The sequence below is a fragment of the Ixodes scapularis genome, unplaced genomic scaffold (assembly GCF_016920785.2).
Source record: "Ixodes scapularis isolate PalLabHiFi unplaced genomic scaffold, ASM1692078v2 PGA_scaffold2__306_contigs__length_199485367, whole genome shotgun sequence".
Lineage (NCBI taxonomy): Eukaryota > Metazoa > Arthropoda > Arachnida > Ixodida > Ixodidae > Ixodes > Ixodes scapularis.
The window spans coordinates 49,945,682-50,017,770 of NW_024609857.1; the positions used below are offsets into that span (position 1 = coordinate 49,945,682).

The 72,089-nt window shown below is 46.5% G+C and overlaps 1 protein-coding gene across 1 annotated transcript; it reads left to right on the forward strand.

Moving 5' to 3' along the window:
• The first annotated feature begins 16,943 nt into the window (after nt 1-16,943).
• LOC8029231 (protein odd-skipped-related 2) lies at nt 16,944-43,387 on the forward strand. The gene is made up of 3 exons (XM_029976599.4): nt 16,944-17,178; nt 34,490-35,240; nt 41,329-43,387. The coding sequence occupies exons 1-3, from the start codon at nt 17,145-17,147 to the stop codon at nt 41,636-41,638; spliced, it is 1,095 nt and encodes a 364-aa protein (XP_029832459.2). The 5' UTR covers nt 16,944-17,144; the 3' UTR covers nt 41,639-43,387.
• Nucleotides 43,388-72,089: the final 28,702 nt, after the last annotated feature.

A 72,089-nucleotide genomic window follows, 5' to 3' on the forward strand; every position in this document is an offset into this window, starting at 1 on the left:
GTGAGTATTAGTGACGTGAAAAGGAACTTTGAGCTGGAATACCATTAATTAGCTTACAATTCACAGGAATAAAACGGCCCCACTCTGTGAATTCGCTACCTATGCATCATACATAAGCTTAAAACTCTCACTTGCGCGAATGGCCATGTATACATCTGGCCTCTCGGCATATCATGACTTTCACAGATGAGTTTCCTGGATTCCTTTGACAGGTTTTACGGTGGTCCACTTTGCTTGCTTCACCGCACGAAACTCTCGAACTCGAAGACAGTTGTGAGCACTGCGCAGAGTGGTTTGACGCGTTTTGCGAAGTGCTGAAGGCATGTAGTTCCCACCAGGAACGCAAGCGATTGTAAGTGCTTCTGCAACCAATCATCCTGAAGAAAACAATATTGCGTCTGGTGTCGGGTGCGACTGCCTACATGATTGATCAAACATGAAAACTGAAGCGCAAAGGTGGTGTTTGGGCAACCCCTGATCCCTACATGGGGAAAAAGGCGAATGCCGAAGACGTGGGGTTTGCAATTGAGTACTACACACGCGACGAGCTCGCATGCTCTGTTCAAAGCCCCGACAAAAAGGACGTCGTCAAAGCCATGATCAACGACATGTTCAAAGTCGTTAAAAGGTTTATGATTCGCTCTATTAAGGAAGCTTACCAGCTGTTTAGGAAGGAACATCCCCAACCCGAACTAGGCGTCTCCAAATTTTATTCCCTACGACCAAAATGGGTAAAAAAAAAAGTCCCGAGCACGAGGTGAGCGCATGCATATATTGCGTCAATTTTCAGTTGCTTTTAACGGCAATAACAAATGCCCCAAAGAAGACATTTACTGAAGACGACCTCAAGCGCATCTACCTCTTCTGCGCTCCACAGAACGATTGCTTTCTGCGCCGTTGCGAAAAGTGCCCAAAAACGCAGAGCATCTCGCTGCAGTCGCTTCATCTCGACGAAGACGAAGAGATCTGTTTCGCGTTATGGGACGCTGGCGAACTCGTCAAAAAGGTTATGGACACTTCTGCCTTCCTGCGGCAATAGGAGAGCGAAAAGTATATGAGGCATTTTTACATCCTTGACCTTGAACGAAGCCTGATACATGACACAAGAACCGCCTTACCACCCAAGGCAGTGATGTTCCACTTCGATTTTGCGGAAAAATGGACAGTACTCTTTCCAACCGAAGTGCAGAGTTTTCATTGAAACAAAACTCAAGTGTCTCTCTCCACAAGTGTGGTTACGTCCACGCAAGGCACGCAAAGCTTTGCCGTTGTCACTGATGGTACACGACACATGACACAGCTCACGCTCTTCTAGCCACATAGGCCATAAAAGAGTATGTTAATGTTCATTTCCCAGTCTTTTTTGAAATAATTTTTGTATCAGACGGAGCGGCGGCGCATTTCAAGAATCGCTTCCAATTCCACGAATTGTCTCGGAAGCCGCGCTCTTCGGCAAGATGGATCTTTTCAGCCACTGGACACGGAGAAAGCGCTTGTGATAAAGTAGGTGGAAGAACCAACGCTCACCAAGTTGAGATCTTCGCTCAACTCAACGATTGCCACCGCTAAAGACTTTGTGGAAGTGCTACGTAAAAAAGTAACAAATGTCTGCATGTTCCTCCTGTCTGTGGAACGGGTTCGAGAGTTCCGTGCGGTAAAGCAAGCAGAGTGGACCACCATAAAACCTGTGAGAGGAATCCAGGCTTCTCATCTGTGGAAGTCATCATATGCCGAGAGGCTGGATGTATACATGGCCACTCGCATAACTGAGAGTTTTAAGCTTATCTATGCATAGTTAGCGAATTCGCACAGCGGGGCCGTTTTGTTCCTGCGAATTGTAAGCTAATTAATGGTATTCCAGCTCAAAGTCCATTTTCGCGTCACTAATACTCAGCCCTTATGAAAAAAAAGAATTTTAATATTATAAAATACATGCCATAACTAACGCTCAAAACGTTTGGTGCTGTGCGGCAAAGCCGCTATGACGAAGACGTCGGCTCGCTCCGAGTGAAGGTTTGTCGTAGCTTTTCCCGCTTGGAGGTCATATGTTACTCAATCTTTTGCCATCACAGGTTAGTTCAAGTCACTGCAAAGTGCCAAGGGGAGTTTAAAGAAAATAAAAGATGGAGTTTTTTAAATATCGACGCCCAATCTTGCCACATTTTGAGAAATCAGCCGAATTTCCGCGTTGATAACAAAAATATGTTTAAGGGTGGGCATATTATCTTTATATATTCGTAAAGAATATTTAAATACGCGCATTTTGATATGTTTTGTGAAGTATTATGAAAGATGGTTTATTTGAAAAAATATTGTGAATATGTCTCTAAAACGCGTTTTTGTGCCATGTTTGATATTTTTGTTTGCATTGAAATATTTTATGGATATTTTTAATTCTTCATGTATGTGTTGTATAAACTTTGTAAAGCCTATTAAAAAGTTATGGTGCTGTGAAAGGTTTGATAAGGAAATGACCACTGCGCAAAGTAGCATTGTGAAATATTCTCAATTTCCACGCCTCAAGCTTCTCTATTTTATATCTCAGCGAAAAGAATTGTTACGGCGTTCATATCTAGCTGAATGTTCCTCCCAAAAACATGGATTTCATATATATTTTTAACAAAACTATCTAAAATATGACCCGGACCATCATTGCATGAATTGACGTGGAATCTCACCCTACTGCGCCTTACACGGTTTTTACTGTTAGTCCCACTTGTTCGATCGGAACACCGGGAAGAAAAAAAAAGGATCAACACAAGTTAACGCGCTAATAAAATCATTTCATAATGTTCATTAAAAGGAAACCAAGATAACAGCATCGCTATGGCTTTCACACTAACGGAGCCGAAACAAGCATCCTTTCCCCAGCAACTAGTTTTATGTGTTCTTAAATATACAACGCTCTTGCTACGATTCCTTTCAATAACAAGAGACGCCTATTTAGGACTAATGAAAACTGCAATTGTGACAATTAAAAAAAAAACAAAAAAAACAAGCAAACAGAAAAAAAGACTAGCAACTGTGGCTACACTGATTGAGCGAAATCCTACAGGCAAGGCAACAAGTCAAACGTCTGAGAAAGTTGTAAAACCGAAATAAATGCGATCATACTTTTACTTGCATGGAATGTGATAAAAAGTATATTTATACTCTTTACATTTTGTTGTGGCAATCGTTTAGTAATATTACCAGATTACTTGTTGAATTTTAGTTATTTAGCGGACGATCACGACCGAATGCAAAAATGAATCAGGCGTCGACATCGCAAACCCTCTCTCTAATGCAAACACCTAATAGTAATATGACTTTGGAACAACAAATGGAATTTATTATAATTAATTCCATTTCTGATCCAAAGTCATTTTAGGTCCCTCACTCTAATGCAAACTCCTAAAATGACTTTGGATCAACAAATGGAATGAAATGATTGTATTAGCGCGTTAACTTGCGTTCATCTTTTTTTTTTTTTCTTCGCGATGTTTCGATTGAACAGGTGGGACTAACAGAAAAAACCGTGTAAGGCGCAGTAGTGCAAGTGGATGATTTCCTAAAAAGGATCACAGCTAAAAAGTAAGACGCTCACAAAATACAAAAAAAAAGAAGAAAAAAAGAAGTCCCTAGCGCGACTTGAACCCGGAACTTTCACGCCGCGACGACAAGTACCGGCACTTAAACCTCTCGACCATAGCAGCAGGGGCAAAACACCGGCGCCGGCGGAGGTAGATACATAAACTGCTACCGCTTTTATCTCGTGTGTTTTTTTCTTTATTTTGGCTTCTATTTACCCTCCCTGGCCGTAACTTTACCTGCCGCTCCTACAGTATAAAGGGGCGGTCAATTAGATTCCAGATGAAAGTCCCTGCAATCAGTTTCTGCGAGCGAAATTAGGCTTTTGTGCTTGAAGCGATGCGGATCACTCCGCCATAAGGCAGGGACGCTAGGTGCTTTCTTGTCCCCATGGAGCTGGTCACGTGACGTAAAAATCCCTCCTGGCCGCAGCCGCGACCGCAGCCGCAAGATGAGCAATGCGCTCCAGAAACTGCAGCGCAACGCTCGTTTTCATTACTCATGTGTCCCCGCTTAATAGTCTATAATAGGCAACTCTTCTACTGGTTGAACAAACTTAATTTTGTTTTGAGTTGTCATCTGCTGTCTAAAACAGTCCCTGATAAACAACATTTTTGGGGGTTCAATAAACTTGTGTCATAGATTTCACCAATGTTTCATGATAATTGTTTTCTAAAAACATGCAATTGGATGTTAAATACCCAATTCTATTGGTACAAGGGTTTCTGGAGCCATTCAACACAGATGAAGCATCTTTTGTATGGCTTGTTAACCTCAGTGTGTATGTTCGATACCTTCTGGCAGGTATTGGGCATGTTGAGTTCGCGCACCTTTACCCTTACCTGCAGCAACTAAAGGGAGTGTAGCATACAGGAGTGCGACACAGCGAAGCAGTTGACGAGCCGCGTGAGCCTCTCTATATTGCAGTGTTATGACTAACTCGGTATCTCGTGAACATGGGTGGCAGCAGGCACGAATCCAAAGGGGGGCGTACGGGGCCCGCCCACCCCCCCCCCCAAAAAAAAAAAAAAAACTTTTATTTTGTTGGGGCCTCCTCTCCCCCCTCCACCTCATAAAGCATTTTGTCATGGGCGCCCCCCCCCCCCCCCCCTCCCCCCCGAAACAAAATCCTGACTACGTGCCTGGGTGGCAGAAGCCGAAATTATTTATATGATAAATCAATTAATGTCTGTGCTGAACGGCAGAGTGTTGAGTAAAGAAGATGGTGACGTTTTAAGTTTCTTCAAATATTTTAATACTTATAAGCTTTAAAGACTCCCCTTGACCACATATGCGGAAAGTTACTTTGACCAATATATTTATTGACCAAGCATTCTGCTCAGATTTAAATAAAAGACAACATTCTTGAACTTGCGTGTCAACGTAGGAAACTGTCAAATTTGTCAGACCGGCACACCATATTGAGCCCACTTTCAAATCGTTTTCAGGAGATGCACGAATAAACCTTTTCCAGAATGCTACGTTAAAAGCTTTATGGCTTTTAAATTCAATTGTCTTTACCTGCTGCATTCAGTATTATTCACCTGAAAAGGGGCTGCAGTTTATCTGCACCTTTCGTCTCGACAACGTTTTTGTAAACGCAGCCATCTTGTTCCGAGACGTGAGGTGATGGAGCGCGAAGAACTCGCTCTCGCTCCGAGAAAAACCTGGCGCACAAAGAGCGTGATCGAGATTCGAGTCTGTCATAAAAGACAAACAAACAGTGCTATTTTATTTCGAAGTGATCTGCAGCAAAGCACGTAGAAACACAACTTTTTTTTTTTTTTTTAACCGTGGAATTAAGTATTTAACATCCAATTTCATTTTTTTAGAAAAAATTATCATGAAACATTGGTGAAATCTATGACACAAGTTTATTGAACCCTCAAAAATGTTGTTTATCAGGGACTGTTTTAGACAGCACATGACAACTCAAAACAAAATTAAGTTTGTTCAACCAGTAGAAGAGTTGTCTATTATAGACTGTTAAGCGGGGACACATAAGTAATGAAAACGGGCGTTGCGCTGCAGTTTCTATGGCAACCTGCGTGAACGCTGTGACATGCTGCCACATCACAGCGTACGCGCAAGTTGCTATGGAAACTGCCGCGCCGCGCCTGTTTTTGTCGCTTATGTGTACTCTGCTTCAGAGACGTAGATAGAGAGAGATAAACCATTCATTGGGATATATAGGAGGCAAATAAGGGAGCACCATTGGCCGAAGGAAGGCAGGCGTGTTGCAGAGCGTTTTCACAAATTCGAATGTGGCCAGCCAGAAGCCGGGCATAATACCCTGGCGGTGGTTGCGAGAAATAGTGCTAATAAGAGCGTCAGAGTAACTCTCAGTGACTGGGGTTCATGTTATGTTTTGATCACGGTCATGCAAAATCACGCTGGAAGATATAGACGATATAAAAAGGATGCGCGACCAGCCGAACGGTTGACGTAATCCGTACACCAAGCACCGAGCGCCGGGAATCTGCCATCGAAGCGGTCAGACTCCGTTTGAGCAAAACTGAAATCAAGCGTCACATTTGTTTCTTACATCTTCCTGCATAACCGCAATCGAAACATTGCGTGCACCATATTTTTAACCATGAAGAGTTACTACATTGAACTCTTACGCAATTATTAAAACCTTTTCTCGCTGCCATGGCTAAGGGATTATTTTCGGCTTCTGGTTGGGCATGAGAGCTTTTCGAGCCCTCTGCGTCTGGTGCACGCCCTTGCTCTGCCCGCTCCTTTCATTGACCAAGCTCAGTAGATACGTATACGACTCTGCTCTGCTTTCGCCCCGTTGAGCGCGCTTCTTACCGAGCAGCGGTGCACTGCGGAAAAGCAACCCCGGCGAAAGCAAGCTCCGCAGGTGCTGCTTCTCCACAGTGCACCGGTGCTCGGAAAAAAGTGCGCTCAACGGGGCCGCGAGAACAAAGAGAATGAACTACACGAAAACGTCGTTCAAATTAAGCGGCTTATGAATAAATTGAAAACGTAGTGGGACAACCCAAGTTTTGAAAATTGTTTGAATTAACCAAAAGTATTAAATATCCCAGTTTCAATTATTTCAAGTTTCAATTATGCTCAAGGGAATCTGCTTAATATCACTGAATGGCTGTGCAGTTTTAATTTGCTAGTTTTATTTCTCAAGCACTTGTTGTGTTGGGTATACAAATCGATGCCAGTTTTTACTTTAGTTCAATTTATGAGAGTTTTGTTTTATATGTCATGCACAGTAGAAAGATGGGGAGCTGGGCTAGTTGGTAAGTACGTTGCTCGTTTCCTTTAACCATGTATGTCATATGTAATTGTGTATTGATTTCGAATGCTCTTCTGCTCTTTTTTTCAAGCTGGCCTTACGTGCACTATGAAGGCACCGAAGAGGTCTTTAATTGAAAGACAACTATAAGCACAAGCATGGACGACCAGCACCATCTAGACGGTCAGCACAAGGGTAAGCAACGCATGCCTTCTTTCAATAAATGCATTGTGGTGAAACTTTGTAATTGGTTCGTTTCTTGAGCTGTCATCTATAGCAGCAGCTGATCTCACACAAACAAAATCCTGGCGATGAGTAGTACAGGTAGTGTGCTCTTTTTCATTGGCAAAACATGAACTCTTGTATGTTTTGTCTGAGGATCAAAAATTATACAAGTTCACCTATTAAATAACGGAGCTATGAAGTCTCCATACCAATCTGTACCCCAACAGCTTCGTATGACTTTGGCTTTCTTGAAGATGGAAGCTGTCCGCACTAAATAACGAAGCATTATACCTTTCTGTCTTTTTGAAGGCCCGAGCTCCATCCGCACCAATCTTGCACCTCCGATACGTCAGGTGACACCCCTGGCAGATCTAGAGCTCTGCCAGGGGAGTCGCCTGATGTATCGGAGGTGCAGGTGGTACGGATGGCTTGTATCTTTGGCCTTATATAAGGCGGAGAGGTATAGTGCTTCGTTATTTAGTGCGGACACCTTTCATATTTCCTACGGACAGCTGTCCGTAATGTGGGCTATAGACGTTCTGTCATTTTACGAAGTATATGTCTTGTTTTAACAGACTTTTCAGGTTATAGATTACGGGAAACCATGTCGGCAATATTGAACCTGCAACTATTGCTGTAAAATGGGAGAAAACGAATAACTGTCCGTAAAGTGAGCTACGGACGTTCCGTCATTTTACGAAATTATAGGCCTTGATTCTACAGACGCTCCAGTTTCCAGATTATGGGAAAACATGGTGGCAATATTGAGCCGGCAACTTTTACCCGGGGTGACAAGTTTTTACAGTATATAGCCTTCTTCTATTTTGTTTTGGGCACATGTTCGCCCCATTAAATGCGTAGTTTTCTTCAGTTATTCTTCGCCTCATCAGTTGTCATACGTGCCAATAACACTGTTTCAAATGCCGCGTGCCAAGTTTCCTCCTTGAACTCATTGCCACGCGACATTCGAAGCACGTATCTCGCGGTGTCTAGCGTTCAAAGTATGCAGACTGTCGTTTATATGATGTATAAGCAGTGCGACCCCGGCTTTAGATTTTTTGAAAAACGTGCATATGGTAGTCATGCCTTGCGTCTCTGCAGAGCAAGGTGGCCAGGTTAGTATTTGAAGCTCAGCTGGTCGGAAACGCGTGTGTATCACGTTTCGCACGGCTTGCCGAGAGAGTCAGCGATTAACATGTCGGAGAGAAAATCCCCAATTCCTTCGTAAAGCTCAGTGATTGGCCAGCGCGTTGTTTTATGCAAAACTAACTGGTGGAAACAATTTTTGTTTTTCTTCGCAACGTCATGCCATAAACCAAAAAAAAAAAGAAAAAATTAGAAATCAGTGGATGTTCCATTATCAACGCGCATGTACTGTGCGCCGTGCCTTGTTTTCTCGGAACCTCCTCCTCCTTCATTGAACGACTAAGTTAGTATGAAAATCGGTCTCTCCTCCACCCACGCCAATGGAAAAAAAAAAAGAAAGAAAAAAAGAGCGCGGTTGGCGCGGTGGTCGCTTAATCACGCTCACGCGCCCAACGTCCGCAAATCGCGGCAGCCTGCCTCTCCGAACCCGAAATTACGGGGTCTGGCTGGACGATCGATGCCGGACCGGTCGCCCCTTTCCTACCCCGAGCATGCGCAGAAAGCGGAAACAAGAGCCGAGGAAGCCACGGGGCGACCGGAGATGGATTCGCATCCGGATCAACGCGCGCCGACATCCTTCCGGAGAGGCGGAGGGGAGAGGGACAGAGACGAGTGCAGCCGCAAAGAAAACTCCCAAAACGAACAAGATTACGCTAGCAGGTATAATGAAATGAAAAACGAATAAAAAAGTGCTTATATTTATAAAAGGATGAAAACGCTGGGATGGAGGATGACCAGGGTTAGTGCAGTGGGAGAGAATGAAGGTTGGTGGTACACATATTCGCGAAAGAGGGCGCATATATGTATGTCTGCGTGTGCACCCTTGCCTCTGCGTATGTGTGTACGTACTAGGTTGCACGTCTACGAGTGTGCGAAATGGGTCTGAGTGTGCGTTTACTTGCTTGCATTTATATGTGTATGTCTGTACGTCTATATATGCGCGTGTGTGGTTGCTCGCATCTATGCGCGTATATGTATGCAAGTTCGTGTGTGAGTTTGCGCATTTGACCGCGCTGCGTGTGGGAGCGCGCGTGCGTGCGTTCGTGTGTATGTGTGCTTGTTTGTGCGCGCGCGTAGCTGCCGCGAGAATCCGGGTGCGTGCAATCTGCCCTCTCTATTAAAGGGGCGGTCGGCGGGGGTAGGGTCGGCGCGTCGAGGGGAGTGGCCAGCGCGCCACCGCCCAGAACGGGAAGGGCACCACGCAACAGCAGAAGCATGCAGCCGCGAGTCCACCGCCGTGGCCATCTTGGACGACGTCGTTGGCGTCACTGGGCTCACTTGCGTGATGTCGCCGCGGCCGCCCGAGCTTGTCACGTACGCACGTGCCTGACGGCGGCCCTTAAAGGGACCGTGATACGGAAGTTGGCGATCTGAAATCGGATAGCCTTTCTCTCGGGCGTGAGATCATCTCGTCAGGATGATGCAGAGTAGACAGTGCGGCGTCTCAGGTTCCCAAAGTCAACCTCGAACGTTTGTCTGCTTTCTGTTTTTGGTTTCCTAGCTGTGAGTACTAAGGTTCCCTTGTGTACATCCTTAGGCAAACTCAACTAAGCGTGCTGTCAGGTGCGGAGAAATACACTTTACTTCGTGGTTTCTCTTGATTGGGGGTGGACTGGATATGTTGTTCGTGAAATCGAGTATGAAACAAAAAGTAGAGTCGTTGCCTATTTCAAGCTTTACGGACGTAAAGGGTTTTCTTCAAATACCAGTTATCTAGATGAATTTCTTATTTTCATTGTAAACACTCTACGTAATTTATTTATGGATTTTCCTCATCTTCTCTCGTTTAATGGCCCCTGTAAGATTGGTGTTCACGCATAGCGTCGGTGTCGCACGTGCTGCCTACCGCTGTTTTGATCTGCCGTTCGCAATGAAGCCGACGAGTAAAAAAATAATCAAACTGAAACATATTATAGAAGCGGGGAAAGGTTATTACACAGAAAACAGGGGGATATAGGTACGGTTTATTGATGGCGAGGAAATAAATTATGAGTCGCGGTAGTTCATTTGAGCTGAGGTTGAGTAGACGCCTCGACCTGCCGGAAAGGTTGTTTTGATGATACGTCCTCACTTCAGTCACGTTCTATGTCGCAACGAGATGTGTCTGATGTGCACCGCATGCGCAATCACGGTTATCTGATTACAAAGCAGAGGATCGCGAATTGGGGCTGCTACATGTCGACGCTTTCTGGTGCAATGGAAGAAAAAAAAAAAGGACGACGTTGTGGGAGGAACACAGCAAGTGTTTAACGAATCAATATAAAATAAAATCACAGTTTTTTGTGGTTGCTGTGGCGAATGCTGAGCAATACTACGCAGAAAATCCGCTTTCAAATGGATGTTCTTTTGAAATACTTCGTTTGAAGTCTCAAAAGCAGACACGAACCCGGGAACTTTGTCACGTTTACGAGATCGTGCAAGGGTCAGTGTTAGCACAACCATAAAGAAAGTACTGCTGCGTAAGCGGTGACAATAAAGGCGCATTAAAATAAGTTATGATACCATATATTTTTTTCAATCGCGTTGGCTTACACTTTTTGAGTACATACATCTGTACACGGTGAGGGGGATTGATGGCTGTCGCAATCTGAAGAGTTGACATGCACATCAGTTGTGAACAAACACTAAATAACCGTTGAATGTTTTAGTTTAAATTATCTTTCCTTGAGATATTATTTGATCCTTTTACCCATCACATTTGCTGCGCGTGCTTCTCGCGGCAGTTTTTTTCCCTAAGGATTAGCGTGCTAAGGGTCAGCCTTTGGCCAAAGTTTGACCCTTATTTCGCTCTTTTCTCATCACCACGAAATCAGAATGAGGAGTTGACACGAGCAACATTCGCCCGTATGTCATGAACTTAACCTAACCAGCTCGCTTGTATACTTTCTCTTGTGGTTCCTGTCGTACTTTCTATCTCAATCTAAAAAAAAAAAATACAACAACAACAACAACAACAAGAGTATATGGCGCATAGGTAAGGAAACAAAGACAAGAGTGAAAAAAAACTAATAATTTCTTGATACTTGAACCGCACCGTAGATAGATTATCCTTTTTTCATAACCTGTTTTACAAGCCCTGGACTGACCACGAATTCTTCTCTTCAGCCAGTCATGTCTCCCTACGCCGTGATCATTGCCAGAAGATAGAAATGCCCTTTGCCAGAACCAACATTTTAAAAAACTCTCCCCTTTTTTTGTGTATACGGGAGTGGAATGCGCTACCTGAGTCCATTGTAACAATTACTGATCATGCCTTGTTTTTAGCAGAACTTACTAAGCATATGATTGTATAATGAAGATATTGCACTGTAAAATAACAGATGTTTTTCAACCTATTTGTCCCTACATTTGATTTCAACCCTTGAAGTGTTATATTGTGTTTTATGTTACCCCCCTTATGTAATGCCCCCCAGGGGCCCTTAAGGTATAATAAATGAAATGAAATGAAATGAAAACCTCCCTGAGCGCCTCAGAATGGCGGGTAATCATTGATCCTTTTTATCCAATCAGTTTGATCATTTTTACCCAATCTAGCCTCAACTCCACATAAATCGTATAAACTAGTCGCTACCATTATACCTTCGAGCGGGGAAGAGAGCGCGCTTCAGAGGTTTTCTAGTGCTGAGATGCTCAAAACATTCATTATAGTTACGCGTATGTTTAGACAGCAGAAACTTAGTCGGCTCCGATGGGCGTCTGTATCTCCGTTGTGAGAAATGTGTCCGGTGCAGCAGCACGCAATAGTGCTGTCGGTGCGATGTTTATCCAGGTCAAAACGGGCAAGGATCGACCCCAGGATACCTGGGTATTCAGTGCAAACTTCCGCTACAGGTGCTACGAACTGGAGTGCGTCAACACGCTCGGCCACCTATCCCCCTCTCAAAAATCACCTGTGAATCCATAATAAAACGAACGTAGAAACCATACCCATAGCGACGAGTCGTGCCATTCCTTTTGATTGCATTACTGCTGGAGAACGCTGAGATGACGACTCGAGCTTAAAAATCGCGTACACCGCACCGAAATGCCTCGGCATACCAATCACTGGTCTTCGTTCCATCAGGTTAACCGAGGATTCGCTACCCCAACTCCGTGACCATTGCAGAGCAAATCATATCCTCGTCCATCTCACCGCAGGTTAAGCTGAATAAAGCGAGACAAATGATTTCCCACTACACATACAGAACCAACCGCCTGCATACAGAACCAACCGCGCGGCATGTTTCGAGCGCATAACACGACACGTACGATCGCAAATCTCTCTAATCTTGCATGATCTGAAGAACACTTAACGGTGACCTCTTTTCCCTTAGAAAAAAAAAAAAAAGATGAATAAAAGGCCATTCCTATATAGTTTTATTTCCCTCGGTCAGTTTCGTCCGTCGCTTCTTGTTCCCTTGCCTAGGGAGCCTCTCTTGCCCACTCTGCATAATAGGCAAGCGCGCGGTGCGTATGCCCCTTCGCACATCTCTGCCTGTGTCAAGGCCACACGAAGCGCTAAGCTGCTCGAGCAATCTCGGCACGGACGCGAGGACACCTCAAGAGCCTCCTCCCACGCACCATCCACTTGGCCGCCCAACTAGTTCGAAAAAATTTGTCGACGCGCGGATTGCGCAGGATGAAGCGAAAGGAAAAAAGATGTGTATAGGTTCTCGTATACTGCACTTAAAAAACAGAACAAAAAAAGTGAAAACACCCGTCGAACAAAAGAGAATTTGAGCAAAAAAAGAAGAAACGGTACTTGGGCGGATTTCGTCTGCCTCCCAAGCCTGGGGCGCGCGAGCCCCTGAGACTCAACTTCGCGTGTCACTCCGCTCGTGCGCTATACTTCGTCTCACCTTAGCATGGACTAACCGCGAATGCTGTGCTAGCGCGAGCGGCTAACCTTGACTGCCTTGACTGGAGCACTTGCTGCACGAGGGCTCGTGCAGCCGCCGCGGCTTCGTTCGAGGTAACTCGCGCTTTTAACACGCGCGGCTAGCAATCGTCCATACTAAGGTGAGACGAAGTATTCGCGACTCCAGCGACCTAGGGGGCGCCACCACCAAACAAACATGGCGGCTGAGTCCAGGTCGCGTCGGCTCGGCCGGGCCGCCTGAATGGGTGGCGCATTCAATTTAACAAATTTTCTTTTGTTGAATGCCCAATTTTATGGGTATTTGAACTGAGACAATTAAGTGTAGCCGGTGCGCATAAACTTGCCGAGCATAGTTTTGTTTTGCCGATGTTTTTTGTTCTTTTCATGTCAAACTTTCGTTTCGAAGACTTCGATCAAAACCGAAACTATGGGCTCCGGAGAAGCGGTAATAGACTCTAATTAGTTTTGATCATCTAAGGAAAGCGGCGAGGGCTACAAATTTGTTCCACCGAGAGTAATTTTTAACTAACTCGCATGCCTCGACAATGCGACTTATCTGTCCGCGAAATTGAGCTTTTGTGCCTGTCCGCGTTTCAAGAAACAGCTCCAGTCGTGTGCTCGGTCAAGAACGCAGGCTGCAGGAAAATTACGAAAATTAAGCAAGCGCATCTTGAGCCAAGGAGCATGTCAACTCGCTGGCGTTTCACTAAACAGCTGATACTCGTATTTCAATTCAGGTTTTAGTATAGTAGCAATCGAGAAGTCATTTTGACGAATATGCGGATTATGTATTATATTACGTCCCACTAAAGCGATATTAGTATATTCTTCAGGTTGAAATATGAACTTAGGTGACTAACTATTAGGTGAACTGCTGAATAAAAGTATATTTGACAGACAGAGAGATACTACTTAAACTTAGCCAAATGGTTCTAGCCGGTAGAACGGAGACGGATGCGGACAAACTGAGGAGAGTCTTTATCGGAGATTCACTCAGACCTCTCTGCATTGAACTTGACTTCGAAACCTGAACGAATAAAATTAGTATTTTTCGTGGCCGGTCAACCTGAGCAACGTAGACGTATATTGCTGCTGGCTTCGACAGGGGTTATAATATAAATATTGGAGGCGCGATAGATCCTAATGACGTGACAGCTTCTAACTTTGCGAGACGCGTCCCCCACCTTTTGAAAGCAGATAATTTCCCTCATTAATCATATGCAGCGAGCAGGTTTTCTGAATCAAGTAATTGCGAACTTTAGCCCAACTCCCTCAATGTGGTCCTTTTCGGCGAAAAGCCGCCAAGATGAATAGCCAACGCACCGGCCGGCGTTAGTGGCTCAAATTAACTTGAAGTTAATCGAGCACTGCCAAACTCAAGGAAAGCAGCTATCGAACCTTCCCATTCACTTGACTGCAACATTGGTGTTCCCTCTAGTGAAACACCTCGTCTATCGTCCTCAGTCCACTGTTCTACATCCTTGTAAAGAAACCACTTATCAGTCACCAAGTAGTCGTTACTTTGAATGTGATTCGAGACAGACGAGAAATCAAAACGTTTTTCCGTAATTCCTCCTCATCCAAAAAATTGAAAGCACGCGACCGTGTGTTGTGGAGTAAACGGGCTTTCAAACACGTGATGCAAAGAAACAATCTACTGAGGCTTCACCGCACTAATGAACACTCAGGCAAACTTAAGAAATTTTCGGACCTTCGTCAAATTACATTGTTCGCCCCCGCGCCGACAGCACGTGTCCGCGAAAGCCATCAGAGACGCGGCGGGGCGCGGAGCGACCTGGACCGACTGGTTCCCGGTTTTCCCGCTTGGCGGCGTCCGTTTTGCTGGAGTCGCGAATAGCTTTGGCGGTGTCTTCTTCCACAAAGTCTCAGTAACGGTGTATTATATATCTTAGACCATGCACGGTCTCAGCTGTTCCTAACAAGCCGGCCCTTCTCACACAAAATGAACACGTGTAACGTCATGCCTATCGATTTGAGTGTGGTTCGCTGTTGCGAGCCCGGCGGTAAGACAGTTCTCTATACAGATTTGCTCCGCGTATACTGCAGTGCTTGGATCACAGCGTGCAAGATGGGGAACAGGAAAATGTCCTTTGGCCGTGGAGTGGGTCATTCCTAGTCTCGTTCGGTCCGCAAGGTGAATGAAGGCTTCGAAAATAAACAGGCAGTAAAGGCGGAGTTAGGTGAGCATTACTGGAGCCGAGCCACCTCGCATCCTTTGCTTCATTTTCTTACGTGCCTGACTCTAAAGGCGCAACGTTGTTTCGTATTCATTCACTGGAAGGGTTACATCGCAACCTTTTGATATACGAGACTGGATCCCGTTTTAGAGAGTCGTATGTTTTTTTAAGTGGAAATAAATTAAAAACAGCCATACACAAACTTCATTATTTCACTCAGTTTTCCTTCTTTGTTATTTCTGTTAGCACGTGACGGTAGAAGCTTCGGTGGCTGACGCTAATTTATATTTTCTGCTTAAAATCCTCTCTTTCAATCCGCTTTTTCTCTCTCGTGCTTCCATATACGCACGATTAAAACGCTAAAAAAGAGAGAGCTGAAATTCGGTTGTTGCTGTTTCTACGTTCGAGGAGGATACATTTACGGTACAATTACGACCCTGGGTAAAATAAATTTCGGCCGTATCGCTTATCCGCATAGCTCTCTCGTGGCTCATAAAACGACCACCTGCAGAGTGGTGCTATCCTAGACGGGCCATATAGTTCTACTGGGCGAAAGCCGACAAAGGGGGAGGGGGGGGGGGGTGCGAGTAAAAGCGGCGTGCCATCGACGATTCTATTTTTTGGCTTTGCGATTCTCTAGCTATCGTCGTCTCGCATGCCTCTAAACCGCGGCGTGCACTAGTTAACCTCTCCCTCACGCTCAATTAAACTTAGGCCCAAAAACTGTGCCTAACTCAGCGAACGTTACAACGCGTTCCAGAGTCGTGTACCTGTTTCCCCTTCACCGGATACGCCACTACACCCTCACCAAACTAACCGTGATCGTGGATAAAAAAACTAAAGGAGGGGTGGGGGCGAACTAGGAGCCGACGGCAGAGATATATATACAAAACGTCGCGATAAACCTGTTCCGCTGATCTAACCCTTCCACAGTACCGCCGAAACACTAGTAACATCCCCCCAATAACAGTACATAAAAGAGAAAAGGCGAGATCATCCACCAAACCCGCGGCGGCGTGTCAGAAGCACGTAAACACCCACACGAGCCAACCAACCATCGCGCACCGCACCAAGAAAAAACAGCACGCTACGCGCAACCGAAAAAAAAATAAACGAAGGCCTAACCACCTACAACGATTCGGGCGCGCAATTTAGCAACAAGGATGCAGCAGCAGCATCCGTCTAGGGATCTGCATCATCCTGCCTCGGTGGAGAGGAAAAACAAGCAAACGAACGAACAAAAACAGCCGCTTAGAGAAAGAAACCGAAGATGGCGGATGAGCGGCGGCGGCCAGCTCTTTCTAGTGGCGCCGTCTGTCGGCAGCCGGTGGAACCCCCGCTCCATCGCGCGCCTCGCGCGCGTGCGTCGCGATCAGCGGGAGCAGCGGGAGCCCGAGAGGAGGGAGTGACCCCCCCTCAGCCGTCCCAGCCACGTGCCGGTCCCGCCAATGAGGAGCGCAGGGGGGGCGCCGCGGCTGCCCCCGTCCCGCATCCGGGAGCGGTTTCGGGGTAGGTCCCGCGGCAGCTCGCAGCTCCCCGTGCTGCTGCCGCTAGTCGGGAGCCGCACGCTCACCGAGACGGAAGTTCCCCCCGCGCACACCGCTTCGCTCCGTCGGCCCGCCGCTGCACGTCCGCCGAGAGATCGGCTCGCTCGGGTCTACGAGCGGCGCGCCCCTTTCTGCTTCGGCTCGGTGGTAGTCCCGTCCACTCGGCTCGCTCAGTCGCGCCGACTGTGCCGTCGGGCTGTCGTCGTCGTCGCGGTCTTCGTCCACGCACGGGCTGGTCTGTCATTGTTTTTGTGAACTCTATTTTTTTTTTGGATCGATCGATCGGGCGAGTGTCTCCTTGCTGGACTGGAGCCGGCGTCACTCGACGTTCCGGACCGACCAGCATGCTGCTGCCACCCACGCCGCTGATCACTGAAGGTAAGTCCTTCTTGCCTCTTCGTTTTACTTAATCGTACGTTTTGTTTTTGTTTATTTGTTTTTCTTTTCTATTTTTTTTATTGTTTTATACCCGGATTTACAGGACAGGTCAGTTCCAGAGTCTCGTCCTTTGCCCTCGTTCCTGTAATTCTTTTTCTTTACATTTTATTGTTCCGAAATAAGATTCCAACGTAACAGTATGCCGTTCTTGTAGCGTTTTTGTCTCCTATATTTTATCATATGAGGAGCTATAAGCCGCCAGCCAGACGCAGTTGTTTTCCAGCCAACGAAACTATATCAGTTTCTTGTTTTTGTGATTTGGAACAATGTTTTGAGGTACCGCAGGTTGACAAGCATGTTAGTCGTGTCACCTCTGCTGTGTTACGCAGCTTAACAAAAGTAGCCCAAGCTTAGCAGTAAAGGGCCTCTCGACAAACTGCACACTTACAGCGGAGGCAATAAAACTAGCCTCAAGTTATCTAAACCTCCATTCGACAAATTTGGCTTTTAACCTCTATAAGCATGCTACTCCGTGGCAACTTGGTGTCTCTGGAAATTAGGTTACTCACAAGGTCTGTGCGGCGTGTTTGCGACGAGCGTTCGTCCAGTGCCGCTGTGATGGGACGAAGCCCCGAGCGAGCACCACGAGGTGGTAGCTGCCTCTACGTAAGGTGCGAAAATATCGTCGAATACTGTTTACTCTTATGGTTCTTTTTTTTTTTTCGGTTTATTTCGCGCTTAGTTTATTTGCCCACCGAGCGGCGATTTGCAGAACGAGCAAAGATGTGTAAACATGTGCCTGGGCGGGGCAGCTACTAGTGTACCAGTTCGGCTGTCCAGAGGTTTTCGAGATGTACGTGTAAGCTCGAGCGTGTTGAGTTCCTCGTTCAATTTCAAATAGTTACTTTAGGTTTGTGTATACCCTCAGGTCAGGATCCATGAAGCATTGGAACCTAATGCGCGTACAGAGGCTACTGTCACGTACATAAAACGTGTCTTCTTCGTTCTATATTTTTTTATGTTTTTTTGCATTAAAATATACGCACACCGATGTTCCTAGCAAAAAAAAAAAGAAACGCATTTAAATAAAAAATAAATGCACAGAAAGCATATTAATTGTACTTTTATCGAACTAAATAAATGACTACCCCCAGACGTATCTAGAGTGTATACTGGAATGCACTTCCATAATGCTGACATTTTTATATGCTTTTAACCTCCGCAATGTATGACACGTGGAATTGTCATCAACAATTTCATGGCAAAAGTGCATGTAGGCAATTAACAAACACAAAAAACTCAAGATAACTTTTTTTTTTATATATATATATATATGCGGCGGTTCGTTTTTTCTTAACTAAAGCGATGGAGGTCAAGTGCTCGAGCATAATCCGTATTCTCAAAGAAGCTTTTGTGATTCTTTTTGTAAATTAACTTACAGCGGGTCTTTAGATTCCTTTACCTGGTTTTGTTGTTTTATATTACATTATGTCTGAAAAAGAGAATGAACTGATCGTTCGCGTCGTGAGTTTGTCAAACAGAAGTATTAAATAAACAAATCAGGATTACACGCTTTGCTTTTTGCAATTTCGTCTAATTACCGAACAAATTGCATTAGTCGTTGCTTGTATCCAAGCGCACCGCCCTCTAAAAATAAGTATGCGAGTTAACTTTCATGCAGAGCACGGCCACAGCCAATCACGGCGAAGAGTGAGCAAGTGAAACGCTCTGCAGGCTACTGTCTCTGCGAACATCGTAATTCCTTTGATGTTAAAGTAATATAAGCTTTGTTATTCGCTGAAACTCATCTATCGTTCTGTCCGTATTTTATTCTTTACGTTTGGAACGTATTTTACTCTTTACGTTTGGAATGTTTTCAACCTCACGTAAAGATGCAAGACGGGGGTCATTTTCATATTGTGACAGGACTGGCGAATTGGCCATATATAAGCGTCACCGGAATGCTGGCGAACCTTGAACACACTGTACATTCCTCTCGATTCTTTTCGATTGTTATTTTGCTTTGAATCGTCGCTCGTTTTTACACACCTGCTGAGGAACATATGTTTGGGCCTGAAATAGAGCAAAGTTACACATCGTTCACTGATGAAAAACGTGCTAGCTAAAGCAATTACACTTTTACCATGTTAATAAAGGTACATACTAATTGGTACGACCAAAATAACAAAAGTGTTCCATGTTATTTTCCGGCGAAGAGACAAAATGCACGGGTGTTTTTCTATAGGAATGCACAAGGGCACCTCAAAAATAGATTGATAGCAGTCTGCTCCAATTTGCGCCACGGAAGTCGCATAGGCGCTAGTTGAACCTCTTGCGTACATTGTAACAACTCTATGGTATGCACAATCACGCTGTTTTCAAAAAATCCCGCGTCTGTCCACGCCTAGCACACAGGAGGTGTGGGCACTGCGCATGCGCAGAAACTAGATGCGCGTGAGGTGAGAAGTCTGCGCATGCGCAGTGCCGACAGCAGCGCCGCCGCTGCAGCGTGACGTCGGAGACTTGAGTTGGTGTCTAGGGAGTACTCACTGGCGTCCATAGCTGTGTGTACGAATACTGAGCGCGTGCTTATTGCGAGCATCCACTGTTCTTTTGCAACGGGCATTGCGCACCACCAAGATTGCCGGCCTTAGGTTCCTACTAATATGAACTCGTGAGCATGGGCTCTAAACAGCGCCCTCAAATATGGCGTCCACTGAATAGGCTATCTTAATAATACCTTTATTTCCCGTCAAAGCGATGGGAGAGGTTGGGGAAAAAAGGAAGCTGAAAAATCAGATTGAAGAGCTCCCTCCCTCCATCCCCAGAAAATTATACAACTAAAGATCACAAAGATATACAGTACACTACATGCATCTGGCAAAAACACTGCACTAAAAACAAAACAAACAAAACAAGAAAACAATATTTTACGACTTACGTATACTGTATACATAAACAACTAAATAGCTCGCAGAAACAACACAAAGAACTGTAAAAAAAAAAAAAAAAAATCTTCGAAACTTTTTTAATGTTATGTTCGCAACAAAAACGAATAACCTTAAATCTTTTTCCATGTTAATTTAAGTCGTATATTGCAATTTTGTCGAAAGATTCAACAATTCTGGAAGTGTACGTTTTATCATTTGTTCTCCGTAACTTGTTTCGCGCGAAGAAATGTTTTAGATATCGGTGCTACACATAGGATATGCCACCGTTTTTTTTCCTTTTTTTAGATAAACAGACTAATCAACAGAAAAATGCGCATGATTTCATATATTTTGCTTATAGCCTAAGCTTAAACGATATGCTAATACACGTGAATGCACGTTATACAATATTTCTGCAACAGTGGAGCAGAGGGGTGGTCATATGAAACGTTTTCTATATTTCTTGGCTTTTATTTATTGTTCGTTATATGTTCAATTTTCGCAAGCGTTTGAAAGTGGTATTTCCACACACTAAATGACAATCATATAAGTGCGGATAAAAATAGTGTGTTGTATAGAACAAGTTTGACTGTAGTAGGTAAAGTGTGACTGCAGTCCTCTCCGGCTTCTTATGCAGCATGTCTGTTCATGTTTCAAACACTCCTTGGTATCAAAACTCTCAGCAGCAGTCTCTCTCGTTACAGTTTTACGACCGTGCAAGGCACATCGCTGCCGCTTATCGTCTGAAGCGCAGTATCAGAGTCGGCCGCGAGAGGGCGGCGCTGCACACGTTTTATGACGGGCGCCTTTAGAACCGTTATTTTTATGGCAGGCTTCGGTTTATGCCAGGGCACAGAGGCAGCCTTTGTGCATGATTCGCCCTAAAAATACACCGCCTTCTTCGTTGATAAAGCCGTACTGTTTCATGCTTCTTAAAGTCGATACTTGGAAAAACTATTTGCTTGCCTCGCAGGCTCCGCTCCTATATCTGGTAACCTATTCTATCCAGCAACTATTTAGCCATATAGCTGTCGCTCAAGCAAAGTGCCCCTTTCGTCGTGCCATCTTTGGCGACAATAAAAACCGGCGATGCTTTCCAGACGGCAGTTGTTCCCATTGGTCCGGAATTTACGACTAATTGAGATCGTAAGACTGGTCACAGTTAGGTTGCGTGTGGTTTGCGTCTTGTGCAGCCGTAATCACAGACATACTTTTAACAAAACCGCATTTGCAACATAACTTCATTTTTCGACATACCTTTGTTTTTCGTAAATAGCCCGAAGCGATTCTCGCGTGTTGCGATTTCCTCTCGATTTTCGGTTGGTTCTTTCTACTCGCGCTCCAGCCTTTAGTGCAGTTCGTATCGGCCGCCATTTGCTCGTCTGCTTGCCTATGTGTGCGTGCGTTCGTTAAGGCAATGTGCGGTCAGGATGGCTTTCACCACATCTCTCATAATTTACGATATAGGGAAGAAAATGAAGCCGAAACCTGAACAAAGTGCGAGAACGCTTGTGTGTTATTAATGATACAGTGTTGTGTCAAATGCTCAAAAGTATTTAAGATAAGATATTAAATACCCATTTTAAAATGTATTTAGAGTAGTATGCAAGTTACTTTTAGTGCGAACTATCTTGAGTAGAGTACAAATACATTAAAAAAGCAATTTAGTCAAGTTCGAAGGTACGCTGCACGTATATTGCAAGTAGATTGCAAGCTGGTAAAATAAAAATAAAAAAAGGCACATTACTTTTTTGAAAATCACATTTTGCTGCAATCTTTATGACTCTCGAAAAGCGCCTTAGCTGCTGCACTTGAAGTTTGCTTTGAGATAATTCGAGATAAGCAACGTAATGGATGCCGAAATATTTTAGAAACAAATGGGACTCACGCATTGTAAACATGGTATCTGCCGTGATTTTGTTTGGCGGCAGGCTCGGCTCATGACGCATTCCGTGATAAATTCAAAATATGCCTCGCCGCGATTCGGGAGACTTGACATCTAGTCCGGCATTGCATATTCCAACAGCGGAACTAGAAGTCGATCAGGCAGCCAGACTTGATGAGTACGGGAGTTAACGACACACGTTCACGCACAGGGGAAACACTGACTCGAGAACAGCAGCCTCTGTCGCTGAACAACAACCCAGAGCGAGTGCCCCTTTCCGCCCCCCCCCCCCCCCCCCCCCCCGGCACCCCCAGAAAAATGAAAAAAAAAGCGCTTGTACCTTCAAACTGTAATAAAATAAAAAAAAAGTTAGGAAGGACAAGAGGGAAACACGGGAGAATGTATACAAAACCGCTTCCAAATCCTTTTTTCCTGCTCCCTTCTGCACCAGTTCCAATCATTCTTGACGTATATGTAGGTCAAGATTGTCAAGATTCGAGAATCAAAATCTATCAGTTTAGAAATAATCGACTCTACTAGGCAGAAAACCGACTTCGAGGATTTTGAGAATGAAGCAATGCGCTGAAGGAGATGAAAGAAACGCGCTTGAACGAGCTTGAAAGCAAAAGTTAAGCCACAACACGCAAGGAGCTTTGGGGAAACCCAGTCTAGGTCACTGTAGGGAGCCTTCATGTGCGCTTTGCTAGGGACCTTTGTAATACCACTCGCCGACAAACCAGCAGCCATTTTGGTCTCGGCGATAATCCGTGGGGCTTATAACCCTCCCGGAAACAAGCACCTTATCTCACAAGTTCGGAGCAGCGTTGTGGAACCCACGGAGGGAGGATTAGCATTTCCCTCCTCGGATGGGGGGACCGATGGACACAAAGGCCACTTTCCGGCGCACGGGAAACGCACGGGGAAACAATGAGGAACAAAATGGCGGTGGGGGAAAGAGAAACAGGCAGTTGGCATCACTCTATGCGAAGCGCACATGAAGACACCCCAGGTCACTGCAGCTCAGTGAAGCCAGCAGGATGTAGCTTCTTTGGCCGAGGGAGCGCCTGCGTTCGCTCGAAAACGTGTGCGCGCATTTTCGCATCAGAACCTCCTGAACTGGCGATTTCTGCAAACGCTTCATTGTGTTCGTACAGAGCGTTGGTGTCCCAATGCCTCTGTACGAACACAGAAACCAAAGCATCAAACAAGAGGTGGGGTCTGAGTGCAAAACTGGTATGACATCACCAGCACTTTGCTAGCCCCAAGCGTGACGCCAATCAAAGACAACTTTGAAAAAATAACAGAATAAAAGCGGACCAGAGGACACAGAAGGGGCATGCTTGGGGCTGTCCATTTAATCTTTCGATGGAATTTGGAGATTGCGTTTTGCTCGTGCCTTGTTTACTCACCTATGTTCGTTCACTTGCCTCCAAGTCTGCAATCGGTTCAGCTTTTCCCCGGAGCCTGACAACCCTATAGTTCCGTAGATTGTTCCTGTAACAAATATTTTCCGACGTAGCAATATGTATTCGAGATACTGAGTACGAGATAGTGAGAAACGAATTTAAGATAGATTAGCAAAGAATCTAGGCAAAATGTATATGCAAGACACGAACATATTACCAAAAGTATTTGAAACAAAGTATCTTGAGTAGAGTATATTTGAGACTCGCCGGCAATATTAGTGCAGCGCCCGTGTTATTCATCGATTATTCTTACCTTCCAGAGTGACTGACTAAACCACCCGCGAAATAAGTATCTGTGCTTAGATGTGTAATTTGGGACTATTTCATTAGCGGCAGCCAAGTGTATACGACCCGGCGGTCGCGTCTGTTTCCGAAGTATTCCTTAGGATGCAGTGAAACCTTGGCACTGTGCCATTTTTAGGCGTCATCCCCTGCACACGTCTTGTGCCGACAGCAAACCGAAACAGCTGTTCGAGTAGACGGCACAGAAGGACGACTGAACCGGGCCAGTTGCGTTTATGTAGTGATGAGTGGCGCTGGGGGGAGGCGTCTCGTCTGCCCTGCTGGTGTTCTTGCACAACACACTAGGGCAGCCCCTGCTGCAAGGAACAATTTGAAAAGAAATTGCCGGGAATCCTCAGAGTTCAGCCGCATGGCCCACTGCTAGTACACGATACAAAGAACTGTATGTATACACTGTCTGGGACGTGTTTCTTCCTTGTATGACGGTCCTCTGCCATATTGGTCCTCTAATAATTGTCTGAAGACAAGTTCGAAGTTCGAAACATACTTGCAGCATGCAGGAGGCGTGTGCACAGATAATTCATTCATCATGTGGGCAGAGAACACCGTACCTTTTGTATCATGTGTGAGCTGCAGTGTGTATTGTGGCTTTGGGGATGCTCAATTCAGATAATTCTGCCTGGTGTAAACGCAGCACCGCCGTTGGTGCCAAACAGGGCTAGGTCCATTAAGACTTTAACTGTTTTTTTTTTTGTATAAGATGTTTATTCAATTAGATAACCAACTAAGTGTATTGTTAACCACATAAGTCGCACGAATAAGTAGGAACGTCTTAGCCTAGCGGGCGTGAACGAAAACCTGCCGAACGTGGGGCGTGCCAGCACATGGATCTCGACTTTACATGCTACTTTGTTCGTGCGCTAGCTTTGGCGGCGATTTCTTTCACAGGGTCTCAGCTGAGACGTTGATTCCAGCAAGCCTGGCCAGGTTCCCTGGCGCTTCGCTCAATTTGCCGCTTGAACAGCGCGATGTCGAAGAGGCATTGGGGAACTGGTTTGATTTTTTGCTATCGGAGCGATGCTATGTGCCTTGCCATCGGCGCATCGCCACTGTTAATTCCATTCTCGTCTGAGCCATCTGAGCGAGAGAGCCGAGCCACCGAAGTACCCGTGGAGTTTTTATTACCGAGGCCCGACACTATTCCGTAAATGGCATTACTGAAAATTACGAGGCGGATATGACACTAAAACGCAGAGGAACCACCCGTTTTAACAGTAATTTCTTAGCAAAACGGTAAAAAAGAAAGAAAAAAAAAATCGACAAGAAAGCACTTAGAAAACAAAAACGAGAAGGTCGACGTATTTTTTTATACCACAACGATCTATAGTTCTGAGAACAAAACGCCAAGATCACACGCTGGAAACAATAAGGGAGCACAAAACAATATCTGAGTACACGAGGCTCCTCGCATCGTTGGCGCGACAATTAAGCATCATGCACCTTAATAACCTAATTATTATTATACCTAAACCGTCGCAAGAAACATTTTCTTTTAATTTTTCTTCATGTTTTGGCGTGACAGAAGAAGCTCGTTACCGGCAATGATTGAACGTGTCTTTTTAAAGTTCTGGCCATGCATAGCGCGCAGATTATCCGAGCCATTTTGTTCGCTCGGGGAACCGACACAAGAAACCTATTCCCAGCTAATGACAGCGCAACAAAAGCAGGACCGAGTCCCGCGCGTGAAGCTATATTATCGCTCTTCAGCCAATGAGAGAGCGGCATTAGCCGATCACAACGCCGAACAGCCAGTCACGAAGCGTAAAGCTTATGAGCCACGCCCTACGTTTCTTAGGATCTCGGTGACTCTATTATGAGACGGTCAACGGTCGGCGCAGCGGCTCAGTCAGAGGCGCGGATGTCGACCTTACTCCTGTTCAGCGAGCAAAGATGAGCCGCAAGAGGAAAACCGTTGCCAGCCGAACCAGCAGGCAAGGCTCGCTTCGGGCGAACCTGTCTGCGCGTCCACCCGAAGAGGCTGCTGCCGAGCCGGAACTGCCCGGTCTCCATTCTTCTTCTTCTCGATTATGACGCGGAACAATAGAGTTCGCGCCGCCCTGAGGGCCAAGTCATCAACCGACTTAATTAATTCGATTTCCTCCCAGACGCTCCCTGCGAAGGTTGCGCACACAACTTATACTCTCGGAAGCATCTCCAAAGCTAATGAGCAATGGAGCATCGATTCACTCGGAACTCTATAGTAACTGATCTTTCTTTAATTAAGCCTACCCAATGAGAAGGGTGCTTAGTATGACTTTCTATTTGCAATGCGGTCTGCGGAAAAAAAGTTTTTGTGCGTTTCTGTGTGTGGTGCGGTCGCTTTCTGCCGTGGATGCTGTGCCACCATCGCAGCATGGTATATCGATGGCCATTCTAATTAATTAGACTAATTACAGGAAGCCCAATGATTGATGTTCCGATTACTTTCGGGGTGCAAGTGTAAACACTCGGTAAAAAAAAAAAAGAGACAGAGAAAATAAATGCTGAAAAACGTTTGGCAGCCGTCAAAACGTCGCCGGCTACTCGTAGCCAGACACCGAGAAGAATTAATATGAAGAGTTACGAAGAATGAAGTGCGGAGAGAAGAGACGCGTGGTCCCAGTGATTCATTCATAACCAAGAATGTACTGTCAAAATCTACCATGGTCATCACCTTGGAATGGTGGAGTCATTTTCTCCCCTGCTCGTCGCGCTGTCAGGTAATGCGCTGTACAGAAAAAGCAAACTTTCAACGACTTGAGCGAAGCCGCGCAGCATGAACCTGCCCGACGCCGTCGAATGATGGCCCATGTGAGCTCCATCGTCCCTGCCCCGACTGTCGCCCACAGCACGCCCAAGTCGTTAGCCAAAGACGGTAGCCGTAATGGGAGTCGGTTCCCGGAAAACAAACGGTCGAAGTCCATTACCAGCGAGGGCTCCCGAGACCGTGTCGTACTCGACCGACTGCCACCTCAGTTCGAGCTTTTCTGAGGTTTCACTCTTGGCCTCGGAAGTCTATACACTGATTGCGGATCACCTTCCGACCTTGCGGTCTACGCGGTTTATCACTAGCTGCGCATCAACTTGTTGATTCCTGTCCGAGTATATCTTTCATGGATGTCGTCTTAGCAATATCTGTCAGCCAGCATCTGAGCCCAGAGTCAGATGATTCTGTTGAGGCGAGCTGCGATTAGGTATAGATACATAACACACCAATGCCCCAGATGTATACATGATCAGTGTGATATGCGTTAGACGGTAGTGACTCCACTTGTGATGCGTGACTATGGCTCTAAAAATACTCCGCTATACGTTGCAAGGTTGGAACTTGGCGGCAGGGGGAGGAGGATTCAGAGACACACAGATGGGGCTGCTTCCTCTACAGCGATTTTTGGCAGCGACGCGCGTGGGATGCGGACATGATCATCCACTGTGTTTGTAAAGTGCACTGGTTGAGGATGACGAAGATACCTGCGCAAAGTCGCGCGCGCTTTTTTTTTTTTTTTGTCAAAAACCGCTTCATGTCAACACTGCGTCAAGTGCTCACGCAACCAAGACCCCCGGTCAAACGCGGTCGCGGCAGATCATAAAGGCGATTCTCTTCCATCCATGGAACGGAGTCTTCCAACAGGGTGTGGGAGGGGAGGGGGGTCTCCATCCAAGCGACCACCTGCAGACAGTGGCGGTCTCGCACCCGGATCAGGAGGGGGTCGATCCGAGCAGCTAGGATGCGTCACCCAGTCGAAGCCGGCCAGAGCGTTGGGCACGGCCCCGAGAAACAGGAATCCCAGAGAGCGGAGAAGAGCGCGCTGCAGCGTACGGCACATCCGGGAGCGCGAGGTGCTTCGGTAATGTTCAGGTGTGGGCCAGCCAGGCACGCCACCGACTCCCTCCGTCGTGGGCACGGCAGCGGCCAGGTAGTAGCAGCACGCAGCGGGGCTCGTCGACGAGCACTATGGGCTGCCGCCGCATATACGCAGAGAAATTCTCTCTTCTGCCGACTTGCACGCGAGATGCGCGCGCGCGCGCGCACTTGCTCGAGGCGGCACTCCCACATGGTCGTCGTCGTCTTTGCGTTTATTTCTTCGGGCGGCTGGCTGTTTTGCTGGTCGAGCTCTTCGTCCGGTTCCGCAGCGAGAGAACAACTGCGGGAAAGTTGCCTTTTCTTTGTTATTTATTTCGGCTGTTTTTCCTCCCCTTCGTAACCGGCGATGTAATATATGTACGTACGCGAGGTGGTGGGGGAGAGGATGGTCGTTTGGTTGGGGCTCGTTACGGCTTGCAGTGGCGCGAGGCGAGGATTATATACGGCGCACTGCCGTGCCGAGTACGTGCATCTTATGGAAGAAATGGCTAGGACGCGGTTGAGTTGGCGTAGACGTCGGACATGCTGAGCCGGAGACGGCGCTTGCTTTCTTTCGTTCCGCAGCCTCGGGCTCGATACGTTAAATTGGTAGGGTGTATTTTATTTACGGGCAGTTTTCAGACCCGTCGGTCATCGAACGAAGTGGGGAAGGTGGAGAATTTTCGTAACGTCTCGTGATTTCAATTGACATCTCATTTTCTCGTTTTTTTCGCCCTCGAAGAAACTGAATTAAAGAAGGATTATTCTTCGATTAGAGGGGTGTATATACTTGGGGTCGTTTAGTATAGGGGTCGAAACCACGCATGACACCACTGGAATTTGTTTGAGATTATCTCACCTTTCTTTAATCTGCTGAACCAATGAGAAGCACGTATCGGTATCATTCAATTCAGTTCAGCTCACTTCAGTTGTTTTTATTATCAGTAAGGCAGAAACATGCTACTGAGAAAAAAAAAAAAGCAGATGGACTCATAGTCAGTTGGCGAGTTTGGCATCATTCGAATGAGGCATTTGAGGCGTAGATGGAGCAACACGGGTTATTAAAAAACTAAACGGATGTACAAAATAAAAGAGGGGAAGAGAGAGAGATTTTGTTTTATTCGGTCAAGTACGGTTTGTTCATCTACATATTTTCGATTATATACAAGATTTATGTAATCATAGGAGCCATACTAATTTCGCTAAGTCAAGAGGATGTTTATCAGCGTGAAGGTGATTTAATAAAGCACAATAGCGCTTGGCTAAAATTGTCTGAACTTCAAAAATCGCTAAACAGCGAGTTCCAATTTCTTTTTTTTTGTATCGCCGAATTTGATTGTTCTTTTCCCGCACGTGAAACGACATTGTGCCAGATTAAAATTTCCAGATTAACTGCTCCAGTGGTCGTGCAGTCTCACTGTCAGAAAGCCGTCCACTTGTTTTGCTACCGAGACTACGTGTTCTCATGGCGTCAGCACTCGGAATGGCACGTCGGTATCACGCTCTGCAAACTCACAGTCTCAGGTGCAAAAAAAATGCAACGCGCTGAGAACAGGTAGTTTTCAGTCACAAACGAAGTTGGACTCCTCTGTGCCACTGAGACTGCGCGACCATTGGCGCAATGGTACCGATATGTCCTTCTGTATGGTTCGTCTATTTGAGAGAAAAACGTGGGATGAATGGCGTTCCGAGGGCCTCCCGCGGGGACGTTTGACAGTGTGCTCGGGTCCGCAACTTGTCCGCGTGACGACTTGCGAGTCGACGGGTTCGTGGCTGCCGGCATCTGTCCGTCGGGAAGGGAGGGCCCCGTATCGGGCGGGCGCGTGTTGGCCACGCACCAGCGGGGCTATCAATCTCGTTAGCGATCGGGGCGAGCGAAGGGCAGACTGGACGGTCCGCGCAGGCGGCCTCGAGGGGCGGTTCGCCGGACGGGCCGGCCCACCGGCCGGCCACGGAATGACCCACCCCGAGCGACGCACGGACGGCGGCCTCGCCACAGCGGACAGGGCTGCGGCGCGCCTGCGTTGACCGCACTTTGGCGGAGCGGGTTTGTTGTTTATGTTTGTTCGACGACTAATTGCGAGTTTGAGAAGGGACGGGAGGTGGACAAATAAATCGCCGAGAAACCGTTTAAATATGACTCGTTTTTTTGAGACACTAAAATGAGACATAACAGAGCAAATATGTAAACGTCTCTGTTTGTGGACAGCCTTTGTGTGTGTGTGTGTGTGACTTTCTTCAATTTTCGGAATGCATTACCGGAGGCTTGTTCATTTATTTATTTATTATTATTATTATTTCTTTTAAATTAAGTTGCTGTTTTCTCTTCTATATATCTCCAACTATTTTGTCATTTTATATAAGTGTATAGCTTGCTATTGCTCGTTCGCCACAGTAGTGATCGCTTAAAAAATATTTTTGCGTAACTCAGTTTGGTGATGTGTTTACCTTTCCACTTTCATTATTAAAACTGAAGAAAAATTGAAATTAATAAAAGCGGTCTGTGCGTCTAGTTCTTCCACGGAGCAGGTCTCTGCCCAAATCTCTATGTTTTTGCGAACAGTTACTATCCAATGACAAGATCCAAAATACTGCATCACTCCAAAGCTCTCATCTATATACCGAGGGACAATAAACGAGCGAATTGTCATGCACATTGTCGCTGGAGCCCAATTAACTTTTTGCTCAAAAACAAAATCTAGCTACCCTCCAGAAAAAAAAAAATAAAGAAAAGCAGCGTAGCCTCTGGTTTAATTAAATGTCGAGTACGTTCCCCCTCCCCATAACGAATAAACTTCACCTCCACCATTCGGTCAATTCATCGGTTCTCGATAATGTCTTACTTGATCATCCCAATGCGCCGGATAATTTATACCCCGATGACTCGGCCGGCGTCCCCTCGCCCACCCAACTTTCCATTTTGGCTTGCACCTGCCGCCGAGAGCACAGCCACACATCCGGCAGTGGCGGAAAACGGACACCGCAACCGGCTCTCATTAGCGTCCTATGGTTCCCACCCAACCTTCTTTTCCGCGTATACCCCAGAAGACTGCCGTGTGCTTACGAGTATATGTATGTATACAAACAAGGCCCAATTAAAACCCAAGGCCTCTCGACTTTTTCTCCCAACCCCGGCCGTCAGCGGGGATATGGGTTTTCGGTTAGGCATCTGCACTCCGTTTTTTCCCCTTACGATGGAGTGCAGAGAGAACCCGCGAACCACCGGAACCAATCCAACGTTACGCGAGTGCCACGTGACTTTTCGAGAAGGGGTGCAGCGACTCGCGGGGCACGTAGTCACGTGGTATGCGTGTGCTGCGGTGTGCTTGGCGGAATGGCTCATGTATATAGCGTCCGCTGCGCCGTCCATCGCACAGCCGAAACGGAGTATAATGAACTACAGGTTTTTATCGTCGCTGCAGTGCGACTCGGAAGGAGAAAATACCGCCGTATTAGTATTATTTTCGGGCGTGGTCCCGCTTGGTACAGACAAACATGCACACATACAATCGGGCGAACGCCACAACCAGCGATCGCTATGCTCTCCCCATAGTATATCTACTGACGCGAAGAAATAGTATATAGTGGCTCATGTGCGGCTGCTCGGTGTAATCTCGAATCCCGCCCGGTTTCTTTTCTTTTTTATCGTACCGTTATTTATTTTGTCTCGTTGCGATCAGGCTGGATAATTACCGGGCTTCGATAACAAACGGGCAGTCGAAAAATACAACAATAAAGCGACGGGCAATCGATTGAAGCGGCCGACCGAACGACAGACCAATATGAGCCACGTGAGATCTATGAAACGTTATTATAATGTACTGAGCGGACGGGGGGAGGGTGGAGGGCGTACATATACCTTGTATCTTGAGGATTTATTTTCACGGCGAGCTGTCTTTTCTCTGCGGTCCTATTATCATTCCGTGGGGTTTTATATATATATTTTTTTTCGCTCTCTTTCAAGGTATGCTGCGTCAAACACCTGCGGTTCGTAAGGAGGGCGCATTCCTATGCGTGGTTTGATATGGCGGTCAGTCGCAATCTGGTCTTTCTGTGCACGCTCTTATCTATAGTTCAGACCTGTGGGTTAATGATTAGTGTGACCTTCGATCGAGACGCGAGTTAAGAAACACGATGTACACGACAGGTCCTATTTCGCGAGAGCTCACTGCATTACGGTCACTGGCAGGATTAGAACGGGAGGGAGGTCGACGATTAGGTGTCCGGACTCCAGCGCGATCTTCTTACCCTCGACGATGCTTCGGCATCTCGTGGGCCTCGAGCGTGCATGCACATGCGGCCAAAGCACGACCATGGCCTCCTCTATACTCACAAAGCCTGGCAGTTCGACGACAGAGCCATGGAGTGCCCGGTCGCGGATTTGAAGCGCGAGGATCTGGTGGCACAGCATTTCTCGGGGAACCTGGACGTCAGCGCACAGCTTTTGTAGCGGCGAGGACCCGAAACACGGTTTTCAAACCCGACGCGAAATGAAGCGGTTGCGCGCGGAACGCGACGAGTACGAGCGGACATTTCATCGCTCGGGAGCAGTGTGTTTCGGCGTCTCGCCGCAGCGGGGCGCTCGTCACCTGGCTCCCCTCTCATCCGTTCTCTGCCGCTCTACCTTTTCGCTTTTGGCGGCCGCGTCTCGTGGCGATCTGCCTGGCTTTGTCAGTATAGAGGAGGCTATGGCACGACGGAAGGCAACCCGCACGTGCCGGAGGCCGCGGGCATCGGAAACAGAGGCCTTGCCGTTTTCACTCCATCAGTGACTGTAGAGAAAGAGAGAGAGAGAGATGGTGTTCTGTTTGTAGAATTCACACTGATCTCGTGTATTCGCAGAATGTGAAGGAAATGCTGTCAACGAGGTATAAGTCGGACTTCAGCCAACGCCATTCCGATGGAGTCGATCATACAGCTCCAAAATTACATCGTCCCGGCGCTCGTCGCGTCGTATGGGCTTTCTATCGCCAGCTACACAAATCACAAACGACGTCCACTGACTTTGTACTTAGAACGACACGCGCGCGGCAAACTCACCAGTTAAAAATGCGTTACAGGAACACGGTCTGATTTATACGTATACTGTTGCTAGGTGTTTTTGTGCATCTTAAGTGTCGAGTAGTTACCATCTCCAATTTTGTCGGGCAGGTAGTACTTTCGTATACGCGCTCATTTTATCTTTAACGACTGTATATATGAAACGAAAAAAAAAAAAAGAAGTTTTAGCTAATAACGATTTTGAGCGGTTTTAAGAGGTAAAGTACAAGCTCTATATCGCTCGCGTCCCGTTGTCGATTCAAGGATGAAAGCCTCGCAGAACCGGCGTTGTCTTCCCCGAGAGGTCGTCGGATTATGGGATAGATTAGAACCGCAGAAACAAAGAATAATATAAAAAGGGGCGCTTGTTAAAGCAGCGGCCGTGCGCCGCACATCGTCGTCGGGTGCACGGCCGAAAACGTCATAGATCACGTGGACGGCGACAAGGCCGATAAGCGGAATGGCATTCCCGTGTCCTCGGTAAAAAGCGCCTTTATGGGCAAACCGTTCCCCGCAAAGAGCTGGGCCTCAGGTTATCCAACCCTCCGCCGAGAAGGTGAAAGAAAAACCTAATAAAAGCGTCGAAAACGCTCCGTCCAACTCTCACAACACCCCAGGGTGTTGTGACGACCACCCAAGAGCTTTTCCATGCAAGAGATAGGTCACGCCGAGCAGAAAAGGAAAATGAACGAGTGTATTTTGTCCCGTAGGATGAATATATCTACCACCGCCCATGTGTCCAGTCTCGGAGGTACCTGCGTGCCTGTCTGCCCCGCGACGCACTCGAAACACCAATCGCATGGTCTTTTATCAATCAGTTCAGCCAATGAGAAGGCCGGGCGTATAAGGCTCCAGGGCCTTCATAACCGAGCTTGAACCGAGAAAGTCATTTGGCCGGTTTTTGAGCCTCTGACGGCGATAACGTAGTCTATAAATAAATTAAATAAAAAAGCATTGTTCAGAACGGAACATGGCTTTTCACGGAGGTCAAACAGTTTGCTTCCTGTCCCACGCGCACTTGCTCAAGCAAATGTTCTCTTCATCAGACCTGTTGCGTAACTCGCTCCATGTCAAGTGTCTAAAAAAAAAAAAAAAAAAAACGCGTTGCAAAAATAATTTATAAGCAACGCATCAACGAGTGCTACTGTAGCCCCAGCGATTGACGGAGGTTTGTTTATGTGCCCGCTGAACATAAAGAAAGAACACTCCCTGCATGTGTTCTTCCTTTGTGTTCAGCGGGCATAAACGAGCAATGAACCAACTGGCTCAGCTCAATGCCGTCACAGTTGAGAGAAGATGCCAAAGTTTAAGGACCCGTTACCCGAATCATAAGCTACGATTATTTGGACAGCTTTAACAAGAAAATGGAGTCCAACACACAAAGACGAACAACGCCTGCTCCTAAAAACAGACACCAATTTTTTTTCTTTTAAATAATTTTGTAATGCTTTTTAGTTTTAGAATTTGGTATCGCTACGTTTTGGTTGGGTTCCCAAACCACTCACTGCGTTCTAGGAGAGTTGGAGGTTTCAGCGTCGCGTAGTTTAGTTTTGCGGTTCAAAAGACACCCGTTATTTAGAAAAGGACTGTACAAGCTGGGCTGTGTTGTTGGCGACGGCCAAATTCGAACATCCAGACATACCTTCACTTTCTTCGCCGCCGTCAACAAGTAGGCAGAGAACAAATCAGATGACAAATCATTTACGTTCTGTCACAACGATCCGTCCGAAGGGTTCGCTTGAAATCCGCGAGGTGCCAACTATGTTGCCGTAGAAAGTGCGAATAAAAGTTGCTCGTTTCAACTTGTCTCTCCCTAAATTCCCAACGTTTCCTCAACCTCCGTCTCTCCGCTCCTCTGCCACAGCTCACGACCGCTGCCTGCCGACGCCCCCGCTCACCCCCGAGTCCGACCCGTACGCGGGCATCTCCGGAGGAGCGTACTGCGGCAGCGCCATGCCCCCCTGCGCCTCGAGCTCCCTGTGCCTGAGCCCGGGCCTGATGGGCGGCTATTGCGGGAGCCCTTCCCCGCCGCATCACGTGGCGTCACCTCCGGTCGTGATGCCGGTCGCCTTGCTCCCGGTCCAGAACCCCGCCGCCTTCTCCGCCTTCCTGCACCGCCACCCGTTCGCACCGCCGGCGGACCGCCACGAGTCACACCAGCAGCGTCATCGCGACGTGGCGCCGACGGCTCCTCCGGCGGTGCGGCGACCCCGCAAGAAGTTCGACTTCTCCCGACTCGCCGAGTCCGCGACGGCACCTGACGAAGACGACGCTCTGCCCCAGGTTCCCAGCGGCGCGTCGCCGCCGATTCACTACCCCTCGTACGTCCTGAGCCACGTGTACAACCAGCAACGCTGTGGCGGCGGTGTCCTCGGCTACACGAAGGGCAAGGTGGCCACGATGGCGGGGGTGTCCGGCGCGGCTGCTCTGCGGCCCGTCCGTTACCGCGCGCCGTCGCGGCCCAAGAAGGAGTTCATCTGCAAGTTCTGCCAGCGGCGCTTCACAAAGTCGTACAACCTGCTCATCCATGAGCGAACCCACACTGACGAGCGGCCCTACACGTGCGACATCTGCCACAAGGCCTTCCGCCGACAGGATCACCTCAGGGACCACAGGTGAGCACTGGTTTCCTCTTCCACATAAACGTCGTTTCGGCCTATACGATGAACCGCACCGGACGCTATTTGAGCGATACTAGCGAGATTCTGAAAGGATGACACTCGCGCCGCATATTGGACTGGCTCCGGTGACTCTTATGTCCTCTGCTGTGGTCAATAACAATGCCCAGAACGGCCACCGACAGCTCAAGAAACGAGGGGCGTGGCCTACTATGATCACACTTCCTGCTTCGGAATTCGTTCTTCTGGATGCCTATCGGCTCGCAGTCTCACATAACTGCAGAGTGATGAGTGTTCGAGAATTGCCACGTCCCGCATTTCTTAAACTGCCGGTGGCCATACACATAAGTCGGCTTCGGTGAACCGCGAGCGTCGCTGTGCTTGTTTTTACAGCGTTTACTCCATTACTCCATTGTACCAGAGTGTACTGTGTACACCCACGAGGCTCTGATGGAAAGTTCAGGCGCATACGTAAATTTTGTCCCACTCGTATGTAGGACAACCAGTAAACTGCGGATAGCAAATTCTCTCGGTTTATTTTATACTGCATTTGGACGGAGCAAAGCACTCGACAGGGCTAGGGCGTTTTGACACCACCACCTAGACAGAAGGCCTCTGCATAATCTGCTCTCCCTTCAAGAAACATTATCAGAGTCTGGTCGCGCTAACTCGGCTATTGGGCCTGAGCCCGACCATCGTTCGACGCGCTGATTGGACAGCCGAACACTGACACAGCACACCTGTCCAATCTCACGCCTCGATCAATCTTACTGCGATGACGCGCGCGGAGGCCTTCTGTCAAGGGGGCGTTAGCTTTGAACGATTTTGCCGGAAGTGGTCTCTCGTGACATTTTCTCGGATACCGGTTGCCACGAATTTTTCGCTTTTTTGTGACACTCACCACTCTCGTGGTTGAATGTTAGATGATTGACGTAATTCCTGTCCATGGCTACAGGGTCGCGAGATTTTCTTTAACTACAACAGCCGCACCTGCACTAGCTCAACGCGCTACAGCACGATATTTGTGCCATTTCGGGGGTAAGCGCACTATTCCGCGAAGTACGAAAGGAAGAAACGAACTCTATTGTGTCTTGGAAAGTATGAGGAAAGTCGAGAGCTGTGTTGTATATGTATAAGTACAATGCAATCCTGCCGCGTGAACGGAGAAGCGCAGCCTTTCAAGAAGCGGAATGTCTTATGGCGACAACAACAATTTTGGAGCTTTGGAAAGGAACCGGCTTTTTACCCGAAAGGGTTGCAGAGAAGCCGTACATTAAAAAAACAAAAAGAAAAGGGCCTTTTTTTTTGGGGGGGGGGGGGGGGGGGCAAAAAAACTCCGCACCCTGGGGCACCGGTGGCTATGCGTCGGAGTTCCCGCGAAATGGCGAAACGTGACCTTGCTGCGACTCGAAATTGTATGGAACACTACACAACGCCGACGGCAAAACACCGACAACAGCAACAACAAAAGACGGGGTCCTTAATTGGCAAAGCTGCGCGGAAGAGGAGAGCTTCCCTAATGTCAACCAAACCCCTTCGGTTACACTAAAAATTATACAACCCTTTCAAGGCTTTTTTTTTTTTTTCAATGGTTTTTAAGGGGTGGGACAAAAAAGCTCTTCCCTTTTTTGTACAATCAGTCGCATCCTTTCAGTTGCTCTTCACCGTGAGAAGAAAAAAAATTACCCTTCCAAGACCGTTTTTTTTTTTCCTTTGACGACAATTTGGGACCCGCTATCTTCTTTATTGTTCGCATACGCGTGTTTTTTTCTTTTTTTAGCGCTTGAGGAACGCCTAGGAGCGGCGATTTGTGGTTTAGGAGACGTTGCTGTCTGTCCCCGTCCGACCAATGCGTCGAGAAACTGACCCTGAAGGCAGGCTCTGCTTTGGATGCGCGGCGCCTTTGGTGCGGTCGCCTTCCAAATTGAAAGACGACGCCGACGTCGCCGATTCCATAGAAAAAAAAAAAGGCGATTTTGTTTGTCGTCGTCGCCACACTCAACCCTTTTCTCCATCGCCTCCTTTTTGTGCGAACCCTTCCACGAGTAGATGCTGCGACATCAGTTTTTTACCCAATTTTTTTTTCTTCGCTTTTTGTTGTACAAAACGGCCTGCTTGCACACGGGGACCGAAGAGGCGAGTGCGCTGATGTTGGACGTGAAAGCGTGAACGAGTCGTTCGAGAAGAGATAGCGAAACGGATAAAGGCAAAGATAAAACTTATTTTATGTATATAAAAAAAGAGAGAGGGAGGGCGTTAGCTTATGGTTGGCGTTTGTACAAAAGTAAACAAGAAAGTCGGTAAAGGGTGGCGTGCCCGTGTGCAGCACGAACGCTAATCATAGGAATGTTCTAGTATTCTTGCAGCTTCAGTGTCCGCGCCCTTTTGTTACTTAAAATGTCATGACTGTAGAACCATGATAAAGACCGCCCTTCTCATTGGTCGAATGGATGAAATGATTGGATGAAATTAAATTGGATTGGGAACAGGTTGGTGTTTTGAGTGCATCACGGTGAAGCGCACACTGAGGGTACTTCAGATAATGTGTTAACATACAAGAGAACATTACAACGCAAAGAAAATTATCAGTGTTGAACTGCCGAAACGCTCGATAATGGCAACAACACACGAACGGAATTTGACGCTATGTCATCTATTTGTCGTTGGAAACGTTTAAAGAAATCTTGCCTAATTCCTGGTTTCCTAATGCTCGGATCAATCAACTTTTCACAGTCAGTGTAGCTGTGAGAAGATTGAGACGATCTCATTTGAAAAATGTATCATATTTCTACCGCCAAAGAAACTCTATGTGTTTGTTTCATACACCAACATTTTGTTCGTGCAAATCTTGCGTCGTCTGCGGGCAGTGTTCTGTTCTGGTGGGTTTACTCATCCATAAATTCTGGCAGGGGAAGAACCAATGAAATTAACGTTATGCTCTGCCAAACACTTCCAGCGTCTGCTACCGTTAACACGTTGCGTGCTCACCTGAAGTAGCTAAAGTGTGCATTACGTTTCTCTTTGAGTGGCATTACACCAGTCGGGGCTGTCTTTCGTTTCGTGTAAAATATTTTCAGTCACACGTGATATTTCAAAACACGGCAAAGAATAATAATACAAAACAAAAATCTCATACGCGCACGGTAAAACTTGTAAAAACGAAAAGCCAGAGAGCTTATTTGATTTACAAATTTCGCCCAGCTTCGCAGGATGTGATGTCTCATGTACACACACGCACAAAAAAAAAAAAGGGAGGAAAAAGGGGGGGGGGGTGTTAAGTAAGACTCGCAACATCAGTGACATCCAGTTAGCGAAACGACATGTGCATCGTTGTCAATTCCGACAGCGAACAGCGCGAATAGCTTTCCTGTGTCTCTCAGGCCTGCCAGTGAAATATGCGAAGCAGCTGTCTCCCTCCTGAAGCGAAGAGGGGCGGATTTGAGGAGCGCGTTACGAAGTCGAAACGTTCTGCAATTTGGTGACAGCTTGCCTTAGACTTCTCAGGAGAATTTGAAGGTGTGGGGGAAAAGAAGAGGCAGACGCAGACATTTACGAGAAAACATCTGAAACGGGCGCGAGTGGAAGGGTGCTTAGAAGAGCAGTTAAACTAACGACCCACACTTCAAGCTGTTCTAGCTCAAAAAAACAGCGTGGGAAAAGAACGGTTTGGTTGCAGATAGTTCCCGTTTGCACCCACAAAATCGCAACTACAAGTTGCTTGTAATTGCTTCGATGACTCAAGAGAAACAGAGAAAGAAAAGTTACCTCTAACATCCCCCAAGAACATAATGGCTGAAGATTTTTTTTGTTTTTAGACATACAATGTGTTCATAAAAAAAAGGAAATAAATACATGTTTCCCAAAAATCTACCGCAAAGATAAACTACGCATCGCCAAACTTTCATTCACCGCCTAAATGTATAGATGTCCAAACCAGATGCCAAAGTTTCAGCACCAACCATGATCTTATTAAAAAGTTCTAAGCGATTTTCCGGAAATTTTCAGTGGCAAAATGGCGGCCGATGGACCTCTTTTCATACGCGGAGCTCAATGGCGCTAGTTATCGAAAACGGACGAAAATGGGCCTAATTTTCCAAGTGAAAATTTGAGAAAATCATTTATGCCTTTTGAATAAGAGAACGGTTAGTTCTGAAACTTTGACATCTCGTTTCGGACGTCGAGGGCTACATTTGGGCGGAGAATGAGCGTTCGGTGATGCATACCGTGTTCGCTCGAGTAATAGGCGCACCGTTGATGAACAAAACCTGTGGGTCTGCTTCCCCGCGGAGCGCGGAAATAGCGAATCACCGGGATCGACAGACAAATAGCAGAGGTTTACGGGACAGAGATAACATCATCACGCGAAAATGCTATCTGTTCAGATCACATTTTCACGGCGAATTGCGTTCTTGGCCATGTTATTCGTTACGCTTTTTCATGTAGAGCGCGATGATTGGCTGTATCCGTGTTCTGAAGGGAAGTATCCTAAGGCCTTATAAGAAGTGCGGCGGTTACTCGGGTAAATACGGTAGTTTATTTTTGCAATAAAAAAAAAAACAGCAACCCTATAATTTTTTTTAGGGGACGCCTGGTATATATTGGTTTTGTTTTTGTCTATCTATCCTGCAATTCATTTGAATTATTTTTCTTTTTTGAACAGTGTCCGCTCACACGGACAGATATTCAGAATCTACAACGAAACTAGTTTTAATTACCTAAGAATTATCGACCTGTTGTATTTTACAACTCCGAGTTTTCTTATAAGCGACATTGGACATTATTTAAAAAAAAAAAATGATAATCGGCTGAAGAAGGAGCGTTCATCTTTCTGGTGTTCGGCAACAAGCTTAAAAAACCACTCCGCTTCAATTTTGTTCAAAAACAACAAACACACACACACACACATATATATATATATATATATATATATATATATATATATATATATATATTTATCTTTCTGGGCGAGAGTAACGGGCGACGTCAGCACCGTTTCCTCGGTGCTCAGCGGTGTGCACGTGACTGGCGTAACGCGCCTGCGCAGCGCGCTTCTTGGGATCCGTTCGGCCGTCCCGCCGTTACCGCCGTTTCCCGCGTCACAACCGCCATCGTCTCACCGTTTCTGATTATTGGGGAACTGTAGTAGACCGTTTCCGTAGCCCGCTAAGCAGCCGGATAGCGCTCCGTAATCTGCCACGAGACCTTGAACTATGCAGACAAGGCTGGCGCCGCGCATGCGCAGCTGTGGAGTTTTTTTCAGGGATACCGTAGCAGAGGAGAAAAACGGTTTACTAGAATTCCCTAGTAGGAAGTTTTCGTAGACCGTGTTGCACCCCCCGCTAAGCGTTCCGGAACGAAGAAGTTGCTACTGAGCCTGCGCGCCGATAGCCTTGACTGTGGAGTTCCCGCTATCGTAGCGGGTTGCGGAGGGCCTTGCGGGACGGCGAAAACGATGTACGAAAACTCCCCAGTGTCTCTCGGAGGTTCGTTCACGCTACGTGCGCAGACTTTCGTCGCAGTTGTGCAGACTTCGTTGAATGTCGTAGACACCAAAACGTGGTGAAGGGTGCGGTGCAGACGACACTTGCGCCTTGCACGCGTCCGCCCGTCGTAGCGTAGGATTACGTGACATCTCGTACACGTGAAAGCCGAAGTTTCAGTTTCGATTTCTGCTCATGTTTGAAGTAAGATTTAGCAATATATATCCCATTTTGTTCGCCACACAAATGACCTACTGCCTTTTATTACTGCTTTTTAATATGAGATCACTCATTATCCCGAAATTTTCGTAATTAACAAAGTTGCCCTTCAAACATTTTTTTTTTAAGAGCAGTTGTTTGGGTTATTGTTTTATGTGTCTTAACTGCTTATCGACGATGTTACAAATTCAGGAATGGAGATCAGGTGGAGAAAATGTAAGCTACATCGAGCGTACGCTCGCGCAACCAGGCGCATTGTCAAACGAAAAATTCGGAAAATGGTCCACTGTGTGCACAAATTGTTGGCGTTTTCTTGAAAATGCTGTTCCCTGTTCTGGCTCTAAATCGACGCCCCTTCTTCTCTTCTCTGCCCGCCCTCCTTGCAGGTACATCCACTCGAAGGAGAAGCCGTTCAAGTGCGGCGAGTGCGGCAAGGGCTTCTGCCAGTCACGGACCCTGGCCGTGCACCGCATCCTGCACCTGGACGACTCGCCGCACAAGTGCCCCACGTGCGGCCGCAGCTTCAACCAGCGCTCCAACCTCAAGACGCACCTGCTCACGCACACCGACATCAAGCCGTACCACTGCCCGGCCTGCGGCAAGGTCTTCCGGAGGAACTGCGACCTCCGGAGGCACGCACTCACGCACGGCATCCGGACGCCCGACACGGACTCCGAAGACGCCGACTCGCAATGAGTGGACTCATCTCCAGGCCATGATTTGGGTTGTAGCTGAATGCACCCGAAGAAAAATCAAAGAGGTGCATCGTGGAAACAATCTGGTACTCTGTGAAGGGACTTGCTTGTTTACGGTTACGACGATATTCTCTGGACGCCAGATCTTGAGCACCCAGTTCTCTGCGCAAGCTCACGACGAGACCGCTGTTATCGTCTGCGGAGATAGACAGAAAGTCTTGATTGTATATCATGTCGTCAATGGTCAGACTTGCAGGGGCGTTATGCAGAGCCACCGAATAAGCTACGCTTGTAGAGTATTGACACTCTTCCAAGGTTTTCTTGTGTGCGCCACCATTTTGGCGGATAGAGCAAACCGGGCGCCATTATTGAACACCGTCACGATTCGAAAATGCGACTTCTTGAGCTTTCGACGCTGTGCCAGGAAGATCGGGTGATATCGTTTTGCTCCGCCATGGACTCTTATAACATTTTTGAACGACGGAAAAGCGTTTTCTGCGATTTCAGATTAAAACTTCAGATAATTGGCAACTATGATTTTAAGCATCAAAATGGCCGGAAATGTCTTTACTCTCAAGTTTATATAGCGTAATTTGTGGCTCTAGACTTGTGAGAGCTCACCATTGGCACGTGCTTTACTTCGTTCGGTCTCAGTTAAGGTCGCCAGTGAACGTCGCTTGTTCGTCGTTTTCATTGACCCTCATTTGCAATGTCTGTTGTTGCCGAGCGCGTGCTGATGGCGAGCTCACGCAACAGTGGCTCGCGCAAATGTTTCACATCAGAGAACAACGGGCTCCAATATGGCGTCCTCTGAATACTAGTGAATACCACCTAGATCAGCTGCTGCTCAACTATGCACGTGCATTATGTGTCGATGTGAGCGATTGTACTATACCTGAATGTGCGCAAAGGTTTGGGAGGACATCATCACCAGACAATGTTCTGCTAAGAAAAACCTGTTTCTTTTTTGTTTAGTTTTTTAGTTATTTTTGTACATTATGTATAGGATGAAGCGTGATCTTAAATTTTTTCCAACAAGTGCCAAGAATATTTGAGAAAAAAGTGCCGTCCGTAATTTGGAATTGTAACATTTCCTCCGATGATAAAGCAGTTTCCTCCATTCAGTTCCTTTAGAAACAAATGCACTTTATGAGATTTTTACATGTCATATTCGGTAAACAAATGCGACGTATACCCCTTGGTCAGAGCCCTGGACTGTTTCTCGACGGATGCGCTCATGGACGTCTGTGGAGTTTTTTAAGTGTGTCGGTCACCATGATTCTTCGCTCATATCGCGCAGCATGACGCCAAAGAATAACGAAGATCACAACGTTCTTGTTTGTTTATATGTTTGCTCGTTTATGTTCGATCCTTAACGCGGTCTGCGTGTAAACAGCGCCTGGCTCCCCGATTTCCAATGATCTCGTTTATAAATAGGGCTTTCTGAAACTCGATAATTTGTCACCATGAACGCCAAACTGCTAAGAAATAACCTTTTTTTTTTATTTGTAAAGGGGGGGGGGGGGGGGCTTTTTGGCGCAGTTCAGCTTAAACTTGTTTAAAATGACCAGAGCTGAACTTTAAATCCAAATGGGAATTATAAAGGCCATTTAGTGCCTGTCGGATTTAAAGAAAAAATCAAATCCGAGATCTGGAGGCCCCTATTGTTATAACTTATAAGTTTGAGCGTCAAGTGTTGTGTGAATGTGAAATTATCTATTTGTATTAAAGCAATGTTTGTTCTTACGAAGGTCCGTGTTTCGTGTATTTTTCCCGTTTCACGTATTTAGCAGCAGTTCGATGAGACTCTTCAACGTAAGCGCTCCGTGCCCGCCACAGAAGTTAGAAAAAAAAGAAGAGAATTTGGTGCAAAAGAATTAGCATTTTTGAAATAAGTTTTATTTTCGCACTTTAAAAACTTTGTGATTTAACTTCTCTGCAGAACACATAGAGAGCCAATCGCAGCTAGCAACGGAATCATCCCAGCAAATAAAAAAAAAAACAATAAAAAAACAAAGATGTATGACGGTACGACGAGCATGAAGTTTCACTTGCTCATTGTCCCTTAGCGCATTAGAGTTTTCAGGTCTAACCGTGTTCACAGCTAAGTGATCTGTCGGGATCATTTCCTTTCGTTGTTCGCCGTGATTGGCTGTTTCTGTGTCCTGTTGCGTCTGCAGAGGGCGCTCTTCAGATATTGTGGTCAGCACACACTCGCGGAACCTGCACCACAATGTACTGGGAACACGCGCGAGTGCAGATTTCTTCAACAGTTGATCACCTGAGGGCCGTTAAGACTATACTATAGAGGGGAGCGCTACCGTCGCAGGGCACGTTGCATTCTGGGGAACCTGCAGGCCAGGAGCGAAGCGCGTACGGATTTCGCTTCCCACCGATTCCCAGAATGCATAACGTGGCATATTACGCTGCGGTGAGGCACTTCGAGTTTCGGAATAAATCTATCAATGCCATGCTCTAAAAAAAAAAAAAAAAAAAAATCGCTGAGAGCATAATTAACGGCAGGGCGTGGCGAGTCCCTTCAGCCAATCAGATTGCGGCATTTGCGGATAAGATCGCCAACGAGCCAATCACGAAGCGAGAAGCGTGAACACAATGAGCTACACTCTACCTTTCTCAAGTTATCAACAACTACACATGGTTTTTCTTTCTTTTTTTTTCAGATTTTAGTTTTTTTTTAAAAAATCGAAAAAGCTATACGCTAAAGCGGTCTGTGGAGGTAAGTTGTCAACCAGGAGGACATAATATAGAGGGCTTATCGTCCCGACAAATTAAATAATTACCTAAAATATGGTAATCAGCTATATAATTAGGGGGAATAAATGTATGGTTGAAATTAGAAACTTCCTGAGTGTCGTTTGATACTTCTAAATACATGTGTTAACATTTTAGACAAAACCCCGAGACTGGGGGGAAGGAAGGACAACACAACACGAAGTCTCAAACACATCTCTGTGTTTGAGACTTCGCATTGTGTTGTCCTTCCTTCACCCAAGTCTAGGGGTTTTGCCTAAAATGTTAAACCTTCACTAGCTTGTTTGGTCCCTAACGTTTTGTTTGGCAATTAACTTTTTTATTTAGTGAAAATAAACGTACGGTTACAGTTATAAACTGGCTGAGTGAAACCTCTAAATCAATTTTAGAGACACTTGAAGCACTTGTGAAGCGCGGGGGACCGCAAAAGTTACCACTTCTGCTGCAGGCGCAAGGATACCGCGGTGCGATAACGCCCCGAGAGGTTTTTCCGTATCTTATCATCCACGTTTCTTGTTTGTTTGGTGTTGGTGTTGTTGTTGTTGATGTTGTTTCCAGTTAGTCTTGTGCATGTTGCACAAGTGGTGTCTTTAGTGCACTACTGCGCTTTCCACGCGCTTAAAGTATTTCTAAAAATTGCTCATTTCGTGGTTTTCGATGACGCACAGCAAGTTTCTAATTGGAACCGAGCAATAATTTAAAAAGTTGATGAAAAGTATCAGTTCAACATTCGACTTATCGCCACGATTATCCGACTATATTATGTCCCCCTAGCAGTATATTTTTACTGCAGAGACCACAGAAATGTAGCTTTCACGGCTTTATTATTATTATTATTACTTTTTTTTTACGATTTGCAAAGTTTAAAAGCAAAGAACACCCTGAATAATAACCACTCATTTTCCATGGCGGAAGGGCTGGGCATCCCCCAGTGCGAGGGTTGCTACGGCAACAGTTACGTCGGCTCCAACAAAACCAGTTTTTACCCGGTTTTTATTGAGTCGACGCAGCTGTTGACATAGCAACCCCCGTACTCGATCAGACCCAACGCCAGTGTGTGAATCGCCCTTAAAGGGGCCCTGCAATGGCTTTTTGACTGGCTTTTAATTTGCACCGAACCTGAGCGCACTGAACGCAGAACCTTACTGAAACTTTTCTTTTCTGGAATTTCGCTATATTTTAAAAGTTATAAGAAAATTAAAATCAGAAAAACAACAAAAAAATAACCTCCTTCACGACGTCCTTGGTCGCTTGAGTGGCCGTGAACTAGAGGAGGAGTAGTGAGCTCAGCGAGCGCTCACGGCTGCCGCACTCCATGTCGACGGCTAGAAAGGGTGCCACTAAAGCATGTTCTGGATAGGCTGGATGAAGTGGGCGGCCATGGCGGCTCGCATTTCATTTGCTGCGCGACTAGACACTAATTCGGCATGACACTTTATTGGCCTCAAACGACAGCAAACACGGGGTAAATATCAGTTCAGAACGGGAGTCACTTCGCGCTGCCAAACCACCAAAAGGTCAAACCGCAAGCCAAACCTGCTCGCCGAAGGCCTTCGGAGTGCTCCAGTCCATACGACCGCAGCGCCGCCGCGTACATCCGGGACCTTTTTACGCTCGCTGCTTCACAGCAATGCGTGGCCAGCGTTGGCACCTGATCCCACTAACCTTTTCTATAGTATGCACCGACTTTTCGACCGCTTGGTGGCGAGTATGTCGACGGGTCATTTCTTGTTTCCGTACTTTATAAACTGCATTTGTTTCCTTTCTGACCTAAAATACTAAACAAAAACTACTTTAAAAAATAATTGAAACAATTCGCGCCACATTTCGAAAAAAGAAAAAAGCTTTTAGCAGCTCTGACCAGTCGTGAGGCCGGAGCTGGCCAGGACCGATAACGTCACGATGTAGTCACATGCCGAGCGCGTTCGGCCCCACGGGGCGCCCCTGTAGGTTGAGGAGGCTTCCGCGTCGCTCGGTTAAAATATGGCGCACTGATATTTAGTTACTCTCTCCGCTCCCCCTGGGTTGCCCGAACCACAAGAGATGTGAAAACCGCAAAAAAACGTATAGACGCATAAAAAGTATAGCAGGGCTCCTTTAAGCCAATGACATCCAGAACGATGATCATGTATTCCGAGTGCATAGCCCGGTGCTGGCCTAATTTGATGCACTTCTGTGAGTGACTGAGCAGAAACAAGCATTCTGAAACAAAAAAAAAAAAAACAGAAAAAAAAACTGCATTGTGAAAGGTAAGCGATTTGCAATGCACGAATCAATTTTGTTAGCGCTTGTTCGTGAGTATGAACGATGGCAAATTATGAGTGTACGGATGAGCTAGTCAACGATATAACCATTTATTATTAATTTCGAAGAAACTTCGGCAGTTTATGCTCCCGATGTTCTGGACAAAGAACGTTGTAAAGCAAAATACATAAAAGAGACAAAAAAAAAAAAAAAAGCGCATACACCTTGAAAAAGAAATTTAGTATTTTGCGGAGTGTTGACGTTGACAATTTTGTGACACTATATTCCCAGTTAATATACAAAATTTCTTCAACCATGGGTCATAGATTATCCTTTTTTTTTCTCTCTCTCTCTCCCTTCTAGATTTAAAATGACACTGAAGACTGTTTAAACTTGAGAGATAAATCGCGTGTTCTAAAGCTCGCTATGGAGACGCCAAACGGCAGCTCTAGTGTTTTTTTTTTTTTTTTGCCAAACAAAGCGCGTTTTGACGAACCTGATAAGATAAGGGGTCATCAATGGCGTGAATAGGTTAGTTGGTTGCTGCAGAACAGCCTGATACCGCAGGAAAAGGAAGACGTACAAGGCTTTGCAATGCATCAAAAGCGAAAACTTGTGGTAGGTATACCTAGGAAATAAAATTTTGAAGTTGAATTCGAATATGCACAAGGATGCTTTACTAAAGTAAGCTTTTTAATTCAGCTGTCGAAGCAGTTTTTAGAGCGCAGCTCTTAGAGGCCCGTTTCCAGCCTGAGCGGCGTCGGCGTCGCCGTCGGCGTCGGCGTCGGCGTAACCGGGGGGGGGGTCACGTGACCCCCCCCCCCCCCCCCCCCCCCCCGAGGTCACGTGACTACCCGCAGGTGACGTGACCCCCCTCAGTACCCTTCCCTACTCCTCCTCAAGAGCTGCGCTCCAATTCGGCGTTACAGGGATTTGTAAACGGCTTTCATTTTTTTTAGTTTGTTTGTTCGTTTTTTTACAACGTATAAAATCCAAATCGACTCAATATTCAAAAGTCTGAAGGAATACATCGCAAAAAAAAGGAGTAGGTCATCACACCATTCATTTTAATATTCCAGAAACTATAGAAGAGGACAATTCAACCCCCACTATGGGCAATAATCTCTATCTTCTCATTCGCCACTCTTTTTTTTTTTTTTTCGCAGGTACAAAATTGGAAGGAGCGACTCATTTCAGTTCAAGATTATAGGCCAAAATAATATTATCTTCTTCTCGAAGCCGCTGTCCTGTATATGGTTGACTTTCAAAAAGTCCCATATATGAGCAGTTTCCGGTCACTAATCTGGTTATAGTTGAAAGCATTCGTTTTCTCCTAGTTTAACGACAAGCACCGCTCATACGAGTACAGCACGTCCTTCCTCCGTTTTCGGCAAAGCGTGAGAAGACACCAGAGACTTAAAGGTCGACGGTGAAAGATAGTCGAATTAGATGTCTAGTGAACTCTTCACCAATTCGTTCTTTACAAATCGAGCGTGTCTACCACAGACATTGACGTCAGGTAAATGCAGGGTCACGTGAACGAATGAGGCGTTGCTTGTACGCTAATCCAATCGTCTCCGCCACTGCCAAACTCTCCTTTTATTAAAATGAAAAGAACAAAGTAATAGACTAAGATTAAATGCAAAATATAAACATGCAGGTCCACCTCTTCGCAGAACGAAATCGGAAAGAACAAAAATTAACTTAGTTCTTATGTTCAACACAGTGCCGCAACAAGTATTCCATCATACACAATTTGTTCCGATAAAAGTGAACATTTGTCTGTCATAGATAAACTGGGGCCCTACGGTGGCCATGTTCTAACTCTGGAAGCAGCATCGTGGCGCCGGCGGCGGCGTCTCTTTTCCAAGAGGAAAAAGAGAAAGCGGCGATGCCCCCGGGGCTGGCAGCCTCGCGCTCGGTTGTTTCCGGTTCGATCCATTAAGGCGATGCCACTTTGTCTTAATCTCGGGCGTGGGGGGACCGCTCGACCCGTAATTACGGCGGCCCCGTCCCTCGAGTGCCGCTGGTGACGCACCTCCGGCTAAAGAGCCCCGTTCCTCGGGTAAGCCACTGACGCGGGGCTGCTGCTGTCGTTCAGGTCTGTCCACGGCTATCCGCTGATGTCTCTGAAGTCGCCGTTCATTCCTGTCCCATTGCTCACACTAAAACTGCCTGCAGACGTGTGTGACATGCAGACATAGACAACACTGTCACCGTGCCCGCAGCGAACACCCCGTGCTCTGTACAATGTAAAAAAAAAATGAAGATGTTGCGAGTTTACTTTTTTTTTGCGCAACCCACGTGTTGTGCGGGAAAGCGAACTCGCTGAATTTCTGGCAACACACGTGTTGTTAATCGCTGCAGACGACGGAGTAGTTCCGTACTTTTGAGCTTTCTTGTTGAATTCTTTAGTTTTTGCGTGACACAAACGCGTTGCACGGGGATCGCGGATCGCGGTTGAGGGTGATGAACCGCGATTGCCAGGAATGCGGGCATATCCGCGTCTCGTTTCACCCGTTTCTAGACACACATGCCTAGCGCTTTGAACGAAGTATACTTGGACCGACTTACGAGGCGAATTACACCCTGGTCGATCTCGTTGACTTCTCTTTGTCTCGCGACCGACGCAGGTATGCGGTGTCGATTTGAGAAATGCCATGAATTTCGTCGGCGCTGCGGTTTTGAGGTTGTTGGTACCTAAACTCTTCTAGTGCTGAAAAATCATAGCGCGGGTGCGATATACCGAAATGGGAGCACGCACATTCCACGGCACGAAGCAAATATCATTCGAATCGCGTTTTGTTACCGCAAGTCGGTGGCGTACCACAGCTCGGGACACGTATAGCGAAAAGCCGCACTGCAGAGCCCAGGCTTCCGGGGCTCAATCCCCACTCCTGCTTGATTACGCTGCGGTGAGCTTGCTAACCAACCGGTATACGGAAACCACGTTGAGTCTCCGATAACTGTCGCACTTGGGCGTACACGTTGCACACCACTTGCTTGGTTCCTTTTGACAACTTTAGGTTGCCAAACGTTGCGCAAATCCTACAGGGCGGAGAAGGGGACGAGCACACGGAAGGTGTCGACGATGCACCATTCGCGACTTTCAGCGATTGTTGTACCGCGGCGTGAGAATCTCGCGCCCTAGCTTCTGGATGAACGGCTTCTGTACGAAGGTGCTTGCTTACCCCTTCCTGACATAGAAGAATCAGGTACGGTTCTTATATCGCTCGTATTTTACAAAAAAGAAAAAGAATTGCTTACGCGTCGCAGATTCAACCTCGCACTGTTCTTCTACGACGATCATCCAGATGATAGCCGTTTTAATAGGAACTAGAACGCCCTCTGATATATATAGGCCGTGAAAGTTGCAAATACCAACCTATTGGCGAATGATGTACATACACGAAAAAGACGCTACGTTTGTTTCGGAGGAAACTTAAAAACCTGCGGCAAAGTTAAACCAAGAAAACCCGAAAGAGATAGAAAAAAAAAAGGCTATAAGTTTGGTATATTTTGAAAGTATTATAGTAACATTGTGAAATTAAAGCTAAAAAAAACTGTTTCATATTTTTTTAATTGGTTTTCGCCGTTTTTTACGCTCACAGTAACAACGTATTTAGCTTAGTTACGCTTTGACCGAGCAACGAATAGCGTTACTAAGTTACAGCACTTTTCCCGAGGAACGCGTCCTCCAACACTGGGTTTTTCAACTCGTGTCGTATTTAAACTACAATTGTGAAGTGTCAAAAGAACAAGCTCAAAATTGAAAATTTCTGCGAAAGGCGGAGTGTGATTAAAGATGAAAAGGCCACAAAGTATGGACGCATGTCGTCCCCAAACGCAATCAATCACCAGCTGCCGCCCACCATGCTCAGCAAAGCAAAACAAAAAACGCCGAGCGCGGAAGTGTTTGAGGTCGCACATTAGTTCAAGCAAACAAACATCGCGGAATAAATTAGACAGAAAAAGGCTAGAAGCTGTCTTGTTGTTGTTTTCGTTATGTTTCTTCATTTGTTTGTTTTTGCGAGAAGTGCTATAATGTTTGTTCATGAAGACGCTACTCAATTATTATTTCCCTAAAGGGTCGTGCGTTATGTTAAAGAAACAAAAACCACACCGCAACGAAATGATCAACATGGCGCAAGGGGAAGTGAATGACTGTTACTTGAGTTTCACTCCCGCGATTAAGACGCTATCGAATTTTGTTGAAATAAACGGTGCTTCGGTGGTCGTGAGAGGTACACATTTCACGGATTGTTTAATGTTTGTACATTTATTAGTAAAGACACTCAGTGGTTCAGATAATTTACTAATGAGGCTCAGGAGGCCCATTACGTCTCACATATTCAGAGCTCTGCATTGCAGTCACACGTGATCAATAAAAAGAGAAAGAGGGAAACAAATGAAATATTTGAGTCCAAATATTTCATTTTCTCGATAGTTCGGACACCAAAGTAGGCGTGTCTCTTAAAAAAAAAAAAAAAAAAAAGAAAGCCTAAGCACGCGTACATTGTACCTTCTTGTCAAGGGAGCTTTTATACCGGCTTTCAAGTCGTCGCCGGATCGCACGATATATTCGTCCCTTCACTTCGACCGTTCGTTTCTCGTGGTTATACGTCACAGATAAAAGCCGGCTTCGTTCATCAGCCTCCCCAACATCGTGACATTTCCCGTTTTTCGGAAAACGTACCGTACATCACTGGGGGCTCGCGTGGCTCTCGGTCACCGCTTTGGCAGGTCGAGTGAAACAAGCGCGCGCGAAAAAAGGGAGGGTGCCCGACCGACGCGATAAATGTGAAGGCACAAAAAAATAAAAAAATAAAGAGGCATATATATGCCGCCCTGTGGGTCCGCATTGGCACGCGCAGGTCGCGTTGAACAGGTGTTGCGCAAAGCACCTCCACAAATCCCCTGCGTTTGTAAAGTCGCGTCCCGCCCGGACCGAGAGAAATGGTCCTGACAGAAGAAGGGTAGGGGCCACGTGATGCATGGTCGCGCTCTTGGGAAGGCGCTTCTTTGCGGGAACCCAAGCATGTGTGAGAGAGTGAGACGAAGAGAGCGCGCGTGCCCTTCAAAATGACGTATATTGCGCAGCGCTGCTGCCTTCGTCGAAAACGGGTATATATATGTTATCGAGTCTAAAGCAGCGGCCACCCTGCGACTACATCATACAAACCACAAACGACAGTCTGCAGACAATAGGGAGTTTTAGTAGACCGTGTTTCCCCCTCCGCTAACCCTCGGGTATACGAAGAAACCGCCACTGCGCCTGCGTGCCGATGGCTTTGGCTCTGGAGTTCCGGGTAGCGGAGGGGCTTAGTGGAGGAGGAAACAAGGTCTACTAAAACTCGCTACCCGGAACTCTACAGCCAAGGCCATCGGCGCGCAGGCGCAGTGGCGATTCCGCGCTCCGCTTTGCAGATCGAATCCCGGACAAAAGCTCACCGGACAAAAGCTCACCGGACAGAAGCTCACCGGACAAAAGCTCACCGGACAAAAGCTCACCCATTTTTTCACAGACCCGGACAAAAGCTCACCCATATTTTCACAGACCCGGACAAAAGCTCACCACGAGAAAATTTCATGTTGGTCTTAACACGAGTGCGGACAACTTAGGTGCATGCGTGCGACACAAAAAGGCAACGATAAATTAAATCTGACAGGCGCATGGTTTGTTGATTTTAGTAGAAACAAGTTTATTTATCGATTGGTTAGAAGCGAATGCAGTGCCCCACTAGCTCCAGCAGTCTTGGTAGATCTCGATGTACATGCAAGCCCTCACAAATATTTCTAAGACGATTCTGCAGGTGCAGAGTGATTTTTCGCACCCGCTTTACGGTGGGCTCACATCTCCGGGCTTTTGTCAATGCCATGGCAACGAGCGCCTGATTTTGCTGTAGGCATTCAATCAGCCTCAAGACGCATTAATGGGCGTGGCCGACGGGCATCTGGAACCCGGTACTCTATCTTTCGCAGGTGTTGCTCATCCGGTCTTTATCTTGAACGGTGGTGTCGTACATATTCCTCCGTACCGGGGGAAACTCCGGTCGCCGTCGGCGCAGAGTCAGGCGAAGGGAAGAATTCGCTCTGGGTGCCGCCGCAGATGGAACAGAAGCATAACGGAAGCGGCCGTTGAAATACGCGCAATCAAAATAGTCCAGTAGGTAGCGATGTCACCGGTAGACTTTTCCCTGGTGGTCAGTACTTGTGGAACAGGCTGTGGTGGAAGAAACCCGAGCCTATCTAAAATCCCGCACAATTTTTTAAATTGGTCATCTGTCTTGTACTTTTTCAAAAGGCCGAACTCCCGTTCTTTCAAAGTATTTTTAAAAAAATTCTCAACTCAATGGTGGATGAGGTACAAGTTCTCCTAAAAATGGTCCAATGTTCATTGCGTCCGCACTTTATTTCAACCCGTGTTTCGCCCGGATAGTAAAAAAAAAAGAAATCGAGGTGAGCTTTTGTCCGGGTCTGTCAAAAAACGGGTGAGCTTTTGTCCGGGTCTGTCAAAAAACGGGTGAGCTTTTGTCCGGTGAGCTTTTGTCCGGTGAGCTTCTGTCCGGTGAGCTTTTGTCCGGTGAGCTTTTGTCCGGTTACCTTGCAGATCGGCTGCACGAAAACGATCTACTAAAACTCCCTAATGTCTCGGGCGGGTTTCTTCCTCGCGTATACGACGGTCCCGTCAGATCGTGCGCACAAAACCCTTACTGGGGACATGTTCGAAGCACAGATCTGCGTATGAAGCAAACGTGCTTTTCGGACTCGCTTGAGGCGTGCCAGCAGATAATCCTGTCATCATGCCTGCAGCGAAGATCCCATGCCTGATGCATGGGCAGTGTCACTGTAGCTTAGGGAGAAATCGCCGAAAGTGGACCACGATCACGAAGCTCGAAGAGGAAGCCGTTTTGAATCTTGACGCAGAAATTTCATGGTATATGGTATTTGTGAAGAACTGTGCCATGAGCGAGTAGGGTTTTGCATGAGACGCTACAAAACAAACTGCTCCTGCGAGAAAAAGAGAAAATAGCTTCGTTCTTTCGGTTCTTTTTTTTTATGTGGGAAGCCTCATTCACGATTTTGCTTGCGATTTCGGTTGCGATTTAGCCGCTGATACATCAATCACCGTAAGAACTTGAGATTGGGCGAGTTGGTTGTTCATGTTTGTCGACATTTGGCGCACCCGAAAAACTGTCACTCAAGCATTCACCCCCACACACCTAAAGAACACTCCTCTCACACAGCGCTCACTAGCAACTTTATATTGCGTGTTTTTCTTCGGCGTCTACTTCTACTTCAGTTTAAACCGATTTGCAAATAGAAAACGATGACATATGAGCAAAAAATTCCCGTCTAACGCTTAGGCTAATTTGCGGCTAAATAATTGATCTCTTTTCGTGATAATGATAATAAGTGATAACGTCGCAGCCGCCACAAAGTGGCAATTAAAATCGCACCATGCGAAGCTTTATTCAGTAATGCGATGCGCATGGTGGATCGCAAGTGTGTTTTCGCAGTTGCGACATCGCTCGTGCGGCAAAAATTGCGTTGTGGAAGCTGCGAGGTTTGACGTCGCAACTGCGTAAACGCGGGTAAAATCTCACCATGTGAATCATGCGTGAAGCTTGAATCGGGCAGCGTTGGTTACTTATCGCATTGTGCGACGGCGCATTTAAAGTGCCAGACTTTCCGTTCAGCAGACGTAAACAGAGCGGCTACGCGGCGATGGCAACCTGATGCACGCTTGTTTTGCGCCAAGAAGAATTGAAGAATAAGCGGCTGAACATTATCAGTCTACTCCGCTCAGTATTGATTGCTGATATATTGCCGAGCGAACGTTGTGCCGTTGGTAACTCGTTTACCCAACAGGTCGATCTCAGAAAGAAGTTGGGAAGCCTCCGATGTCATGATGCATCGAAGGAACTTTCATCTTTCTGCACTTGCCACAACCTCCCTAATGCTGTGCGCGTGTAAGCATGATATGCCCCGCCGCCCACCTCCTCTGAGGACTATAGTTATGACGGCGTCACGCATGCGGCATAAGCTTGATGAGTTCGGTCCATATTCGCTGCACCAAGCGCAACAGCGGACTCTGCAGTCTTCGTCGTAACAATCCCAATTTCCGGTATACACTCTTGAATATGTTCGGCTCGCAGTTACCGACCGTACTTACGAAAGAACCCACCAGTCTGGAGTTTTTATCCGTTTTGCTTTTTCTTTTCTTTCCTTGTGCACCGTTGTTAACGTGAATGAACGGGCGGACGTCGAGGTCAGTCAAGTGGTTTCAGGCGCCGGCAGCGAGCGTACGCGAACGCTGCAGGGGCCTCTCAGACCTGCCTTCTGGGCAGCAGGCGCCGTCTCAAGAGCGGCGTGCCATGGCTGCTCGTCGCTGGCTGCCTCCATCCGCAACCAACGCCGTCTTTCGTACGTTCCATTTCACCACGAGATGGACCGCAGACGATCCTAACGAGTCATCCCAACCAACCCGGTGCTCTAGGCGCATCCCACGCCTTCCCAAACAGAAGACCTGGTGCAACACTCTCAGCGATGGATTGGATATGCGATGGCTCGTAGTATCCACCGCGGTCCATTTGAATTGGCGTAACGAAGTGTGGCGTGGCCCAAGCACCGGCGCTCCCACTCGGCACGCCGAACCGCTGGAGCACTTCATGAACGCGCGGATGTGAGAGGAGTGCGGTACCGGACCTCTCTCTCGAGAGAGGCGTCCAGGGGCGCTGTTTGCCCGTTTACATCCGGGCTAACGGCCCGTCGTATTCAGGCCCAAAGACGTCTACCAGAAGATGAAGCATGCCTCGACCACGTCACTTTTATGTAGTGTCGGTTTGTCTTTTTTTTTTTTTTTTTCAGCCCCAGGAAGGGATTATTCATTCAATCCATCGTTTCCTTCTTGTTCTTTTTTTTTTTTTTTGAAATCGCCAGTTTGATGTGTTCAGAGAACGTTCGCGCAAACCCCGAGCGCTAACACGAGCCTCTTGCTTGAAAGCCTGTCAATCAATTCAATGTTTATTTGATGAAATGGAGAATCCGGTCCCATATTTTGGAACCAACTACTTCAAACTCGTGGAATGAACAGGATGCACGATGTGAGAACTACAATTATAAATTTAGTACATAGTCGCCCGTAAATTAATGGAACGCGAACATGTGTTTTCATGTCAGAACCTGCGTAACTATGATTTCATAAAAGGTGGACTGCCATAAAAAGATCTCGGAAAACTTCAGTCCGGTGGTTCATGTTTCGTCGGAAGCAGTTTGCGGGGGTGTAAGTCCTGAAATTTCGGACTTTCTAGGCGTAACAAAGATACCAGGAAAACATGATTGGTGGTCATGGGCGCGGAGGGTGAAACCAACTTTTCTAGCGCTATCGTGTACATTCCCGAGCTTGTGCGCGTAACGTGAACCTTTTGCCCGTTACTCGCCGAGATTCCAAAATAATACAAAACAGAAAAAAAGAAGAAAAAAGAATGCTCGTACAAGACGGTTTCCACTCCGCCAAAGAACCGTATACTCAAACGCACAGATGCATAAAAGCGAAAGTACATTTCGCGCTTAAAAAAGCGACTGTAAGCACAAAAAATAAGAGGAGGATGGGGGAAGGGGTGAGGGGGAAAAAGAAGAGAAACGCGTAAAGATTTCGATGTTTCAAAAGTCGCGGTTGAACGAGGCCTGCACAAAAGATGTATAGATAGAAGTTTCCGAGAAAACTCGCTCCCCTAACGCAATTTGTGAGTGCGCGGTATTTTATGTTTGCGGTACGACGACAAGGGACGGCGCATGCAGGCAGGGCGAAGAGAGGGGCCCACGCTGAATGCCGGCCCGAGAAACACGACACCGGGGGCGTCTGGCTCGTCGCCCGCACCATGAGCGTACATCAACTCCGCTGGGGCTGGCCAGGCAGACTCCGAGTCCGAGGCCCCCCGGCCTAAAAGAGCGTGCCAAACTCTGTGTGTGTGTGAGCGCGCGCGCGCGCGCGTGTGTGTGTGTGTGTACTGTGTGTGGTTGGGGGGGGGGGGGGGGGAATGGAGGGGGGGCGCCCCGGAAGAAAACGATGCGCCCTGTTTATATATCAGCCAGCCATATACGGAGGCAGACTTTAAAACGGCATTTATTCGAGGAAGCAAGGTTAAGACGGGGAACAGACGGCGGTTCGCTCATCTTCTGTCCATTACTCTGGGGCAAATATTAACTTACCAGCATATTTCCATTGTAGATTGCTATCATACTACTATAATACTATAGACTGTTATGCTAGGTCCATACGCTATAAAGCTCCGGAGTCTTGAGTGTATAACAAATAAAAAAAATTGAGGTCTCTATGAACAATTATATGAGCCAAAGATATACGGCTGTGTAGACCGGTAATTTTCTCAGCCGCCAGAACCTCGCTAGGTTGCGTTCAACACCCCCCAGAATAGACTGCGTTCAAAGTACGCAAACTTGTGGTACAGGTACCCCACCCCCCTTACAGAAATGATTAGGGGTGGGAGTCGATTGCAAACTTAACCCCGATTAAGCGCCCAATTTAGTAGATTAATTAATCAATTAATCGGCCTGATCCATTTTCATACATAATATTTTTTTTAAACAAAATTACTTTTTTTTTTTTGCTGAATATGTGATAAGCGGAGCAATACACAATTTGAATTATGGATCACCTTTGATAGGTAGTTGAGAACAGTTCAGAGACACTCACATTCACAGAATATAACTTCAGCTGCATGAGGCAAGGATGTTCGTTGATGTTCTCCGGCAAGAGCGGCCTCCTTTAATTGTTCACAATAGTCTGTGCTGATCTAAACGGACACTCGCATGGCATTCAAGTGGCCGATACACGTGTAACCTTCTTCGCTTGCATGGAGTTACAAATCCTTGCACTTTAACTTAGGTTGAAATTTCATCCAAAGTTTGCCCTTCATAGAGGTCTTTTCATTCATGTCTGCGTGGTGAAGGGGTTTAATTTTTACTTCAATTTGGTTCGTCAAAACTCTAACGATGAACCGGTGACCAAAAAAAAAAATTAATCGAGATTAAAGCAATAATTTATTATTCTGTAGGTTAATCGATCAATCGCCCACCCCTAGAAATTTGTAGGGAGTTCCAGAATGAGGGCCCCAACGCTTTGGGTCGTCCAACACGCTCGAGGAACCCGAAGCGATGGGGCGCCCCCTGTTCTAGGATTCCCTATTATTCCGAGATGGAAACTCCTGGATAAGCCCCTGGTGTGGACCATTATAGTGTGCTCTGTACTCAGGTAGAGGTAGCGATATTAACACTGACAGGGTTGAGGCTTATGGAGAGAAAGCTCTTCGTGCAACACGGATTGTGGCGCTACCCTTCGTGTTTCCATGCGAACAGGTGCATTCACTATTCGCTCATGATTCAATCATGGCTTCCGAGATTGCCGATGTCCGGCAACCTAGAGGCAACGGTTAATTCGATGAAATTTTATAAATCAGTGCACGGCAGCGCACGCGAGTATTTTAACCGCTGTTTATTTTGTAATTGCACGTGATACTCAACGCTTGCATGCACGAAATTAACGTCAAGCTGAGTCAAATTTTTATACTTCGTTATCCGCAGCGTGGAGTGATTAAAGGGTCTTACAGACAAATCGACGACGATGTCACTTTAGTTTTTCATTCGCGCAGCTTCACAGCCTTGTGGACCGTCTCGACTGTGACAACCCAACAGGCTGAATATTGCATAAATGTTTTCCGGTAGCTGAGGGTACGGCCATAGCATTTCTCACAACTCTATCTTGAGCCTGCGTACTTTATATACAGAATGACGCTTGAGCTACTCCTTTTTTGTCTTCACATTTCGACCGTGTCGCCATCACGGTAGCTTCAATGGACTCTAACCAGTACCATCCTTATTTGGCCTGTTTACAAGATTTGTAACATATGAAAAAGTCCGTCTCGTGCTCATAACGGCTGAAACGACGGCACGTGATAACAAGTAACCTAATATCTTCTTTTTTTTTTTTTTTTTTTTTTTACCTGAAACTCAAAATTCACTTTAGTGACTCCTCAAGCTTTTCTATATCGAATATCCCGCCGCAAAATACACAATTTAGCAGCCCAGGCTGGCACACTATAGGTCTCATTGGCCGTTATCTACGTCTCAGTTATCGGCACCATGCACCAGCACTGAGCAGACGTTGCGCGAACGCCGCACTCCAGAAACTCTCTCAACGCACCATTTGCAGCGGTTCCCCCGAAGCCACAGAGAGTTTCGATATTAGGTTCGGGCCGCGAATGGTGCCTACCCCTTTAATTAACGACCGTCAGACTAACACGCGCGAGGTTCTTACGACAACGGCATCATTATCATCATCAGCGCGGCCGGCTGAAACGACTTCACGTGACGATAACCGGACACGCTGAACTCCGTAGGCCCTTCAATGGCGGCCATTGTTCATTTGAACGGGCAACGCCAGCCACCAAACCGCTTCGCTGCACAGTTGGCGGGACCCTTCACCATCGCGCTCCTTGTTGATTCCGTATCAACATGACGGGCCGTTTCGCGGTGCCGCTAATTTCCTGGCTGGCAGGGATAATCAATCACGGGCACTGCAGCGAGAAAAAGCCGCGTGCGCGCGCGGAGTTATGCTCTTGTTCTTTGGCCCCTTCGCGGGAGCGACAACAGCTTTGGCTGCTTTCACAAGCGACGCCAGCGCCCTCTCTGCGATTTCCTTCCCCCCGCACGGTGTTTTAACTTCTAGGGCCTTGTTTTAATCGTAGCGCCATCTAGTGGAACCCACGGAAAACGGTTCGCGTCGTCTATTTCGTTGAGTGCTTTTTCCCTTCATCTCTCTCTCCCTCTCTATCTCTCTTTCTTTCTTTTTGAAATCTGCGATTTTAAACGAAAATTAAAAAAAAAAAAGAAGGGGCAAGATGATAATCTGTCTGTGTGTGAATCCCGGGGATGATCACTGCGCGTGCGCGTGTGCTGCTGAAGCAGAAAACCAAACGGAAGCAGATGCATTTCGGGAGAGCGGAAGTCGTATGTTCCGACTGCTAAAACGCGCACGTGACCCGCGGAAGAGGAGCGAACCGGCCGGTGATGAGGCTCTGCGCCAATTGGTCGGTTTAGCAAGTAATCCTCCTCCCCCCCCCCCCCCTCCAATCTTCCTCTCTTTGCACACACGGACGCACACTCTAATACGGGCACTCTCCCCGACTCGTTTGATTTTTTTTATTATTTATTTATTTTTCTACCTCGAATAACGGATTGGTGTTTGCCAAGTAATATGGTCGAGAGCTTTGCTCTTTCAGCGTGAGTTCCTGTCAGCGGGATATTAGGGATCCGATCTAAGAGGTCGCGGCTTTGGGTTATTTCCGGTGATGTCACATGAGCCGGAAGCCATGGAAAGGTGCGTCTTTCGCCGGCCCTCAAGCGACGATGCATGAAAAAAATAATCGTTGTATTATATTCCGAGGCGTGTACCGCGGGTTTCGGTAAATTTCAAGCACACATTTCGGCCGCTTTAAATCAATGACTTTGTTTGGATTTGGAAGTCTTCCTTGACCTAGCAGGGGATGGCATTGGCGGACAGGGTTATGTTCGCCTAATTTCTGATATTGCTTTAGCGGAGCATAATATGATCGGTGCCTATATATTACGATGGTAAACGGAGACAACCGATATCTACCGCCCATCACGGAGGAATGGTAAACCAGTCGCGGAACCAAAAGCCGCCATCGAAGAGCGAATGAAGCAGCCTACTTCGCTCATTGTGTCATGGTACCGCGAAGCGTGAACGAAGTTTAAATCGCTCGCCGCGAGATGGCAGGGTCAAGCACAGTATAGTTGCAAGCAGCTCGGCTAGGTGGCGCTCAATACAGCCAAAGTCCAGCCCAAGTCATGTGCTACAAAAAACATTTTTATTTGCTCATGCCATCATTGCGCTTCGGGCACAGTTATTTCCGAAGAGACTAACTGCGCATGTGAGCTGGTGGTACCTAATCATGTCGGTTAACACCGCGAAGACTGCGAAGCAAAAAACGGAAAAAAAAAACAAAAAAAACTTTTAGTTGAAGGAACATACACAGAAGGGAACGTCTAAAAGTCAGCTACCTGGGTTTATTTCTCAAGCCTCCTATACACCAACTCATGTTTACAAACAAACCGGAGCGCCCGGAGCGCCCCTAGCGGACGCCACCGGCGCCGCGCATGCGCGATGGGGGTGTGGGCAAAAATCTCGCCGTCGCCCATAAACAAACCATTGAAATGCGATGTTGTCGGCGTCGGTGTGAGTCCCCCTGCCCTTTTTCGCGTTCAAATTGTTGGTTCTACGTCTTCCTGGCGATGTCTAACTATCTTGAGTGGCGTCAGCGAAATTACCGAGGCTCGTTACACCCCTATTGAAAATTCCATCAAGCTACGTAATTTTCGACACTGACTGCCAGTCAGCAGCGTTGGTGGAACGTGATGGACCATCAGACGTCATCTGATGGTCCATCAGATGACGTTTGACTGCCACTGCCAAGGGAATTTCATCAACAAGGGCAGCATTTATATAAGAGTAAAGCTATACGCACTCATAAATATCGCGAAATGCCTCGATAAAACAAAATGTTTGAGAAAAAAAAAAAAAAAAAGCAGCACCACCGCGCTTCGAACCCGCGACCACATGCGTACAAATCGGACACCTTAACCGCTATGCTACGCCACCTGTTTTTTATTTCTTTATATCCTTTAATTTCAGTTAGAGCAGTTACAATAAAGTCATTCATTCTACTCATTGGTTACAGGTGTTTCACTTTTACACAAAAGACACCCGCACTTTTTGTATACATGAAACATGCTACCATTGTCACCGGTATTGATATTTCCGCATACGCAAGTCGCTAGCTAGCAGATAAAAACACTGGGAACGTTCCAAATAGAGTTCTATATTGTTTTTCCTAATCCTGGTAAACAGTAGTTGTAACTCGTTAAAGCATAAACAGCTGTTACAATTGCTTCATCTGGATGATGTTATCCAGGATTGGCGCCCACTCTGGGGCCCGCTCTGCGGGAGCATAAATGCCCTTAATCTGGGTGATAATTTCACTGAAATAAACATTTACAGGCTGAGGGTTAATGTCTGCATGTCTCACTGCCATGCGTGATTTCCAAATACTAAAAAGCCCGATGACCATAAAAAGGTCGTATGGAATCAAATCTTGTTTGTCGACAGGAAGGAAACGAATGGAGTGTGGTGTGATAGGCAAATCTTTTTTCAAAGTCCGCTTTAAGATATCCCAAAACAAAATAGCATCCCAACAGTTAATGAAAACATGTTCTATACTCTCTGGTTGTTTACACAGCAAGCAGTCGATTGACCACGGAACAAACATTCCTTTTTGTTGCATCCATACCTTCACGGGCAACGTGTTTGTGTGTAGCTTAAAAAAGAAAGTTTTCACTGCGGGTGGAATATACATCTTTTTAACTCGACTTAGCACATCTTGACCCGGACCAGAACTAAAGAGTGCCCTATAGAGCGGGACAGGGAATAGTGTGTCCAGAAGTGCTCTTGTAAGTTCCTTTCTGGTTACACCGGAGAAGTATTCTCGTGAAAACCATGCGGATAAAAAGTAAAACGATTCGATTACTTCTTTTAGAAAACCTACGGTTGCCATAGGTTTCAAATTAACGGATGAGACCAGAAATGAAGGAAAGTGACATGTTAATTTTGTTTGTATCATTGTACGCACAAATGGTTGTTCCTGATCCCGTAGAAAGAAAAATCGTGACACAAGTTGTCTAACAAAGAGGTGTGGTAAGCCGATGCCACCAAGTGAAATGCGTCGAAAAAGGTTATCTCGTCTCATCGGCTCTGACCCGGACTTCCAAATAAACAAAGCACATAACCTGTGAATTTTTTTAACATTCATGCGGGCACAATGTAGTACTTGCAGCACATACATTATCTTCACAATTAGAAAAATGTTACAAGCCGTTGCTCTTGCAAAGATGGACATATCACGAGAATGCCATCGGGACACACGCTTTTTTAAATCTCTAGTAACATCAGACCAGTAAGACGAGCTGTTGCGAAATTGATGAAGTGGTACACCGAGATATTTACAAGGTTCCTCGCTCCACTCGATGCCTTCATATTCTGTGGGCTTCGTCGCCCATGGACCATGCCAACACCCAGTGCATTTTCTCCAGTTCACTGCAGCTCCAGTTTCTTTGCAAAAGTTTTTCGTTAAAGCAACTGCTTCAGTTACACTTTTTTTGTCAGAACAAAATATAGCAATGTCATCAGCGTACGCTAGGACTTTAATTTCTACAGAGTTTAACTTGTAACCTCGGATGTTCCCACTTTTAATGATGCTCAAACAAAAACGTTCCAGATAGAGGGCAAATAATAATGGTGAGAGTGGGCATCCTTGTCGGACAGCAGACAACATTGCGATACGTGTAGTGAGTTTATGGTTTACAATAAGCTTCGTTGAGCATCCTCTATAGGCCATTCTGACTCCATCAAAAATTACTTTTCCCACTCCGACGTGTGTCAACACTTGCCAAAGAAAGTCGTAATTAACTCTATCAAATGCTTTTTCGAGATCTATCTGTAGCATGGCAACCTGTTCCATTTTATCTGAGCAGCATTCCAAAACACTTCTTGCAATATGAATATTTGACTGAATTGTTCTTCCTTTTATGCCACACGTTTGGTGTTCCCCGACAATTTGGCAAATTACATCTTGAAGCCTCCTCGTTAGAATTTTCATGAATATCTTATAATCCGTATTACATAGTGTGATTGGCCGATAGTTGATAACACAGCGTAGTTTTACAGAGTCTTCTGACTTGGGAATCAGAATGGTGCGTGTTTTTAAAAAGGACGGAGGAAGCTCTTTCACGGCGTATGCCTCGCGTAATACGTCAAGGAGTACAGTGCAACTACGGGTTTTGAATGTTTTGTAGAATTCCGACGTAATTCCATCAGGTCCTGGCGCCTTGTGACTGGGTAGTTCGTCAACAGCTTTTTGTACTTCTCCTAGCGTGATTGGTTCTTCAAGCCATTCCGTTATATCGTTTTGCAATTGGGGCACATGCATCAACAAATTAATCACACCCATCGAGATCGTATGTGGTGTCTTTTTCCCAAAAAGTTCAGTATAGTAATGAACAAAGGCCTTTTCAATGCTGCTGGAATCAGGCTTGATCTGATTGTTATATTCAATTTCATAAATATCCTTTGCTAGTGCATACTTTTTTTCGGAAGCCAAAGATCGTTTGGTAGGTTGCTCCCCAAAAAGAAACTTGTTATTTCGAGAACGTACAACCGCGCCTTCGTAGTGCTCTTTGTGCAAATGTTCTATCTCCGACTTCACGAACTGAATGTCCTTTAACCCATGGCCGGGGTTCTCACATTCCGTCTCGTGAAGTATGCGTAAGTCTCGATTCAGTTGCCTCTCTCTAGCAGTTGCTTTAAGTTTTATACTGCTTGATCTTTCAATTGCCACTTGCTTAAGCTCCTCCTTAAAGTACTCCCATCTTGTCTGTAAAGAGAGGTCATTTGCTTCAGTATATTTTTCGAATAGTGCATTTACGCTGGAAACAAACTGCTCATCTTTTAGAAGCTTGGCATTGAGCTTCCAGAGTTCCTAAGTATAAATTATTTGTTTTACGGGCTCTGCTCCCAAATGTTGCAGTTACTAAGCAATGGTCGGTGAAATGAAGAGACTTCACTTCGTACTTTTGAAAATTACTCATTAAATCAAATGACACGTAAATTCTATCAAGACGCGAATGTGTGGATGCCTGGAAATGCGTGTACTGTAGCTGTCCTCTCTGTGCATTAATTCCCGCTGCGTCTATCCTATCGTACTCATCTATTATCTCGCTTAAGAGGTTCGCGCTACTGTCATTGACATTTCTTTGCGTTGACCTAGCTGAAGCGTTGCAGACACAATTGAAATCTCCAAAGAAGACAACCATGCGGTCACATTCTAAGTATTGGCGAAGATAATTAAAGCAAAGTTCTCGATCTTTCACCTTGTTCGGAGCGTAGATGCAAATGACTCGCCAAGACATTTCTGACATAGTAAAATCACAAATAATGAAACGACCCTGATCATGAGAAATTACTGACAAATTATAAATGTTTAAGGTCTTTTTTAGAAAGAGAAAGCACCCAGCTGACACACCAACGGCTTGGCTAACACAAACCTCGTACCTCAAAAGAAATGGCCGCAATGCTCGCTCAACCTGTTCGTCTTCGGACATTTTTGTCTCTTGAACTGCCAAAATATCCAGTTGTTCTTTAGCTAGCAACCGCTGTAACTGGTACTGCTTTCGGCTGGAATTCAATCCCCGGACATTCAAAGACGCGAATCGACAAGGTTCGGGCATCTCAAACATCTCTAAGAGGAAAGGTTGCACATAGGCACTAATAGTTCCTTTCCTTTCCCCAATTATACTTGCCTAAGTTGATAGTTGCAGAGTGCCATCTGTAGATGAATCCAGTCTTTCACCTTGCATCATTACTGCGAGTTCTGTCGGGTACGAAGCGCGTTATAACGACCTTTTTTTGTAGTAAACTTTTTCCACGGCACCTTCTTTTCGCTTCGTTCTCGGTTTCCGGGATCTCAGATGATCTTTCCAGGGATCGCTTGCTAGCCTGACTCGCGTCAGGCATTTCGACGACTTCGGGGGCCTCCTCTGTTGTTGAATGCTGTTCCAAATTGCTGTTTTCTTCAATTTGAGGCTCTGGTGAGCTTAAGACTTTCTTCTCGTCTGTTGTGACAGATGTCTTCTCCTCTTCACCAGGCTTTCGGTCTTGTTCTTTAGGGCGAAAACCGCGGTCGTTGCATACAAGGCTCAGGACTGCAGGAGCAGTGCTGGCTGCTGTGCTCTCCGCCTCGTCAGCGTCCATGATCATTTCATTTACCGATCAGTTTCTTGACGTCCGACAGCTGAAGCGTAGGTCCTCACGCAGTCTTCTGCCTCATGTCCGAAGCGATGACACTCTGAACAACGCGGCACACGGCAATCTCGTCGTATGTGTCCAGTACGCTTACAGCGCAAGCATAACGGTGCGCGTCCAGGGACCACAATCAAACAGTTCGCTCCAAAGAGCCGTAACTGGTGCGGTAGGCTGTCGATCGTTGTCCCCTCCTGGAGGGTGATCCGCACAAGCCTTGTCGCAGACTCGATGCCCTGGAAACCTTCGGCCATCCAGGTGTCCCGGGTTACTTCTGTAACTTTACCGAAAGGCTCCAACGCCTTGCGTACTGCGTCGTTCGACACATGAAATGGGATCCAATGGATCTTGACTCTAACTTCAGCGTTGCTCGGATCAATGACTAGGCATCGCCGGTCCTTGATTTTAAGCTCCTTTGCAGCGACTAACCTGAGCGTGGCAGCTGATGATCTCAGAATGACGATCCAGACGTGATTCATCTGGTATGCTCCTATTGAAGCCACTTCTCGGAGGACGTTCAGGCGTTCCAGCTCACGTTTGAAGTCTTCAATCCTGTACGGGCGGCCCTTGACATCACAGTGCAGAAGTACAGTGTTCAGTGCTAGTGCACCACGCGGTAGTGGTGGCAGTACAACCTGGTACTCATCAGTAGATGTCGAATCAGAAAATCCGCGGCCAGCAAGGGCCGTTGTAGACGCTCCCACGGAGCTCATGTTTCGAACGTCTTGCACGCTCCGCACGTGGACGACGTCTCAATTGAGACGTCGTCCTGTCCCGTTCTGTTTCTATATGCTACGCCACCGTTAGAGAAACTCGATTTGACTATTCGTTTTATACGAAATGCTCTGGCTGCAAATGCAGTTAAGCCGTCAACATGTTATGCAAAGCATTCGTACATCACTCGCCACTTCAGTTCTACTCACCTGCCATGTAGAGTACTTTCGCGTCGTAGAACGATCCTTTTGTTCGCGCATCACCGGCCCAGTAGACCTGGAACACCCTGTCGTCTTCAACTACACCGCTAAAGTCCCTTACATCGTCGGAACTCACAACAGGCTGGGTCTTGTCGAGTAGAAATTCTACTAAAACGTAAGACATTGTAGAGCCCGGGCAGGATCGACAGGATGGAGCGAGCGGGCAAACAAAACGAGTCGAGAGTGATCGTTCATGAAAGCTCGGCGAAGCCTTTATGGGCGAAGCGAAGTGCGAAGTGTCGTGTTCGGCGCTTCGGCGGGCTTCTGATCAAGGTTGTCGGTCGGTTGCGTGTCATATCTCTAACGTCAGCGGTTTTATGGGCTCACGTCCCAAAATTGTTTTCTCGTGCATAGATTACTTTTCGTATTCATAGATTTGACGAAATAGTGGTATCCGAACGAACTTTACGTCCTTTGACCGTACGTCTGTCTGCACGTCAAAGCTTTCTGACGTACAGTCAGAGACAATCGATGTACAGTCAGAATCACCACCAAGACATCCTGATGGCATTTCGCGGCGGCCGACTGCCACCAGGAAACCATCAGAAAGCCGACAAGCGGGGTCTGACTGGAGTTTGACTGTCGGTCAGAGTAACTTGTTGGCCAATCAGACATGCTTGACGTACAGTCAGGCACAGTCAGCGGTCCACTAGAAAACATTGACTGCCAAAAAGGGTTACATTGATGGATTTTTCCTTCGGGACCGCAAAACTTCGCGTAATTAATGTGACATGTGGCGATTCATTCCGCGTGGACGCCGCAGATTGTACGCTAAAGCCTGATTGGCACGATGAGATTTCGCTCGGAATTTTCAGTCACGACGCCGCTCGGGCTGCAAAAGCGTGAACCGTAGCTGAGATGGTCGACGACGATACTGAAAATCGCAAGCAGAATCGGACCAACTGAATTAGGCATAACAAGTCGGCGTTGGTCACTGGTAACAATGACCAAAGTCTCCTTGTATCTTCTGTTTACATCGAGCCTGCTTACCAACCTTCAAATTTAAGTCTTTTGAGGCCTGCACTTACTTCTTATCGCAAGTATCGGGCCAACATTTGGTCTACGGACCGGCGTCGTCTAAGAGAGCAGACGACAAGCAGAAACGTTTGAAAGAGCAGACGACAATTCGAACAATCAGGCGGCCGTTTGAACTTGAAGACGCACTGAACGTAGACAGGTGGTCCGCACAACTTGAGTTTTCTGGCGTTCATGTTGGAACAAAACAAATAAATCTGATGACCTCAAGTATCCGTGAATTCAGCCCAAAGTGCTTCTCGCCCAAGCAATCGTGGTCCGGTGGCGTCTGCTTTTCTCTTTTCACGGCACATATCCTGATTCTCGGACGAACCGAGCACGTGAAAACTGACCTTCAAACCTTTCTCGACACTTTTGGTATGGCCCCAGTCGCGGCGTTTTGACGAGAAGGCAGGTTTTTGCCTGGTTCCTTTCAAAACAACACAGGAATACACGTCTGGCATAGAAACTTCTGCCCACAGCCCCAGACCGGAAGTGCGACCGACGCGCCACCACCGCGCCGTGACGTCACAGAGATGAGTTCGTGTATATATACCCGCACAGCCACTCTCAATCACCTTCTACGCAGATATTTCTTTTCTTGAAATCACTTTCAAATACAAAGCACATACAGATTCACAAGAAAACAAACGGTCCAACCCACAATAACATCATCGTCAACCACCTCCGACGCAAAGATTTTTGTAGAAAGTGGTTGACAATGATAATATTGTGGGTACGGCCCAACCCACAGTATTATTATTGTCAACCACCTTCTGCAAAAATCTTTGCGTCGGGGCTGGTTGACGATGATGTTATTGTGGGTTAGACCGTTTGGTTTCTTGTGAATCTGCATGTGCTTTGTATTTGAAAGCGATTTCAAGAAAGGAAATATCTGCGTTGAAGGTGGTTGGGAGTGGTTGTGTGGGTATATATTGGGATGCTTGAGAAATAAACCAGTTATTTAGAGAGGGAACCGTTGGCCGAGCTATAATTTAAAACAAAGGGAGTCGTTGGCCGAGTGGGCTAATGCGTCTCAGCTCGGAGCCTGGAGCGAAAGCTTGCGCTGGGAACCTCCTGGGTTCGATCTCCACCGCCCCACCCCGTTTCGGTCTGGATTAGTTTCGTACCGGAACGCGTTCATGTAATCACTACTGCGTGATGCACGTTATAGACTCAAAGTTAGCGGTTGTACTATACTGGGTAAAGTTCTTATCTACAGCTAAGCGACCGCTTACTCGTTGAGGCGTACAAACATCAAGGCTGTATAAACATACAAAACAAGCCAATTTTTTAAACCAGTTAGCACTGTACAAACATCATTGCAACATAACACTAACTCAATGAATACTTCGGAGCTCTAAAAACAAAAAATTGCGTTTCTTTTATGTTTAGACAGCCTTGCTAGTACGCCTCCACGGGTGACTTGTCTCCTAGCTGTAGATCAGAAAACAAAACCGAACTCAGCACAGAAGGCACGTGAGGTACCCGGCAGAAAAACCAGCTTGTCTTCGATGCAGTTTGCGCGGTTTCCATAACGTCGCTAACGACGACACGTCGTTCCGCAATCCGGAGGCATCTTCCCAGTGTACGTATCGCTGCTGGCACTGCTTCGGAACTTCTCTGTTTCGAACGGCTTTGTTTGCTCAATTGCCCAAATTTGTGGCAAAAACGTGAATGCAATCGAGATGTTCTGCACTTTTGGACTGGAAGACAGAATTACAGGGGGCCTTCGCTGCCGCTGAAGATCAATGAACTCATCAACATTTATTAAACAACGCGCGCGGCATGCTCGGAAAATGAGGGGGAGAGGGGGGAAAGGGCTTTGTTGCTTTTTTTTTTTTTTTTTTGGCCTGGAGTAGGCAAAAGACGTCTTGTACCTCGCTTCCTTTCGTGTACGCTTGGGGGCGCGTCAGTAGAAGGGAGGAATCAGCGCCCTCGCTGCCTTTTACATCCTTTTATTCTTACAGTGTACGCTCGATTATAACCGCTCCCCAAGCCCACGATTTAGGTTTCGACATAAATGCCCAAAATTAATTGGTTTGATACAAGTTATCTGTATAATTATGCCCAAAACTGCAATAATTATACTGTATATTCTGTGATTCAGGTACGCTAGGTACTCTAAAAGCGTTCGTGACCTTCACTTTGGGAAACTTAACAGGTGTTTAGTGCACCCCAATATTGTTATAGAAACACAGCCGAACAAAACACCCAAGTACGACTTGTTTTCTATTGGGACTTGACGTCGATTAAAAAGTAACCCGATTAATCGCCAGCCTTTAGTGGATTAACTAATCGATTATTCATTCTCGTTGATTTCTATACATAATAATATAAAAAAGTACAAATTCATTCTTTGCTACTTTTGCTGAATATTTGATCATCGCAATATCTAAATTTGATTAGGAATCAACCTCGATGTGGAGTTGAGAACAGTTCCAAGACACTCACACTTCAGCTGCATGAGGCAAAGGGGTTCGTTGATATTCTCCGGCAAGAGAAACCTCCTTTGATTGTTCACTGTAGTCTCTGCTGCGCTGAACAAACACTCGCACGGCTTTGAAGTGGTTGGGATACGTTTAACCTTCTGCACCTGTCTGGAGTTACGTATCTTGTCCCTACAGTAAACTTTAGGTTAAAATTTCGCATAAAGTTTACCTACCCTTCATGCAGGTGTTCTTATCCACACCTGCGTGGCAGAACCGCTTAAAATGTACTTTCTTCTGGTGCGTCAAACGTTTACCGACTAACCTGTTAAAAATTAATCGCGATTAAGTCATTAATTGATTAATCGGTACGTTAATTGATCAATAGCCCAGCCCTAGTTTCCTTGCGACTGAAGATTGGTTATTTTAAGGAAAACAGGGCGTAAAGTGACAAACTGCTCGAAACTAACCCCCCCCCCCCCCCCCCCCGTTTTTTTTTTATAGTATTGAATGATGTAAATTTTGAGAATAAGTAAATAAGCAAACTGAAGAATTTTGGGGTTGTTTTTAGAACCAGAAAGCTCCGACCAATTCGCCACGACTGTTACAACGATTCCAACAAGTAATCTTTTTACAAGGTGGAGAAGCCATGTACCGCGTCAAAGTGTCAAGTAATTTGCGCAACAATTCCACTCTTTTCTATGACGACTTCATCCACGATGCGCTCAATTAGTTCGCGAGAAAGAATAAGAGATAACGTTCCGATGGTATGAGCAGGAATCCCCAGCACGGAAGTGATGTCCTTCTCTCGCTAATCCGAGGCGAGGTCGCTCGACCCGAACGGTGAATTAATTTCCCTAAACGCGAGACAGGTGCACCGTCAAAATTCTAGAAAAAACATGAGCGCCCGCCTAATCTGTGTGTGGAGGTTGTTGCTTGAATTATGCGAATCCTCGTAGGGGATATACTATCGATAAAGTGTTCTCGCAGATTTATTCATGAGTTCCAAACAAGTATATATTTGTAAATAAAACTGCAAATTTGAGCACTGGAGGGCGCGCGCATATCGCTCAACGGGCCCTTTCGCCTGGTGTAATCGAATAAGCAGGCAATGGATCCGACATCTGAGTTGTTTCAAACATGAACGGTTCAGTTTTCCCAGCAATCGTGATGCTGGGAATAATACGTCGCATGTAAAAAATGAAGAAGAAAGAAAGTAAAAGTTTGTGTCCGAAGGGGAAGTGGGGTTTCAAACAAACAGATGAAGCACAAAATTCACGCACACGCAAAGCGGCTCTCCCCACAAGCCGCGTAACCTATGGTGTTTAAACAATTGGCACGAACTTATTTTGTCAGTGACTTTTCTGTTCGAACATCTCCATCTGTCAGTTTTTAGCTTTGTGAAGATCAAGGCACATTGTTGTACGGAAGTTTGGACAGCGGGAAGTTAGTTAGGCCTTAAAATTGCACCTGGTGTCTTCGTGGCAGATGGTCTTTTTCGCCATTGCAGTACGTATAGAAGATGTTTTGTGTTATAAATTTACTAAAGTCAATGTGTCTGCCCGGCAATGAAGAGGAAGTGACAGGTTCCTTGCAGGTGAGACGCCTCTCCCAGTAACCTAAAATTTCAAGGCAGGAATGATACGTTGCTTGACGAAAATGCACACCGTGCTTGTTGCAAGTCCCGGTGTCTTTTGCAGCGCCGAAATTGAGCGTGATGTTCTGTAAAAAAAAAAAAAGAAAAAACAAAAACAAAAAAAAAAACGACGACTAATAAGTTATAACCATTAAAGCGAACTGTAACGAAGCCATGTTTTTTTAACGAAAAATGCCAGCCCGAAGATGAAGAGGAGACGACAAGACCCTTGCATAAGCCTGTCTCATGGCGAAGTCCACTTGTAGATTTCGCTTTTGGAGCGAGCATCTTTTGCTGGAAGATCCGGTTCGAGTTAGTCATCTTCCACGCGTCGATTAGGGACAGCTGGATGGATGGATGGATGAATCCGGCTGAGCCCTTTGGATCGGGCGGTAGCTTACGCCACCTAGCCATTTTGTTTTACCATTTAA

Coding starts and splice junctions, on each gene's coding strand:
- LOC8029231 (XM_029976599.4), top strand. CDS start 17,145: ATGCTGCTGCCACCCACGCCGCTGATCACTGAAG. Junction 17,179..34,489: donor CACGCCGCTGATCACTGAAG/GTAAGTCCTTCT, acceptor CCTCTGCCACAG/CTCACGACCGCTGCCTGCCG. Junction 35,241..41,328: donor GATCACCTCAGGGACCACAG/GTGAGCACTGGT, acceptor CCCTCCTTGCAG/GTACATCCACTCGAAGGAGA.